Below are 69,208 nucleotides of genomic sequence, written 5' to 3' on the forward strand. Positions count from 1 at the left end.
CTGTGGGATGGAGCTCAGAGTGGTCCTGGAAAGCTGGAGCCTGCGTGGGGAGAGATGGAGACTGCTGTGGGATGGAGCTCAGAGTGGTCCTGGAAAGCTGGAGCCTGCGTGGGGAGAGATGGAGACTGCTGTGGGCTGGAGCTCAGAGTGGTCCTGGAAAGCCGGAGCCTGCGTGGGGAGAGATGGAGACTGCTGTGGGCTGGAGCTCAGAGTGGTCCTGGAAAGCCGGAGCCTGCGTGGAGAGAGATGGAGACTGCTGTGGGATGGAGCTCAGAGTGGTCCTGGAAAGCTGGAGCCCGCGTGGGGAGAGATGGAGACTGCTGTGGGCTGGAGCTCAGAGTGGTCCTGGAAAGCTGGAGCCTGCGTGGGGAGAGATGGAGACTGCTGTGGGATGGAGCTCAGAGTGGTCCTGGAAAGCTGGAGCCTGCGTGGGGAGAGATGGAGACTGCTGTGGGATGGAGCTCAGAGTGGTCCTGGAAAGCCGGAGCCTGCGTGGGGAGAGATGGAGTCACCCGTGGGCCGGAGCTCAGAGTGGTCCTGGAAAGCCGGAGCCTGCGTGGGGAGAGATGGAGACTGCTGTGGGATGGAGCTCAGAGTGGTCCTGGAAAGCCGGAGCCTGCGTGGGGAGAGATGGAGTCACCCGTGGGCTGGAGCTCAGAGTGGTCCTGGAAAGCTGGAGCCTGCGTGGGGAGAGATGGAGACTGCTGTGGGATGGAGCTCAGAGTGGTCCTGGAAAGCCGGAGCCTGTGTGGGGAGAGATGGAGTCACCCGTGGGCTGGAGCTCAGAGTGGTCCTGGAAAGCCGGAGCCTGCGTGGGGAGAGATGGAGACTGCTGTGGGATGGAGCTCAGAGTGGTCCTGGAAAGCCGGAGCCTGCATGTGGAGCGATGGAGAGCCCCGTGGGCTGGGGCCAGAGCTCGGGGTGGTCCTGGAAAGCCGGAGCCCGTGTGGGAGAGAGACAGAGTCCCACATGGCGCAGAGCTGGAGCCCCCATGGACAGGGGCTGGAGCTCCGCGGGGTCCCACAGGACCAAGAGCTGCAGCCCCCGTGGACCAGAGCATCCTCCCGGAGCGGGAGAAGCTGCAGCCCCGCCTGGGCACGAGCTGGAGCCCTGGGCATCAGCAGGGAGGGCTGGAGCCCTGCGTGGGCCAGAGCGCCCGTGGTCCATGCAGGCCACGGTGCGATGCCTCGCTGTAGCATCCCAGCTGCGACAAGCGCAGGGAGCTGTGTCCAGGGTGGTGGCACGCACACGGCCCCTCCTGCACGTGGGGGCTCTGTGGCCTCCCACCGCCTGCCGGGACGCCGCGCCACGGAGGAACCCCCTGCACAAACTCACACAGTTCGCTTCATGGTCGCGCTGCTCCGTGCCCTCCTGGCCTCTGCTCTGCAGTTAACACTCTTCCCTTCTTGCCTTCCCTGTTTGCTTCACTGGTTTTCACGCTAAGTTCAATATTTTCCTTCCCGCTCCCCCCTCCGCTGCCCCCAGCCCTCTCTCCCCCCAGGGCTCGGCTTCTCTGAGGCCATGGCTCGCTACAGCTTCAAATCAAAAGGGATCAAAAGCAGGCAATGAAGTCTCCAGGACCCCGCGCCAGGGAGCGGAGGAAGAGGGTCATGGAAGGACGACAAGAGACAGCGCTGGGAATGCGGTTTCTCTCCAGGACCAATAGTTCCTGGAGGGGAAAAGAAATTTACTCCTTTCTCCAAATAAATACATCTTGCTGTGGCAGTGGGCGTCAGAGGAGACACTCGTCAGCACACACTCCCGAGCTGTTTCCACATGCGCTGTTTGGGAGCGTAAGCAGCCCAGGGTCCCACACAGCTCGTTAGCTGCTTACCCAGCGGTTGCCTCATTTCTCCAGCTCCTCCCTGCCCGCACTCAGCCCTGCCTGGGCCCTCGCTGCCTCCCGCCAGGCAGGGACAAGGATCGCGGCCCCAAGGGCTCTTCCGTGGCCAGTTGCACCCCCCGCAGACCTCCCACCCCCTGGCCGTAGGGCCCCAGAGCCCTGGAGACCGGCATCATCTTGTTAGTAAAAAACTGACAATCAACAGCGTACCCACATCTTCCCTTTTCTTTTTCCTTTTTTCCACTGAGCAAAATTTCCACTGCAGAAATTACCCTCCCGCGCTCAGCGCTGCAGGATGCTGGTCCCAGATCCTGCAGCTGAAGCTGGAAGAGCAACAGGAAACCGCCTGTGTCCAGTATCCGCTCAGAGATCCTGCGAGCATCTGCACAGTATGAAACCCCTCCCAAAACCCAACATGGTGAGCTGTGCCTCCCACTTTGAACGCTGCAGAAAGCAAGAGTGGTTTTCCCTCCTTCTGGAGGAGATGAGCCTGCAGGCTGGAGCCCACCGCTCTCCCCGGGTGTCCCCACCAACACGGAGAAGACACTGCGTGTCTGGCGTCCGATTTAGACACCAGGCACTCACAGCACAGCAAACCTAGCATCAAACAGGGACGCCATCCCAAAACGCTGCAGCACGCAGGGATCAGCCACCTTCTTTTGCTGGATCAAGCCCTAAATTAAGAAATCCTCGTCTCCAAGAACTCCAGCACCTGCAAGGACCCTAGGAGCCACTGCACAGAACCGCTCAGCTCTGCGCCCATCAGCACAAGAGCTGGGAGCAAGACACAAGATTTCAGCGCCTCGTCCCCGAGGGAACGGCCCAACGCTTCGGCACCGAGCGGCTGGTGGGACCTTGAGCAGAGCCCGGGCTTGCACCTCGCCGTGGGCGGCCCTGCTGCTCCAGAGCACTCTCACCCCCGGGTTATTCTGCGTTGCCTTAATGGCCGGTTTTGTTTCTCCTCCGCGGAGAGAGCCAGGGAGCTGCCGACTGCCGCTCCGACCATGATCCAAACCACAGCCGCTGCCCCTCTTCTTCCCCTTCCTCGGGGCAGCGGCTCTACAGCTGGGCTAGAAGGGGCCCTGGGAAACGCCAGCACTAAGCCAAGAGCTCCCCGTGCGTGGACAGGAGCGGGACTTGGCACGGATCTCAGGCCCTGGAGGATGTTGGTCAGTGCTGGCAGCATCCAAGGGCAATCAGAGCTCTGGAGCTGTCTCCATGACACGTTGAAGCAATCAAGCCACTGTACGTGGTCTTCAGAATTTCAATCTCCTATACAATTACCTCCAAGAACAGTCAAAACCTTGTCCAAACTAGTAACAAATGTGAAATACCCAGCCCTGCTATGAGAAGAGCTCAAGCAACACTTCCCACATGCTTCAAGCCCGACAGAGTTCAGGTTCTTTCAACTACTTCCAAGCCCCTCTCCATGCTTTCCCAGATCCGATCCCTCCTGAAGCCTCCTGCCTGGAAGACAACAAGGCAACCTGTTTGAAAGGCCATCACCACGGACGAGCTGGTGCCAGATGCCAAATCCCCGTGCCCCTCGCTCCCATTCAAAGGTAAAAATGCTCCTTAACCACCGCAGGCACAGGGAAAGACAACAAGCACAGGACTCTCTAAATTCCTTTCACTGGGATCCAATAAAAACCTTGGCAGTTGCCGGCCTTCCTGCCGGAAACCTGATATCCCAGAAATAAACACGCTTTCCACTTTGAAGGGCTGCAGCGGGCTCTGCCTCGGGGCCGAGCTGCTCCGACCGCCCCCGGGCTCTCACCTGCCTGCAGCATCCCTGGCCACAGCAGGAGCCTGAGGCAGAGCAGGGAACTGACCCAAATCTCTTGATTTTCTCATGGAAGCCGAGCACCCTGTGCCTGCCCGCAGGCGGTGGGGTGCCGGGCACTGGGACCAAGCCTGGCTACGGCACCAAGAGCCACACGTCGGGGAGCGGACGCTTTCGTGTCCCTCCAAGCCCTCCCCGCTCGCAGAGCTGGGCTCGGCACCCGCCGCCACGCCGCACATCTGCTGCGCGCATCGCACGCCCAGCTCGCGCTGCGATTTGGCAGGGAGGCCAGGCTCGGCTGCAGACGCTTTGCAACACAAAGGATATTATCTGATAAAAAATAAATCAAGCCTGGCTCTGTGGAGGAAGGGGAGTGAACAATGCCTGGACTCTCACCTAACCGGTAACCGGAGCCTGCGGAGCTCAGCAGCTTCAGAGAGTCCCTCTAAGAGGAGAGGCTGCTGCTCTGGCACCGGCGCTTCCCTGAGGATGAGGATGGCCTCAGCCAGCCAGCCCATCTCCCCAGGAGCCAGGGAAGGGGAATCATGGAATCGTTTAGGTTGGAGAAGACCTTTAAGATCATCCAGTCCAACCATTAACCTAACACTAGGTTAAGTTAACACTAGTTAGGTTAATGGTTGGACTGGATGATCTTAAAGGTCTTCTCCAACCTAAACGATTCCATGATTCTATGATTCTAACACTACCAAGTCCACCACTAAACCAATTAAGGGTAGAGTAATAATTAATTTCATGCTTCCTGGCTTGGTGGCTTGGATTATTTTTGGATTATTTTGGATTATTTTTAATGAAAGTAAAACTAGGAATCACTGAGGTTGGAAAGGATCTCTAAGATCATCAGTCCAACCATCAACCCAACACCCCCATGCCCACTAAACCATGTCCCAAAGTGCCACCTCTGCCCATTTTTTGAACCCCTCCAGGGATGGGGATTCCACCACCTCTCTGGGCAGCCTGAGAAGCAGCAGCACATCACCCCCTCCAGCACAATCAACAGCTTTATTCCTTTTAGAGGCAGCCAAGTCTGCCACAGATGCTCCCCAATCCCCCGGGAAGAGTTTTTCTCCATAGCGCATGTGAAGTCCTGCTCTGTGCACCAGCACGGCTCTGGGGGGGGCCGGCCTAGCCAGCCCCCCGTCCAAGGGACGGCGTGGAAATGAGTGTCACCTCAGGGGACTGCCGGGAAACCCAGCGCCGTGCCTTGGCTCCGGGAGGTGACGGCGCCTGCGCCATCGGCCAGCAGCAAGGGCTGCAAGTCGCGCGGGAGGAGGAGTCCCTCTGGCCGCACAAGCCTTCGTCTGCTGGACACGTTCCTCCAAGGCAAATATTGACAGTGACATTGCCCCCAGGAGCGGGGAGCGAGAGCACTGCTGCTTCAATAAACCGGCCAAGTGCTTTTAATAGATGTAAATAAAGCTTGTGTTGCAGGGGGCCGAGGTGCCTGAGCGGGGAGTGGTTCATTAAGAGGCCAGGGAGCCTTTCATCTCCGGCTCGTTGGCTCCACTCCAGTGACCAACAGTTACCATCTGCCGGGTGACCTCTGCGGAAGGAGTGGGTGGTCTGCGCCCCGCTCCCCCGGACAGGTGTCCGGCGTCACCGACACCGCGGCTCTGCACCCTCCCGCCTCGGGCTCCGGGCGCCTCGAGGAGGAACGGAAGGTGCCAGCGGGCGCTGCCTGCTGCACTGGATTCGGGGAGGCTGGGCCACAGGAGGAGCACGGCAAAGCTCTTGGGCACGACGCCCTTTGGGAGCAGGATGGGTGAGAGAAACAGTTGCAGAGGAAGGGAGCAGAAGCTCACGCTGCTCTCCTCTCCAGCGCCTTGTCACAGCCCAACACTGGCCACCGCAGCTGTGGCCGGCGCTGCTGTTCAGGCACAGCACCTGGGCTGCTCCCCGCAGGCACCTGCGTGGCCCCGACACAACGCAGCTGGACAGGAGAGAGGTGTCCCACAGCTGAGAGCATCCCCAGCGCCGCAGCTCTCCAGAGCCACCGAGACGCCTGCAGCTCTGCCACCATCTCACGCAGGAGGCCGCCGCCAAAGCTGACAGAGCCCTAAACGTTTGAGCAGGCAGCACGCAGGCAGATCGGAAAACCAGAAGACCACACGCTTTCCCGAGCCAGTCTGCTCCTTAAATACCACTGCGCCGAGTCAGAGCTCAAGGGCACGGAAGCCAGGACGAGCCTTGCCCTGCCCCACAGCCACCCGTGCACACTCACCTCTCCCAGTTTACACCATTTACTACTTCATTAAGCTTGGCTAGCGTCCAGTTTCAACTCGGGAAATAAGCACGAAATGCCCGAGAGAGGAAAAGCGAGAGGGGCCACGAGCCACAACGCAAGACAATTCTCAGTGTAAACCTGCCCTGCTGTTCTGCGCTCCAACAGAAAGAACTGCGGCAGCGGGGCCGGCCGTGGAGCCGCAGGCTGGTGGGAAAGGGCCGGCAGCGAGGGGTGAGCAGAGCAGGGGGTCCCCGATCACCCCCTCGGGCTCAGAACCGTCCGCTCCGGGGCTGGGCTGGCTCCGTAAGCCCAGGGAGCAGAGTATTTTCATCCCTCGTTCGCTATGGAGAGCTCTAGCCATCATTTTACAAGTAGCAAACAAACACCGTCAGCCTTTGCACGTTTGAATCAAATTCAGGTAGGTGAACAGGCGTCCTGACTTCGTTCCGCAAAACAAGCGAAAAGCTTTTAATGTTCTGAAACTCGCAAACACGAGGCTCTGTGGTCAGTGCTGAAATCCTGGGAAGGAAGAGGTGGAAGAGGAAGGGATTCACTTCCCCCATCAGATGGGAAAAACAGTTATTTTTGAGACTCATTGTCGACCCGTACCTGTCCGCAAGCAGCCGAGGAGCCGCTGTCCTTCCTTCGGTGGACCAGGAGCGCTGCCCTGGTCCTGGGGAGCAGTGCCACCCAGAGGGCTTCTCCAGAAATAGCTCACGCCATCTGACACCTCACCCAACTCGGCAGCGATTTTATTCCCCTCTCTGATCAAAGAAAGCTTTGCTGTCTTTGCCAGCTCTGTTTCAGCTGTCTTTCAAACCACCTCTCCCTCCATCCTGAGACAAGTGCATCTCGCTCAACAGCGGCTCCAGGTTAGGGAAATAGCTTCAATGACAACTCAGGGCATTTATTCACAATGCTGGAACATAAAAATAACATCTTTAATAGCTTTATGGTTGGCACAGATGGTATTAAAATTCACCACTTTTTATTAATAGACTATGAAACAACACATGGTGCAGTGCCGAGGAGGGCAGCTCAGACTGCATGTTGCTTCTAAACCACGTAGCTATGAGAGGTTGGTGTTAGAGTTGACTCTTTTCATTTACATTCAGCATTTATAGTCAGAGAGTAAAACCAACAGCTAGATTTAACCACACGCACACAGAGAAAAGCCTGGGAAGGATGTTTCTGCTGGCAACCGATGTCTCCTCCTCTTAGCAGCACACAAAAGCCCAAAAACGTAGTTGTAACGTGTTACAAGAGAGACTTGCCGTAGCTACTGTTGGCCAAATAGCATGTGACAACGCAGGAGCTTCTGCTCACATCTGAGTGAAACAGTTACTGCAGTGACAGAGTCGTTTCCCTCTTCCAGAAGTGAAGGCTAGACCAGCGCTTAAGATATTAAGACATCACCTAGAAGCTCTGTCAGGGCGACTGGTTTTTTTTTCAGGAACCTAGAACACAGTGGAATAATAACACCTTACTTTCTGAAGTACTTTTCCCAAAGGGCCCCTAGCAAACCTCACTGCTGCCCTGTGAGAGAAGCAAGCGTTATTATCGCGATACAGGTGTAGACAGGATGCTGGAGGTACCAGTTAAGTGATTTGCCCTGGAAAGCAACAGCAAGCTGATGGTAGACCAGGAACCTTGCAGAAAAGCCCCATTCTGACCCAAAAGAACTTACAGCGTCAAGAACTACTACGCAGGATGAAAGTCACTCCCAACAAGACTTCACGAGAGGGCAAGGGGAAGGTTGAAAGCATCCTGGAAGATCTGAGCAGACACAGAACCAAGGGGAAAAGTTAGCAGTGTCAGCCTAAAAAGGACAAATAGAAACTTCAGCCGAAAGGACACTCCCACGCTTGCAATCTGCATCCAAAACATTACACCACGAACACATGCTGGCAGCCGTGTTCCTTATCCATCCTTGTGTGCTTGTTATTCGTCCTGTTTAAACGGGCTTAGTCTCTCTGGTGTCACAGTACGTCTCTATCACAGTTTCTATGTAAGCATCCCTCAGCAGTAGTAGTGACCACGTGCAAAACTTTTATTTGGGGAAACATTTATAGGTCTCTGGCAAGATTATAACTTGTTTAATGAAGAATTTAGTCCTCAATGAAAACATAACCATCAGCACTGCTGCAGATACATCTTGCTCATTAGCAACTCCACCCTGACAAATATTTAATGTGTTCACCCTAGTTATCCAAAACTCACTGTTCTTAATGACCCTGAAGGAGCCAAGATAGCACAGCCACTTTTAACCACAGATTTTCTTATCGTTTGTTGGTTATAAAAATTTCCAGTTTCTATGGGTACTCTATAGTCACGATAAATTATGAGGCATTTCGGGCCTCTGCTGTGTTATGAGGAATTCCCTCTCACCATCACGATCGGGTGCCGACACGGAGGGAGGTAAGAATGCACAGTGAGGTCTCCCATCGTCTGTCCTCTGTCGAGGCCGCTTTTTTCCCCCCATCTAATGACCCTGCACTGTCAAGGTCTCCATTTTGCCTTCAGTTTCAGCAGGGGCTTTGCCACCGACTGCTTTGTTGGAATAATCTCGCTCTCCAAAAATAGTGCTTCCAATCCTGACGTTTGTAGATCCAACCTCTATCTACGAAGAGACAGAAAGGAGGAGTTGAGGGCAGGGCTGCCACCCACCACTGCCAGCACAGTCCGGAACCAACCCCGACTCTCGCCATGTCACAGAAGGGAGGTTCCCAACAATCACAGAAGGGTGGTTCCCCACGTACTCGCTACCCGCGGCTACAGCTTGGGTCTGGTTTGATTCCCAGAACTCTATCCTGGGCCCAGGAGGGCTGTTTTTCACGGAACACCACCATCAGTATCTCCATCCAAGGGGAGGCCTAGGAGGCGTTTGGATGATGCCTGGGCTGGACTTTGGGGTGCCTGTGGCTGGTGCTGGTACGTTTGGTTCCCGAGAGAAGGGGTGGCAGAGGGAAACGAGACTTACTGCATGCTGGAAGTCTGTGGACATGCCCATGCTCAGCTCCACCTTCTCAACAGGGAGATTCAGCTTTTCACACACTTCCTGCCGCAAAGACAGCAGCATCTAGAAGGGAGGAGGAAAGGAGAGAGGATCACACGCTTGACAGCCACGCCAGCTCAGTTTCAGGGTTTCACAGATCACGATTTCTGCCTTTCTTTGAAGTCTCCCTCACGCAGAAGGTGCAATTCCCACACTTCCCACTGAAGCTTGCTCTGCAGCACCGTAAGAGCACCTGGAGATTTCCCATTACAGGCTACGTTACTGACAACACACGTACTTACAAGCCTACACATCTTCTGAAGACATCCAATTATCACACCGGCATGACAGACGAGGAACACAGACCCAGTTCCTCTGCCTGAGGCAGCCCTGTGCACACAGCGTGCAAAGGAAGGCTGACTGAAACCTCATCTGAAAGCAGGACCAGACGATCTGACACAACAACCCCTGCACAAGGTGCCCTGCCGATATCCTGGCTACAGCTTTGGGGAAGACACGGGACCAAATACATATGGTCCTGGCCATACCTGGCATCTGCAGAAATGAGCAGAACACCCGCATTAGTACTGACACTTCAGAGGTCTGTACTACTCTGAACAAGGTGTTTCTATTGACAATCTACAGTCAGACTTACAGCTTGACTGCGTACTGGTTTGGCTGGGACAGATGACAGACTGTAACGGGAGGCCAGCCAACAGCTGACATTTTCTTTTAGAAAAATCTTACCTGGAAGTCAGGATTTGGCCCCTTACTAAGGTCATGCCCGATGCTACCGATTGTCATGAGCCCCACAAATTCCAGGCTTGGACACTTGTTGATGACATGCTCCACAGCAGCCGTGGTGTCCCCGGGAGGAAGGCCATGCTTACCTGGCAAAAAGCAGGGAGATTTCTGCCAAGCTCTGCCAGAGACCTCCCGTCCCCGCAGCCAGGCAGAAGCCAACAGATGATCAAGTTTCATCTTAGCTTAGAGAAATGCTTTAAGAGCGCAAACCAACCCGTCCCATTCAGGTTGTTTCTATCAAGTCAGCAGGACAAACCCGCATATCATCAGAAAAAGCCACTTACTGTCTTCTCCACTCGTGTTAACTTGCACCATGACCTTCAGCTTCTGAGGCGACCCTTTTTTCTGCCATGAGCTGTTGACTCTGTCTGCCAGTTTCACAGAATCCACTGTTTCCAACATGAACAGGTTAGGGACCGCTGGGGAGAAAATGCAGGCTAAAGGCAAGTCTGCTGACACAGAAATTTTTGTACCTACAACTCAGCTCGCTCACAGAGGCAGGCATGGGTGAGTTAATGTACATGAGGTTATTATTTGAACACTGGAAGCCTATCGCCCACAGGGTCACTGCACATAAAATTAAACAGGGTTTACCAATCAACTTGTTGACGTTGTTTTTCTGCAGATGGCCAATAAAATGCCACTTAATCTCCGGACAAGATGACAGAATCTGAAAGCAGAGAGGAACAGTTACGCTTGAATGACAGTTCCCTCCTTCCACTTGCAGTACTTAAGTCTTAGTTTGCCCACAAACAAAATACCAGACACCTAATCTTCTTCTTTTGTTTACCCTGAAAGACACAGCTCAGGCAGTGCTTGTCCTGTGTGCTGAGATTGCTCCACAGTCTGGAGAGGAACAGGGCTGTGGCTGCAGAGCATTGCAGGGTGAATGCGGAAGGCAAAGGTCTTTTGTAACTGCAGTCATAAAAGGATATTTTCCCCAAACTCAGTGTTACTATTTTTTTTTTTAAATGAGGACTGTGCATCTCCTACAGCAGAAAGCACAAAAGGTAAAGCACTGTTCAGACAAATACTTTATGACTAAGGCACACATATTCACAGAATCCTCTGGAGCCAGCAAGGCATGGAGGGGGAACAGGGCAGAGGCAAAGAGAAAAAAAGAATAACCCCACCATTTATCTGAAAAGACAAGGACCAAACAGCCACCATCGCCAAATCCCCAACAAAACACAGGACTTTTGCTGAACAGCTGTCAGGACACAGCTATACAAGGAGAGAGAATCCATAAGGAACTGCATACTTACTCTGGAGTCTGTTGCCTTTTCTAGCAACTCTTGAACCTAGGAGAATTCAAGACAATCTCTTGTTAAAACCAAGCCAGACGTGCCTGCACGGTAAGAACGGTCTCTCTGGAACGCGTGCTCCTGGGACCAGCGCGCGCCTCCTAAACACAAGGCCAGGGGCCTGGTGCTATAACCCAGCCCAGCTCCCCGCACGCAGGGCCACGCACACCGGGCTGCCCGGTGCCTGCCTGGGGCGTGGGGCCCGCTCGCAGACCCGCGGGGCCCAGCCAACTCACGTAGTTCTCCCCGAAGCTGCGCTGCCCGTGCCTGTAGGCATCAATCACCATCTCCGCCGGCTTCGTCTTGCTGACGGCCACCAGCCGCGGCTGCACGGCCGGGAGCCCCTGCAGAAGCACCCGACGGTGAGGGGAATGCGTGGGGGAGGCTCCAGCCTGCTCCACGCTCTCCCCAGTGCCCTGCAGCGCCCGGGCAGGGCCCCCAGCCCCAGCTGGGATCACCCCACAGCCTGGGGCTGCGCTGGCAGGGGGTCAGGGTGGCCTCCACGGCGATGGGGGGGGACCCGTCCCTCTCTGGGGTGGCGGGCCTGGCTCTAGTGGCGGAGGCCGATCTCTGAGGACGGTGACGGGGTCCGGCCTCCTTTGCTGGGGGGAACAGGCAGCCGCCTCCACGGCGGGCCCATCTCTGTGGTGATGGGGGGGCTGTCTCCATGGCGACGGCGGACCTGCCGCCATGGCGAGCGGGCCTACCCGCCGGGGTAAGGGCTCCCCGCCCCCCGCGACCCCGGCCACCTCCGTGCCCCGGCGAGCGGCCCCGCCGCCCCTCACCTGCGGCCTCCGCGCTGCCGCCTGCTGCACCTGCTCGCTGACGGCCCGCAGCGCCGGGCCCAGCCCGTGTCCGGCGGCCATGCCCGCTCTCCACATCCCCGGCCGGCCCCGCCGCCTTCCGCCACACAGCCGCGCCGGCGCGCGGCCACGCCCTCCCCCGCCCCGCGGCCAATGGGATCGCTCCGCCTCAGGCAGAGGCGGGGCGGGGCCCAGGGCGGTGGCGCCATGTTGGGAAGGTCGGCGGGCGCCATGGCGGGCGGCGCGCAGGGCGGCGCGCAGGGCAGCGCCCAGGCCCGGCCCTGGCTCCGGCTGCCCTCGCACCTTCCGTGGGTTTGGGGCAAAACTGGTGACAAACCCAGGCACCCACCCGTGCCGCGGGGAACGGGACCAACTCGCTGCCCGCCTCCCTCTGCCCAAACCCACCTACCAGTCTTGTTCAATATCTTTATCAAGGATCTGGATGAGGGGATTGAGTGCGCCCTCAGGAAGTTTGCAGATGACACCAAACTGGGTGGGAGTGTCGATCTGCTGGAGGGTAGGATGGCCCTGCAGAGGGACCTGGGCAGGCTGGACCGATGGGCCGAGGCCAGCTGTATGAGAACTAACAAGGCCAAGTGCCGGGTCCTGCACTTGGGTCACAACAACCCCATGCAGCGCTACAGGCTTGGGGAAGAGTGGCTGGAAAGCTGCCTGGCCGAAAAGGACCTGGGGGTGTTGGTCAACAGCGGCTGAACATGAGCCAGCAGTGTGCCCAGGTGGCCAAGAAGGCCAACAGCATCCTGGCTTGTGTCAGGAATAGTGTGGCCAGCAGGAGCAGGGAGGTGATTGTGCCCCTGTACTCGGCGCTGGGGAGGCCGCACCTGGAATGCTGTGTCCAGTTGTGGGCCCCTCAGCACAAGAAGGACATTGGGGTGCTGGAGCGTGGCCAGGGAAGGGCAACGGAGCTGGGGAAGGGTCTGGAGCACAGGGCTGGTGGGGAGCGGCTGAGGGAGCTGGGGGTGTTCAGCCTGGAGAAGAGGAGACTGAGGGGAGACCTGATCACTCTGCAGCTCCTGACAGGAGGGGGCAGGGAGGGGGTGTTGGGCTCTTCTCCCACATAGTTAGTGATAGGACAAGAGGAAATGGGCTCAAGCCGCGCCAGGAGAGGTTTAGGTTGGATATTAGGAAAAACGTCTTCACGGAAAGGGTGGTCAAGCATTGGAACAGGCTGCCCAGAGAGGTGGGGGAGTCCCCATCCCTGGAAGTGTTCAAAAAACGGGCAGACTTGGGGACATGGTTTAGCAGGCATGGGGGTGTTGGGTTTATGGTTGGAATGATGATCTTAGAGGTCCTTTCTAATGTTAATGATTCCTAGTTTTTACTTTCATTATAAATGATCCAGCCACCAAGCCAGGAGGCGTGGGGTTGCTACTCTACCCTTGACTGGTTTAGTGGCGGACTTGGTAATGTTAGGTTAGTAGTTGGACTGGATGATCTTAAAGTTCTTTTCCAAACTAAACGATTCTATGATTCTACCTGCTTGTGTGATGGCCGGGACGGAGGCGCAGGCCCGATGCCGCTCTGAGGGGCAGTGAGGAGAGCTGGGGGTCCGGGCTGCAACAAAGGAGAGCAGCATCAGCGCAGCATAACTGCCCCAGCCCCCTGTCCGCACCCCAGCCTCCCCTCAGCCAGCGAGAGGAGGCTTCCACCTGCTGCAGCTGTTGAGAGGTCCGGGCAAGAGCCTTCACTCGGCGGCGAGGAAGGCATCTGCAGAAACCCTCGGCCCTCATGACTGGAAAAGAAATCCGGCAGCCCACAGCCTCGTTTGTTCAGTGGGGATGTACTGCCCATCTCAACAATACTGCAGAACTAATTTTGACCCGCATACCTTGCATACTCCAAGAAAAAACACCACCAAACCAAAAAAAGTCCACAACTCCCCCCAAAAAATTCTGTTCTTCCCACCTGCATGAAGAGCAGTCTCCCTTGGGTGCAAATTTCAATTACTTCAGGAAAAAAAAAACAACTCTTAAAACCAGGGCAGGTGACACACTTGTTCTGCATGCCCTGTTTGAGCTGCGAAGGCCAGGACGGGCGGTGGGGAGGGCTTGGAGCGCAGCCACAAAGCTCCGCAGCCGCCCGTGGCAGCCACACAGCCGGAGAAGCCATGGGGCACGGGAGGCCCCAGCACCGTGGGGCCCCGGACAATGCCAGCCTTTATCGCGGTGAGTCAGATGGAAAGAATGGGAAACTGCCAGCTGGAACCCATTAACTAAAATATTTGCCTTAATGTGCAGAACTTATTCTCCCTCCCCATATTCTGAGCAATGACAGTATTTACACAGCTGTTTAAAAATACCCAGAAGGTTCCTGCCCTTTGTCTGGTAAAACACGACAATGATTTTCTGCAAACTTTACCAAATCCTAGATACTTGCCACTGAAGTCTTGTTACCGTAATTTTCATCAATCCAGTTAGCGAAGTGGGGCCGAAAGATGCTTGCGACATTCCTTGTCTGGCTGCTGAGCCGACACAGACACCTCTGCCCCTCTTCTTCTGCCCGAGCTCCACTTTCCTCTCTCCTCCTCTCTGGAAAGAGAGCGCCGGCACCGTGCAGCGGCACAGGCCTGTGTCTGCCAGCACAGCACCGATCCACAGCAGCCCACGGCTCCACGCTCTCCCACTGGAGCAGTAGCAGCCTTGATGTTACCCCTGGTAAATCTTGCCCTGCAAATATATCTACGTATTGTGTTAAAGGTTATCTATGAAAAGAGAAAGACTGATATCAAAATTGAAGGCCATTTTATTGTCATAGCAAATACCAAAATAAAAAGGTTTTTTTAATTCAATACATAAGAAGATCAAAGACTGCACTGGTAAAGCATTACCATGCTCCCGCCAGCAATTCTCCGGTATGAGCAGCGCCACAAACCTGTACTTACTTTGTTATACAGAGTGGTTTTAAAATTCAGATCTTCATTTCAAGATTACAGAAATTAGGACAAAATATCAGCTAAGGAGATAGATGGAATAAAGATTTACACGTAGTGACAGATCTACTCTGGAAAAATTAAGGAAGTTAGACATATAATGAATAAATCTGAATGAAAACGCAACAATGGATTTTGGCATGTGAAGACTTGCACGATTTCAACTTTGTGTTTGCTTTTTTTACTGTCATCGCAATTTAACTAAATTACAAGAATACTTTAGCAGTAATGTTTTCGATTAAAAAAATCATTAAGACCTATTTATTCTAAACTATTGTCTTACCGTGAAGTCATACAAAAACATACCTTATAATACCACTTTGGCTTATTTGGGTCTTTTCATTAGTGAAAAATACTTGCGTAAAAAGTAGGTTTTAGTTACTAGTGGAAATCTCCAACATAAGTGTAGAACAATCCCAAATGAGATCATCCTCAAAGGTTTAGGTATTATTACCTCATTCCTAAACTTCTGCTATTCCCTGTTCATAATCTTCCTGCAGAGACCTATTTATAAAAGTCAGTAGTATTACAGCCTACCTATTGATGCAATCGTTTGACTGCTGTGTTGTCTAATGTAGTCTGCAGATGGAACTTCCCTTAGCTTGTATTTTCCAACAAATACAGAGACGACACAGAGGAGACGGGACTCCTCTCCAGCAGAAACTGATGCTTATTTTGCATTTTCAGGGAAAAGAAAACCGAAGTAAAAATACTGGAACCAGCAGCTGAAATTCATCAGATTTCTATCTTAGTGTGACTGACTTATTAAAAAGACTAATGCGTATTTAAAACACTGAAGAGTGAAACCAAGTGTAGTATGTAGCAAGCGTTGGGGCACAAGATTGTAAATGCAATAGGCTGGTCTCTGACAACTAAGTTAGCACTTACACTTGCATCATCTCATATTAGTATGTTGGCCGCAAATTTTAACAGCAATTAATAAACAGGCTCTCCTGCCAAGTGGCAGATGGATTAGGGAGAGAAAAAAAAAAAAAAGTTCTCTCTAGGCCTGAACTTTTGTCTTTAACACCCCCTCAAGTTTTGCATGTGTGTAAAACAAAACCCTATTACCTCTTTGCATCTGGTATGCAAAGAATTAATCAGTTTTCTGAAGTGAAAAAGGAAAATTTATCTTTGGACAGTTCAAAGACAAGAGGTTCTTTTCTTTGCTCTGTGACTTTTCGGTATGATGTTTTGTGTCCTTTGCTACTAGTAAATCTTCCTTTCAGAAGTCTAATTCAGAAAAAGAAAAAACCAAACCAACAGTAACTCGGTTCCATTCGTTTCAGTTTACCTGAATGTTCTCTTTCTAATAAGACGCTGTAAACACTGAAATCCAGTTGGTCTTGCAGAGGCAGATAACGTACTGTAACGACTACGGGACTAGTCATTCAAGCAGTTACTTGCCAGCAAGGCTTTTTGCAAAGTCGGGGTCCCTGAGACAAAAATGCTTTTCTCCCTAGTTTTTCTAACTATGACGACTGTGACAAGTACCACACTTGCAGTCTGGTTTCACTGAAAATCAAGTCCAATTATCCACGGGCAGGACACTGCCTCCATCAGCGTGCCTACACCCCCACCTAGCAGCGAAACCGCTGGCCAACGCCTCAAAACAGACTCCCCTTTGCCCTCCCCTAATATCACAAATGGAAACCAAACCAGTGTTAATTAAGATGCAGAAAACAAATGAGTTTGGGCCACTACCTGCGTGACACGTGGTCTAAGGCTTAGACCCCCCCCACGGTAACTAGGCAACGTGCAGGATTGCAGCTGAACTTCTCTAACTCACCGTGCATGTGGTCTCAGCTGCCCTACCAAGGCAAAACACATCGGCTCAGACCTCAGTAAAAGGTGGTTTTGTGCATTTGCTACACCCTGCATGCAGGACAGACCTGGAGCATAGACACAGGCTGTTAGATCGTCCCCACCCCACACCTGCCCTTTGGACAAGGGTCAGGCCTTCAAGCAGACATGCGTAGTGTACAAAAGTCTAGCACCTTTTTTTAAAAGGGGTTTGAAATGAAGTACTTGAAATTTCCAACAAGAAAAAAACCGAAACAAGTTGTAGCAGCATTCCCCTCCCTCGAAAACTTCAAAATTTCCTTGCTTCCAACTGCTACAAACCACCTCAGTCCAAAATTAAGTACCCATCGAAGCTGGCTGCAGGACAGATAGTCTAGCTAGCCTCTCCGGAACAATTTGGTCTATACGTCCAAGAACAGAGAGAGGTGCATCTAGAGGACATGCCTGGAGCTGGTTGCTTAGACGTTACCAGAAAAAACCACCCCATAAATACCAAAGTCTTTGTGTCTAATTGTCATACAAAAGATTGAAAGGATTAAGTCTGATTGATCTCTTTCAGTACAGGAAAGGGGGAAAACGAAAAGGAATGTCCCAGTTCATGTTTCTCTTGATAGAAAACGAATAGAAATATTTCTTTTCAGTTGACATTATGAAGTAGTTTTGTGTCCTCACTGGTTCCTGCCCCATCCTCTTCTTGGATTCCTTCTGCCAGTCCCTCTGCAAATTTGGCCTGGCTTCCCGCATAGTCCATGAACATGTTGGGAATATCTTTGCCAAAATATATCTTGCTGTTTGCTGCGATAGCCTTGTATTTCATTAGCTGCAAGTACTCAGGAGTTAACTTCAGCTGCACAAAAAGAAAACAGATCACCAACAGCTCGGATTCAGTCAAAAGCAAATTTCTGTCATGAGCATATGAGACATCCACTTTTCCACAACACTAGCAGGCATGCTCATCCTCTCTTCAGCGGAAAAGATAGAGTGCCCAGAAGGCGGCTCTCTTTCAGTACGTCTAAGTGAAGCTCTAAATCCCAGTGACTAAATGGCAAAATGAGAAAGTGATGGAAGCAGCTGGGGAAGTGTTCAATCCAAATGTACCAGAGATGGAGATGCTCGAAAGCACATAATTCACTGAAAGCCCTTGCAATGCAAGCTACTGGAAAGAAAAATACAACTGGCTTTTTTCCAGAGAGTAGATTGATGAGTGTGTTTCAGAAAGCAGAGCTCATTCGTTCAGGATAATGACATTATAACAGAGAGGATAGAATAACTGGGACAAAACTTGTGCACAAACATCCCAGACCTCTGCCCATTCTCACTGACCCTTACAAAACAGACAGTCTTCCTGCTGGGATGTCCTGGGAACTTGCTGTAGGCAGTAACAAGTCTGGCAGTTCTATCCATATAATTTCTCTGTTTCTGGGTTTTTTTGTTTGGTTGCTTTTTTTCTTTTGCAGAACCAAGGCTTTGCCAGGCTAGTTAGTTTGGTGTACAAGATCAGCTCCATTTGTTCTTTACCTGAACATTTGTTTACTCTAAGCCTGCCTGTCACCCTAGAGATCTCCCTGCTTTGACTGCTTGCCAGCTTGCAGATTGGAATGAATCGACATTTCTGATTACAACCGCGTGAAAGGGCAACACTGAAACTGATATTCTATCTACAGAGGGAGCCATGGCCCCATTAGCATCTAGCAGAGCTGTCTCCAGAGATGACCAGATATTTCATGTACCCTGACATAAATTTATCTGTCCAGGGAAGAAAATGAATTTGCAAATAAGGATCTAATTGTTTCAGTCTCAATGAAAGTTCTTCTGAGAAGAGATGGCTTTGTTTTGCTTTCTGACTTAAACAATGAGATACAACAAGCAAACAATAAACACAGTCTGCTCTTTTGGTCAGTGCTTCTACACACTCCTCCTAACATAAGGAGCCCTGCTTCAAGGCACAGGGTAAGGAAACAACAATACCTTGTTAGCCTCGGCTACTTTCATAGCAGTGTAGCATTCAGCATCAGCTCTTGCCTTCTCTCTTGCAAGAAATGCAGCATCTGGAAGAAGACACATGCTCTCATATTCAGATTTTTATTTCCAGCCATGTTAGCACCATTTGCAGCTGGAAACTTTTTAAAGTGGCCAGTACCACACCTAAACCGTACAGGATACAACGAGGGGAAGAGGGAACAAAATGGGAGACCCAGAAATGGGATCTCAATTTACATCTAAAACGCTGCAGGATGATAGTACTAAATAAGTAAATTGCATCTGCAACTGAAGACCTCAAAGCATTTTATAAACATAAGGTTTTTATTACTACCCGTCACGCGGGCTGAGAACACTCTTTCTTCTTTAGCCAGCCACTAACTCTCGTGCTGAAAACGCAGCAACTGTTCCACTGCAAAAGCGGTATTTACCCACGACATTTGCACAAGACTCCAAGAACAGCACAGCAGACTGCTCTACAGATGAAGCCTGTGACTGTGAAAGCAACTCCCCAGATGGGATTTTGTCTGGGATACTGAGGTTAAGATTCTGGCACGTAGAGGCAAGCGAGTTTAACCCTTACAGGCTCTGCCCCTTGGACAGATGTTGCAGAGCTGTTTCTCTGCAATATCAACAATTGCGTAAAGAGTCTAATTCTGCAGGACACCGAAATTCCCTGACTCCTAGCAGACACATCTAAGTATAGAAACACCTCCCCTTTCTGTATTGCACACCTTTTCTCCCTTCTGACTTTTTAGCTGTCCAATGATAATGATGTGGTATCAGGCCACCGCGTTAAAGCTAAGGTGAGTGTCATCTGGCTGGTTCAATGTGATCTCTTGACATTCCTTCTATGGCAGGGAGCCACACGATTGTAACACATACCAGTCTGGATTGGAGAGCTGCACAGCTGGATAAACCATTTGTTTACCTATACTAGCAGGGAGTCCTGTGAGCTGCTACGCTTAAAAATCATGTAAGCAATTGGACGGTTTGGCCCGCGACTTCCTCTCTTTTGGCTAAAGAGTGGTCCCAGTCAGAGACACTAGAAAGAATGAGTGAGACAGGAATCCTCTGCCAGCACAGAGCTGAACTGAAGGCCTGACACCCAGTGACACACATTTGTAAGAAATAAAAAACATTGTATTTCTGAGAAGAACTTCTTAACGAGAAGCTGCTGATCTGTAAAACTCTTAATTGGCTCCTCAGTGGTCTTCTCCAAAGCTTGACAAGGCCTATAATGAATGTAATTGAAAATACGGCCTTCCCACTCTGAGCTGGAAATGCAGACCCCTTTTCATGTCCTGGAATTTCCTTGACAAAGCATCGGATCAGATGGGTGGGGGGACATCTTCTTAACTTAACAGTACAACCTCCTAGAAAGATCACCTTGAGAAAGAGAGTTTCAAGAAGCACAGTCTGCAAAGCAGCATTCCTAATCCTGCCTCTCATCAATCCTAGTTCCTAAATGTAGTTAGCTGCAACTACAGGAGGATAAAAAAGCAAAAATGCAAACTAAACAGAGATATTACAGATTTATTGGTTAAAGCAAAGTACTACATTTTCAAAAGAAGCAGCTCCCCCTCCCCTTCTCTCAACCTTTAGGAGTTGGAAGCTACATAACAGACCCCTACTGTGGCAGAGTGTAATAGCCAGACTTTTTCTAAATATTTCACACTACACAAAAACACTAAAGCTAAATTTGCATACCTCTTCTTCCCTCCAAGAAAGAGACAGGTTCTAGAAGAATCCTGAGCAAGAAAAGGACAGAAAGCTTCCACAACCCTACCCTACTGCAGATAATCAAGGGGTGTGGCTACCCCCACAAGATTGCACAGTAATATTTTAGGATGCTTCCGCTTCTCTCTGAAAGTCTGCAGCCATTATCCAAAACCTGGCATGACTTCTTTTAGGAAGACACTAGCCTGCCATTCCCTTCCTCCGTACTTGCAACAACTATACTTCCTGCACTTATGTTATACGAAGAATCACCTAAGAATCTGGAGTCAAGCTTCACTAACTTTGTCATTGCCCAAGTATCCTGAATACCTTCTGCTATCCTGACTGGTCTGCCCCCCCTGAAAAATAGGCTGTGAAAATGTTGGAAGAATCTGAGTGTTCAGACACATTTTTCAGAACGCAACGCGTTGCATGGGCTAAAATGAAAGACTTCAGACCAGTAACTTCACCCCTGTGAACGTCAGCTTGGATTGAAGAACACAGTGAATACGCACATTTCAAGAACTACTTAACTCCCTGAGGAACTCCTTCAGGATCTTTAGATAAAACTCACCACAGAGCATTTACTTATTGGAAAGCTCACCACTCACCTTCAATCTCTGAAATTCGCTTCTCTGTTTCCTTTTCCATCACTTTCTGTCCGTAAGTTATTTCGGCAACTTGCGCAATTTTTTCTGCCTCTGAAATGAAAAATAATACATCCATATTGTCATCACGCAGTCTTCCTAATGCCAGAAGCAACTTCACCCATCAAAGCCCTCACCATCCCCTTCTGGTGGAAATCATAGAGTGCTTTGGGTTGGAAGGGACCTTCAGAGGTCATCTAGCCCAAAAATTGTGGGAAGGAATAAATTGTGGGAAGAATTTTCAGCCCTCAGAAGGCATCAGTCTACATTTGTGGGCAAAGCTGAAACCCACCTGAAAAACTCTTTTGAGTTTCTCTCAAAGAGTTTCAGATCAGCAACAAACAGATGCAGCAGAGAGATCACCCAAAAGTGAACCAGGTGCATCCCTCCCCAGTGTCTGGGTATTTTTGTTGCTGCCCCACCACACCCCGCTATATTTACTCCCTTCAAGCAAAAATATACAGACCAATGAGGGCTTTCTTCCTTTCTGTCTCTGCTTCCTTCTCCACCACCTTCTGCTTCTGTGCTGCAATCAGCAGCTTTGTCTTCTCACTCTCCCTAGTGAGCCAGAAGAAGCCAGTTACAAAACATGAGCTTACTGAAGCGGTGTGGCCTCCCACATCTCCAGGACAAGCTGTTGGCTCAGTCCTCCTTCCAGCACGTGTTTAGGGCAGGCAGCGATCACGAAAGTGAGGGCATGGACCTGCACACACAGAGCTTTTCTTCTAAACCAAAGTGTCTTTTCCTCCCCTCCATAGCAGGAAGACTTTTCAATCAAGTCAGTGTGAAATGCTCCCTGCTACTCTCTGCAGGCTGCCATAATGCCTCCAAGAGGCAGGTCACAGACCATACACATCTGTAAGTTTTTTGGGCTACTGTTAATGAGGAAATTATTTAAACAAAGTAAGAAATGAAACTCCTGTAAAAGCCTTGCCCTCACAGACAGTTATTCTTCTTCATTTGGAATTACACAGCTTTGAAATCACCCTTCATTCAATCAAATGACTCTGCACACTTTACCTGCTAAAGCCTTTTCTATCTTACTGTTTTGTACATATGCTAAGAAGATTTAAAAGCATGTATATAAATAAAATACTCTGCTCCTGCTCCCAATTGGGCAAGAGAGATTAGGGTCAAGAACAAGTATCTCTCAACACATATGCTGCTGTATTTATGGCAACAGCTAACAGGCCGATTTGGGATTCCGCCTATCGTGACCATACCGCACATGACTTACCACAATACCAAAAGGTCATATGAAATGCCAGGGAAGCAAAATGGATGAGAGGGATCTTATTCTGGCCTACATAGACTCTGTTGGCAGAGTGCTCAGAGAATATAAGCATTTCTGAATGATCAAGTGCAAGAGAAGGCAGCTGGCTCAGAGCATTGAGAAGGGATCAGTGTGTCAAGTGCTATTAAAGAAAGTTATTTCAAAGCTTTGCAAGTCTTCAGCCTGTTGAATCAACAGTTTCTCCATCCTAGTCAAACAACAGGATTAGCGGTGGAATCCATCCACCTGCCACTCACTCACAAGCTCTGAGAGGCCTCTTTAAAATAGGGCCAGTGTCAAGGGGAAGGAGCCCCTGGGCAAATAATTTCTGTGCTCAAATGTTCAAAACAGAGAAATACCTTCTAACTCAGCAGCGACCTGCCAGCCACTTACAGTGACAGACACGCGCGTATCTGGTGCGGCCTCACCAGACCCTTCCTGAATGGCAGCACGAGGCTGAGAGCAGGCCTGGCAGAGGGCACTCCGATCACTGCATGCTGTGAAAACACATTAATCTGGATGACCGATTCTTTTTGGTAACAAAGGTACAAGTCTCAGGCACTTACATGAGCTCATAATTCCTCCGGATTGTTTCAGGGATGTTTGGCTTTGTAACTCGAACTGCCTGGAAAGAGAGACCGAAGAAAACATAGGCAAGCAGCCAACAATCAAAAGCCAAACGGTCCCCGAGGCTGCGGGGAGGGGGTGCTAACACTTAGGGCATGCACTGCCACACAAAGCTTTCACATGCTGCAGAAATTGCGGCCAGGTCCAAACTCCACAGAGCAAACGTAGGACTGAATGATCTCCTGACATGACAGGAGATTATAACCTGGGTAAACCAGTACCCAGAATAACACCAAAAGAAACCCAACACATCAAAGCTAAGAGGGGATGGAAAGGATACTGTTCTCATCCCTCAGGTTAAAAGAAGTCTGTAAGATAAAGCGATTTGCTAAAAAAAGTTTCACAGCTTGCCATTCCCTTGCTTAGCCCTTACCCCTCCTTATGATCTACACCTTAAACATCTCAAAGTGGAATCTTCATTACCTGTATAATTAATCCAGGGGCCATTGTCGTTAGGTCTTGCTGCAGGGCCAGTTTAAGGTTTTCATCAATCTGATCTGATTGAGGGAGGGAAAAAAAAAGGTAACTAAAAACCCCACCAGGCAGCTTGCTGTCAACACGTACAGAATTAGCTGGAATGGCTCAAATTTCTTATTCCTGGAAAGCAAGTACAAATGTAAATTTGATGTAGGAGTGCTGGGCTGAGAAGAACCATCCCCGACCCCAAGGCAGGTTCCCATCTCTCTCAGCATGTCAAGCAGCATTGACCAGTGGCAAACACTTGGGACAGACTATAGGAACATGGCAGGCTTAAAATGGAACTCCTTCCAGTTTCCCCACAACCTGCAGTTTGGAATCTTTCCGAGCCAGAAGTAGTATCTTTATGATAAAGTATCTGTGCTCTAACACACTTCCCCATTGATATCTTCCCAACTAGATCCTGAAGTAATGTGGTCCAGCTAAACCGTGACTGATGAGGAACTGCATCTGTGCCAGCAGGAGACAAAGAAAATGGAAAGGCAGAAATGCGAAATGGCTGTATTAGTTATTTTAATAGGCTGGAAAAAAAAAAAAAATCATCGGTAACGTCTGTTTGGCTCAATGGATAACAGTTAACTCCAGCATAGCTAAGAAGTTTCAAAAGGAAATACAAACCAAAACCCTGCTTCAGTGAAAAGCTCTAAGGATGGCCATGTTTCCAGTTGGGGCCTGCTGAGAAGTGCAAAGGGAAAATAAAAATGTAATGGCCTTGAAAGTGATCACATCGCACTCCTTGATTATTTGCTTTGGTCCCAGTTTCGCTGTCTGGAACTCACACTCATAACGAAGTTCAGCCAGGAGTTTAGGAAACAGCTGTTATCAGTTTCCTGCACCTGCTCGCAGATGTGGGGGCAGAGAATGACATAAGCCTGCTCGAAATGGGCTCTGCCCCGTTTCAGAACTCCTGAGCCAGAAAACATGCAGCTCAAACAAAAGAGCTACACGGGAGTTTATACAAGTTCCTTCTGCGCAAATCAGAGGCTTTGAGTCCATTTCAAGCAGTTGTCGTCAGCAGCTGCCGACATCTGGAGACTCCATCAGCAAAGAACCAGTACACCCGCCAGCAGTCCCATAAAGGAACTGGAGGGGAACCGAGCCCCAGTTCTGCATCTGGTGCAGGGGCCTGTCAGAAAGCGGAAAGCCAGGCTTCTTGGAAAGCCCAGTTTGAACAGAGAACAGGAGTTTGCAAACACCCTGTGTTCTTTCAGGCATAAATTCTGTCCATTTGGGGCCCAAAACCATTCACAGCAACTGTGCCCGCAGTCAGCACTGCTGTAGTGCAGAAACACTGGAAGGGATTTCTTGTCAATCCAAAGCCATAAACAAAACACTCGGCGCTGGCAGCAACTGGTTTATTTCTACCAAGAAACCACAACTTTTCTTCAGACGGTCTCTTGCAAAGTGTTCTCCCAGCGTCTGTGCTGCCTGATTTCCCAGCAGCCTGAAGCGAGGGAGGGAAGGTCAGCAGGCCCCTGCCAAGCAGTCCTGTTTTCCAGCGCTCACTCGCAGTGCCCAGGCGTTGCAGCAACGCGCATGACACAAAGCTAATCAAACCCACAGGCCAGGGAGTGCTTGCTCATAGGTTTTGTAACAGCAAAGAGCAGAAGACTGGCTTTTCCATCTGGACTAGCAAACCCTGCGACCGATTCAATAAGTCACATTTGCTAAACACACAAAGAACACCGCAGAATTACCGCTCCCTTCTTCCCTAAAGCCCTCCGCTCCTACTGGCAGGTTTAGGTTTGGATTTTTTTTGTTACAGCATACTGAAGCACTCGGCACCAAAAAGATAACAAGGAGTAAATGACAGTAGCTGGTTAACAATCCTGATTCCAAACAGCATGGACGCTGCATTAATAGGTAAAAAGCCCGTCAGTTGGGGGTGGCGACTCCTGCACCAACAGACCATGCAAACACCCATCAGAAACATCGCTCAAGGAGCCATCAATCCAGCAGCGAAAGGTCAGAGGGGCCACTCACCAAACAGCTCAATGTAGACCTCCTGCAGCGTGTGGACACTGCAGAACTGGTTCAGCTCATGGTGAATCTTGTTGAAGATGAGAGCTTTGTCGTAGTCAGCGGTGTAGTTCTTCACTATGTCGTATACTACAAAAGAAGAACCCGGTGTTAACAGCTGGGATGGATGGAGGGATGTCTCGGGCTGGGCTGAGCACTTGCAGTGAAAACCCCATGGCTCAGTCACAGCAGCAAGAGTCACGGCACTACTCTGAAATGGGGAACCCACCCACAAGAGAAGCTTGTACCACAAACAAATACTTTGTTCAGGGGACTTTTATTTATTGCTAACATTTTATAACACCCTAACCAATATTCTGTCACATGCTTTGTAAACAGAAGGACACCTAACTAACAACAGCCCTCTCTACACTACCTGCAAATACGCAGGGGTTGTGTCTGAGCTGCAGAATACAGAGACCATGTAGTCTATGCACAATGAGGGAAGGGCATCCTGCAGTTGGCTTAAAACAGAGGTCTCAAAGCAGGCCACTGATGAGCCAGGCAGTTATACCACACTTGTTACCAACAGGATGTTAAAAATCAAACAATTTGGAAAAAAGGCCGCCCGGGTCATTCTCCTTGGGCCTCAGAGCCAGCCTTCTGCTCACAGACACCTTGTCTCCCCTACCTCTTGCACGCCTCGTTATTCACATCAGAAGTTCTTCACTGACGCTTAAAGCCCAGTGGGGCCATAATAATACAAATAATAAAAGCGATGGATGGTATTCAGGCATTAGCGAAGCAACTAACAGCAGAGAACAAGTATGTGCAAGAAATAACAAACACACAAGATGTCTGGGAGACCCTGTTTAAAGTTTCCGCCCAGAAAATACAGGGCTTTACAAGGTACACAGGGGAATATCCACGGTATGCCCCAGCTCCAAATCAAAGCACAACCTCTTCACCTCACCTCACGCTAGCAGGAGCACAAACAACTCTGGATTGCAGGAGCTGCAGGGTCACAGGGGAAGAACTCACCTGCACTCTGGATGAGGAAATTCACCACCTCAATTCTGTCAAAATAAATCATCACTCCTCCACTGAAAAAGGAAAAAAAAAAATGAAGTTTGCTGGAGGCCAAGCGCTCTGCCTGTGCAGCCGGGCAGCTTCTGAGCGGAGGACACTCCCCTCTAGCGGGCATCCACGCCCGGCGTGCGGCACCGCTGCGGCGCTCCGGCAAACCCCCAACACCCCACTCCTTGCACCAGGCTCCTGGTTTCAATTACACGTGTCTCCAGAAATTGAATCACGAAACGTGGGCCCAGGCCTGGAAAACTCAGTGCAGGCATTGAGGATGGCCGCGCATAAACCACCCTGGCAGGGCTCATCGGCTTGAGCAACGCGTTACAGAGCCTTTCACCCATTTCAGCTGGGGTGGTGGTGGGAAATCCAGTCCATGAAAACAAACCTACGCATTTTAAAGCGCACCGGAGCAAACAGTGGGGGGAAAAGGGAAAGGATTGAAAGGTTTCTACCAAAAATGAAGGACCGGGGCAGGGTAACGGCTGAACATCTCACCTGGTACCACAAGGAACGTTTTTCACCTCATCTGTCTGCAGCGTGGTCTGAAGAAAGATTTAAGAAAAGAGGCTTAAGAGATGGGCTTTTCTCTGTGCAAACCCTACTTGCTTATAAGCACATAGAAGAGCTGCAGGTTTCTGCCCACATCTGCCCCTTGCACCCCTCGGGGAAACCACCAAAAGCAAGAGCCCAACCTGCCTCGCTCGGCCCCTGGTGCAAAGCTCAGCAGGCCGGTCCCGAGAGCCGCTTCTCCCCCGGTACCGGCCACAAGCACACGCCGCCACGACCCGCCCCCCGCCAGCCCGACACCACGGCCCAGCCCCGGCGCTCACCACAGCGGCTCTCAACACGCCACCCCGCGCCTCCGCAGAGCCGGGGGCGGCAGGAGACCCGCGGAGCCCGGCCCGGAGACCCGCGGAGCCCGGCCCGGAGACCCGCGGAGCCCGGCCCGGAGACCCGCGGAGCCCGGCCCGGAGACCCGCGGCAGGGCCCGGTTCCCGGCGGGAGGGCAGCGGCCCAGCAGCACCTGCACTGACTTGTAGGACGTGATGAAGGGCAGCATGAGGTGGAAGCCGGGCCCGCTGGTGGAGGTCAGCAACGCCCCGCCGCTGCGGAAGGAAGCAAACAGTGAGAGGCCGGGAGAGGCGGCCCGCTCAGGGCCCGGCCCGCCCGGGCGGCGGAGGCCGCGGGCCCCGCCTCACCGGTAGTAGACGCCGATGTGCCCCTCCTCGATCTTGTGGATGGCCGAGAGGAAGGCGGCGGCGAGGAAGCTGAGGGAGAGCGCCGCGATGGCGCCCAGCTGGGCCATGCCCGGCGGCGGCGGCGGCAGCTCTCACGCTCCGCCGCCCCGGCCCGGCGCCGCCCTGACGTCATCACAGCGCGACCGCCCCTTCCGCCGCGGCGGCGCCCCGCCAGGGGGCGGTGGAGGCGCGGGAGCCGCGGGGGCCGCGGGTTCGAGACCCGCCCGCGCCGCTCTCCCCGCCGGGCCGGGGGGGGGGCCGCGCAGCCCCGACCCCCTCCCCACGGAGGCGGCGGGGCGGGGGGCCGGGCCCTGCGCCCAGGGAGGCACCCGCGGAGGGGCTCTCCGCTGCGGGGACCCCCGGCTGGCGCCCGGCAGCCATCACGGGCCTCCCACGGCCCCCGTGGGCCCGGCCGCCCCGCGCCCCCCGCCGCGCCCGAGCCCCCCGGGCCCCGCGGGCCCCGGTGTGGGCGGACGGAGGGGCCGGGGGCGAGAGCGGAGAGCGTCCGCCTGCTCTGTCACCGCGGGAGGGAAAAAACATGGGAGAGACCTATAAAATGTCAATAAAGGAGAATAATTTGATCTTTAGACTTGATAGATCTCCGAGGGTTACACATAACAAACCTGCCGGGAGGATTCAGCGCCGTTTAGAGATGAGGAATGAAATATCCGCGATATTTGTCAATCCGAATTTTACAGCTCTTAAATAAGCGCAAAAGGGTGCCAGAGATGAAATACACCCTGTATTAGGGGTTTTTTTTTAAAAAAAAAAAAAAAAAAAGTTTGCCCAGATTTAAGGCCTTGATAAAATGTATTAAATCTTTAAAGGTTTTAATGAATCCAGTATGTGTTTCATAAATCAAGAACCTCTACTCAGCCCCCTCTCAGTTTAATAAGGGTAAACTAGGAAATTGCTCTGAGCTGAAGCAAAATACATTCACATAATATTGAAAAGTAATAGATTTTTAAATGTGGGGTGTTCTGGCTCGCAGGCGAGGTTTTGCTTCATAACATTGGCGCTATATCATTACCCTGAATGGGAAACCAGCTGCGGCCACGTGTTTAACAGCATCAAGATGTGAACTAGCACAAAGGTAAATATTATTTGTAATAATCCCGAAAAAAAAGAAAAAAGAAAAAAAAAGCCAAAAAAATCACTACTTCTGGACCCGGGGCCAGGAATATTCGGCGGTGTCTGTGCCGCGGCGCTCTGGTTTTTAACAGCGCGAGCTTTTTTATAGGAACAAATGGTTTATTACACCCACTTCTCTCCGGCACTTGAAAACTTTTTCATCCCTGCCCCGTTCCTCCCCGCCCCGCTGCAGTGGAGCCCGTATAAAAATATCTCGCGGGTTTTTCTGCGAAGTTAATTGAGAGGCGTTGGAAGGTCTCTGAGCGCTCTCGTTAACGCGCGGGCCCGGCCTGCCCGCGGCCGCTCCCCGGGCCCGGGGCTGGGTCACTGCTGGGGAGCGGGGAGCGTCCCCCCGCCCGGGGCACCGAACCCCCCGGGGCCGCTCCGCCGGGACCGGCGTAAAGCGCCGTGTAAAAGTCTGTCTAACCTCATTAGCTGTCACAAGTAACAATGCCGGGCTGGCAATAAAGGCAATTTCGAGCCTGTTGGCCATTAATCACCGCCTGACAGTTGTGAATAGGGGTGGAAAAACTCTGTCCCCGCGGTTCCTGCTTCGGCGTTTAAGGTTACCTCCGTGCGCAGCCGGAGCGGTGGGGTGGAAAGCTCTTGCTCACCAGTCCTGCCCCATCCCCATTCCTGTCTCCATCCCCATTTCCATCCCATCTCCATTGCCATCACCATCCCCATCCCCATCCCATCCCCATCCATTTCCATCCCTATTCCCGTCCCCATTTCCATCCCATCTCCATCCCATCTCCATCTCCATCCCCATTTCCAGCCCATCTCCATCCCTATCCCATTCCCATCCATTTCCATCCCTATTCCCGTCCCCATTTCCATCCCATCTCCATCCCCATTTCCATCCCATCTCCATCCCCATCCCATCCCCATCCATTTCCATCCCTATTCCCATCCCCATTTCCATTCCATCTCCATCCCCATTTCCATCCCACCTCCATCCCCATCACCATCCCCATGCCATCCCCATCCATTTCCATCCCACCTCCATCTCCATTCCCATTTCCATCCCATCTCCATCCCCATCCCATCCCCATCCATTTCCATCCCTATCCCCGTCCCCATTTCCATCCCATCTCCATCTCCATCCCCATTTCCATCCCATCTCCATCCCCATCACCATCTCTATCCCATCCCCATCCATTTCCATCCCTATCCCTGTCCCCATTTCCATCCCATCTCCATCTCCATTCCCATCTCCATCCCCATCCCATCCCCATCCATTTCCATCCCTATCCCCGTCCCCATTTCCATCCCATCTCCATCTCCATTCCCACCTCCATCCCCATCTCCATCCCTATCTCCATCCCCATCCATTTCCATCCCTATCCCCATCCCCAACCTTCGGCACTCCCAGCACTCTCCGGCACAGCCCCGCTCACCTTCCTGCGCTGGGCCGCTCCGGCATTCCTGGGGGAAGCTGCTCTAAGAGGCAAACCCAGCACTTCGCTAACTGTGATTCCTAATAACTATTTTAATACGATGTTTGTAAAGCACCTCGAGGATGAATCGCGCTCCGTAGGTGCTCGGTGCTGCTGCACCTCACCGCGGCTCCGCCGGGGCTTTAACCTGGGAGCTGGGAGTGCTTTGGGAGCAGGGGCCCCCTCGCCCGGTGCCAGCTGCCGTGGTGAGCTGTTTATTGGCCTGGGGAGCCCCAAAGTCACCTGGCAGAACCCCAAAATTGCCAGTAACTGTTGCAGCTCCCACCGGAGCGCAGCAGCGGCAGGGGACTGAATTTGCACAGGGTTGAATGTGCATCAAAAGTCGATTTTTTTTTTTGTTTGGCTGGGGAGAAGAGAGAAAGCTGCTCCCTAAGCCGAAACCTAAAGGAGCAGCCGAGCCCGGCAAGGGAAATCCTGGCAAGAGCTGGGGCTGCGGCGGGGCTGGGGGGCTGCGGGGCGCTCGGCTGGGCCCCTGGCCGCTCTGACGTGACTTTGAAAGGGAAAGGAGGTGGGGAGAGGGACTGTGAGGGGGGAAATACTTAACAAATTAAGTCTATCGAACGTTATTTGCCGATTATGGTGCAGAATTGTGTTAAAGTATGTCCGGGCTCGTTACATGTCAGTGCTAACAATACAGCACTTGGCAATCAAGGCAGTTCTGCGGCGTTGGCCATTAATCATCCTCTGACAGTCCTGAGCTGGAAAGGAGGAAACCGTTCACATGTGCTCGCTGCACCTCTTTACCCTCGCTGCAATCGGGGCAGGAGAAGTTTCCTTTGACTCCCTGCCCACCCGAGCCCCGCTAGCGGGTGATAAGCAGAGGGTCCTGATTTCACGTCCCAGGCGTTTTGAGGGGCACTTGGGGCAGGCAGAGAACGGGGCTGGCATTTCTGCCGTCGCCACGGCACATCTCACGGTGCAAACAAGCTCCCTGCAGAACGACCCCTCCGGGAAAGGGTTAAAACACGTGGCATTTTCGGCAGCATTTCTCTCTCCATCCTCTTTGCTCGCCCCTAACCTCGGGGCCGGGAAGTTTGTCCCAGTGGGAGCCAGTGCCGCCGTCCCGGCACAGCGGAGGGGAGCTCACCCCGAGGCTTTGCTCTGCGTCGTCCCGCAGACGCCAGCCCCGTGGCTGGGCGCCAGCATGCCAGGTCATCCTCCCAGTAAATAAAGGAGCAATGTTTCCAGCCCCCCGACGCAGTTTTCTAAAGGGAAATGATTAATGGTGCTTGGAAACCACAATTCATCCCGGGAAAGAAAGTAGATTTACCCGAAACATGCGTGAGAATTAGCACTCGGATCAGCTCCTAGGGCAGAGGAGGGGAAGCTAATGGCAAACAGAGCCCGTCTGTGCGCAGGGGGAGAAAACACCCCGTGAAAACCATGGGCTGGAGAAGCTGAGGTGGAGCAGGGGCAGGAGGAGGAGAGTGGCTGCCAGAGCCGGTGCCCCCCAGGGCTGGAAACCTCCTTCCCTTTCTTCGTTGCCCCACAGCCAAGGTGGTCACGGCGGCGGCGAAGGGAAATCTCCTCCCGTGAGCCTCCTGACGCGGCACAGGGCAGGATGAACGCTGCTGGCAGGACCCTAACGGGTCATTCCCAAATGTCCCGGAGGTACCCGGGACCAGGGAGAAGTGGGAGGGGGTTTTACACCAAAACCCAGAGAATTCCCGCCTGCAAACGCCAAATGCTTTAGAAGCAGCCTGTTTTCAGGCTGGGGGGAACACTCTCACCCTGTTCCTGCTGATGGGAACCACTGGGATTGCTGGGATGGTGCCGGGGCGCACGACGGCAGCTCTGAGTGTCGAGCCATTGCGGTGATACTCCAGTTGTCCCCACAACTTCATCCTTGGGGCGCAGGAAACCTCAGAGAGGGGCAAAACCCGGTTTTCCTCCGTGAGGGTGGGAGGGAAGCGCCCACAGCAGCCCTGGGCTGCAGCACCGTCCCGCTCGGGGGCAGGAGCCGCAGCATCATCCCCCCACCGGCGGGGCCGGCTGAGCCGCAGGAACAAGGCAGGGGCCGGCGGGTTGGGAAACGCATGGAAAAGGCTTTCAGGCACGAATCCTGACCTGGATCCAAGCCGTTGTGCTCTCCCCTCCCCGGGGACCGTGCAAATGCCAGGAGAGCAGCGAGAGAGGGGAAAGGGCTCCCTTGAAAGGAACCAGGGACCGGCGACACGGATTTATCACCCAATTCCGGAGATAAAAACAAGATCTCTGCCTTGATCTCTGCTCTGGATCAAGGCAGTGCCTGGCCCCACGCAGGTCCCGTCCCGTGAGCGGCACGGAGCTGCTCGGAAAGGGCCCCAGGAGGGTGATTTATTTGTGGGATTCCGGGAAGGGCTGGGGAAGCCTCGGCGAGGTGCTGAAGCCCAGGTCAGGAGTCAGCCCTGTCTCGGTGATATATTTAGAGCGGGATAATGTAAGCGACAGGAGGAAAAAAAAATAAAATATCCGTGGAGGAGGTGCAGATCCGTCCCCTTGGCCCGGGAGTTACTGGGTGATCTGAGCCAGGGAACAGATAGTTGGATTTCCCTAGTTTCTCCCTTCAAATAAATCACAACTCCAGAGCCCTTTAAACTCTGCAATATGATCTGTTCCAATAAGGAAGGGAATGAAAGGCTGCGTCTCTCTGGAAGCCTCCAGAGCCATAAATCTACTATGTACAAACACATACCAGATTTCCAAGTGCATTTATTTTATTGTATTGTTTTAACAGAAAAATCAAACTGCAATAAACTCAGTCCCTCATTAGCTGTCTCTGTGTCCAGGCCAAACGCTGCTAACGAATAAAATCAGGACAAAGGAATGTGGCTGTCGGTCAAAAGCCCGGCCGGGCGCTGACCCCCCAAAAGACGCTTCCCCGCGAGCCCCACGGAGGCAGCGGAATGGGGGGGAGCCGAGGGGGCCGGCTCCTGCGCTGCCCATCGCTGCAGGTTCGCTGGGGTTTGTCCCCCCAAATCCAGCATCCCTCCTTGGGACCCGGCATCCCTGCCCTGGACCCGGCATCCCTGCCTGGCCCACGCCACGTTTAGTTTAGGGGTTTCTTGCATTAGTTCGCTGTGGTCCCCGACTTTGTGCGCCCCAAGCGAGACGCTCAAGAGCAGTGTGGAGCACGGGGCAGTTTGGGTGGGGGACACGCGCGTGCCCACTGGGCTCCATGAGGCTGCCCAGCTGCCCGCGTGAAGCGGCTTGCAGAAGTATGCCTGAACTCATTAAGCGCGGGGTCAAACAACACCCAAACTGGCAATCGGGGTGGTTTCGGGGTTGTTGGTCGTTAATCATCCACTGACAGTCCTGAAGGGTCCGGCTGCTCTGCCGAGCACGCCTCTGCGGGGGGACGGGAGAGCCTGGGGATGGGGACGTGCCTGGCACCGGTGGCGGCGTGGACGGCACGGTCCCCAGTGACCCGCACAGAGCATCCGTCGGGTTTTCCCGAGTCCCCCAAAGCCGCCCCTGGGGATGCACACGGAGGGTCCAGGCACGGCGGGGTGCTGTCACGTCCCAAGTGCAGGAGATGCAGCGACTTGGTCTGATCCGGGAAAAAAAAAAACGAAAATAAACCCTGAGCTGCCCGGGAAGGAAAAAGGAGCCTGTCTGCAGGATTTATGGTGCTGGCGTGGCCGAGCCGGAGAGCCCAGTGCAGCGCCCGCGCCGCGTGGGTCCCGCCTCAGCCCACGGAGAAATTCCTTACTTATTGAATCACATTTGTCATCCCTAAATACATATGCAGGCCCATGTTTCTGAATCCATAAACATCTTTAACTAACTCCGCTCAGCGAGGCCTCTTTCAGCAGTAATTTATATTTAACTTTTTCCATATGCGGGGCCTGTCGCGTTGGTGTCATTTCCGGGAAAACCAGGGGGGCTCGGGGGGAGCCGGGGGGCGCGGGGGGGCGCGGGGGGAGAGCAGCGTGTCTTGGCCCGCTGGAGCAGCCCAGCTGCTGGCACGGCGCGAGAAATCCACCCGGCAGAGCCAGTGCTCATTAATCATTTGAACTACTAAACTGCCAGCTCCTTTCAAGATCTTTCAAGAAGTGTTTTCACCCAAAATAGAGTTGAAAACGCGCCGGGCCCTACTTTCAGAGTCTCATCCATCTGGCCATTATGGGGAGTGTCAGGCGGCTCTGACAGACAAGGCTGCTCTGTTCGAGGGGCCCCGGCTCCCGCAACCTGTCATATCGTGGGGCTGATCGCATCTGACAGCTCCATTTGTACCTACCCAAGAGATAAAAGGGCCGTTCACGGCAGCGGAGAGAAGGACGTGGGGGAGAGGGATGAGCAGGGGCACCCCGGGGCGGTGGTGGGATGTGGGATGCCAACAGCATCCCTGGCACCCCGCTCCAGCCCCTGCTCGCACCGCCGAGAAAATTGGCCCCTCTCCCCAAAAAGCTCACCGCTGCGCCGTGTTGGGGTGCAAGCAGACGGGTGTCAGCGTGCAATGTGGGGTGCAACCTGGAGCAACAAAGGGCCAGGAGCTGGAGGGGGTCCTGTGCCCGTTGCCCACCCTCTGGCTGAGCCACGGCTCGGTGCCGAGGTCTCCCCATGCCCTGGCCCGCACGGAGCACGGAGCATCCCCTGCCAAGCCCCCGGAGCTGCTGGCCCTGCGCTGGCTCTGCCCCAGCCTCCATCTGCCCCCAACCCATCTGCAAGCATGCCAGGTGCGGCGTGCGAACCCCCAGTGCTCAAGCGGTGTGAGCCAGACCCCAAAAATGACAGGCTAGACCCCAACGCTGCGAGAGCTTCCTCCGTGGCTGGGAGGGCTGCGGGCTCTGCCTCACGCCAGGATGCACCAGTGAGTGACCCGACCGCTGGGGCCGGGACTCCTGCAAACTGGCCACCAACACCCTGGTGCTCGCCTTACGCCTGGGGAGAAACCCCGCCGAGCCCCCCCCCAGGGCTTCTCCTGTCTTTTTGGCCCCGGAAGCCGGGCAGGTTCATCAACCAGCAGTGGACCGGAGCCGGCGCGGAGGCTGCAGGCGCGGGGGTCCAGTGGCACGTGCCGCAGGATTCCCCTGCCAGTGCCGCGCCGGTGCGCGCAAGTCAAAAAAGTTCAGGAATTATCAACGCGGCAACCGGGGCAGAGCACATGTCTGCAGCTGGAGGAGTGGGCGAGGTGGGCACCCAGCGAGCCCTTCCCGAGCTGTTGTTCCTAATACAAAATTCAGCCAGAGCCTAAGAAATGTGCAGAAACCCCAGGAGGAACGAAGGGCTTTTTGGCTCCATTTCCCAGCAGCCGGGGTGGCAAATTCCCCTTCCCAGCCCTGCCATGCAAGGGGTTGTTATCTGGGGCAGGCTGAGCAGTAATTTTCTTGCAAACCTCGGGTTGCTCCACGCCTGTGACAAATCAGCGGCTCCCCGCAAGCCCGGCTTGCACTTTGCTTCATGTCAGAGACATTTTCCACAGAACATGGCTCTTCCACCTCGGAGGGAGGACCTGGCCACCGTCCCCGCTCCAGCCCTGCGGACGTCACCGAGCCTGTGCAGGGAACTGGAACGAAACCCCGCGAAGGTAACGGTTGCGCCGGCAGAAACAATCAGTCACTTCTACAGGAGCTCTGCCCAGCGGAGCGGGGCTCCCGGGCTTGCGCCGGCTTCGCTGCCGAGGGAGCGATGGGCAGCCCCATCCTGGGGCGGGCGCTGGCCCGGAGCCGGGATGGCGAAAGGGGTGATTGCTCCCCGCTCCCAGCCCGGCTAGGGTGGAAAGCAGGAGCAGAGCACGGCATCCACCGGCTCTGGGTGGTAGCGAGCGAACAAGCCATGAGAGAAAAAGGCAGCAAATCTTTTGGGCGCTTCAGTCTCCCCTCTCCTCCCTCCCCAGCGGGAGAGGAGCGCAGAGAAGGCGGCGAGGGCTCAGCAAGAAACATCCAGCACATCTTTAAACGCTTCAGTCCCCCACTCTCCTCTGTCCTCTGCTCTCACAGCCGCCCCAACCACCCCTCCTGCGGGAGCTGCTCATGGAGAGGTGGCACCAGCTCCCACCGGTCCCTTTCGCTTTGGAGCAGCGGCATCTCCCTCTCCCAGTGAGGCACCGGCGGCCACTGGAGATTCACGAGCTGCTGGGGCGGGCACCAGCACCGGCATGGCCCCGCGTGCCACCGGGGAGCTGCCCTCTTGCAGGCGCCGGGACACAAAAAGGCCATTTCAGTTCCCTGATCCGGCGGGGCGTCCGCGAGCTGGGTTGCAGGAGGCCGGATTTACAGGCGGTTCCAAAGCTCCCAAAGATGCCAGATGCTCGGGGACGCTGCATGTCCTTTGGCTGCCTCCAGGTTTTGCCAGGCTGGGCAGGCTCTGGCTCTCGGTGCCAGGAGGGACGATCCCTGGCACTTGGGACCGCAAGGCGTTGGCGGAGGTGGCAGTGCACGCTGCACGGCGTCGAGCGTGCCACCCAGCTCTGCTCAGCCCGTCGAGGGCAGCTCCGCCGGCACGGCAGTGGCATCCCACCGTCTCTTTTTGCAAAGGCCGCTCCCGCGGGGCTCCGTCCTTGCAGAGGTCGCATCCCGTCTCGTGCACCGCACTGGAAGGTGGGATGAAGTCAGGGTAAAGCTGCTCGGGGAGGTTTCCATAAACGCCGTGTTAGAAAACATTATGGTCTGTGGAAATCTGTTTGTTATTGTGAATTGAGCTAAAGGAATATACTCTGTAAACTGAGCTGTCAGCCGAGCGTCTCCCCCAGCGTTCTCCAGCAAGTGTTTAGCTGAAACATTTGTGTATACAGAATTACGACTCTTCAGTTATTCATCATGATAATAAACAGAGAGATAACTATTAACCATGCATCACAGTAATGAACAGTATCACTTACACGCGCGCCGGTGTAAATCTGCGCGAGCGGGGCTGCACTCTGCAGGGAACGGCTGCAGCCCAGCGCTGGCTCGGGCTCAGAGCGAGGACCGGGGTCTTTTGCAGCCTGCCAGCGGCCCCGTGCCACGCTGCCACGCTCAGCTGGCACGGGTCGGCCGGCTCTGGCACCCGGGATCAAACGTTGCAGAAGAAGGGGGGGAGCCACGGCCATGGGTGACGCTGGGCACTTCCCATGGGGTAATTGGTGACCAGGCAAAACCGGGTGTCCTGGTACGGTGGGGAAGATGTCGGTGCATCGCTGTTGCAAGCTGACGCCGGTGCCGCTGGGAAGATTCACACCGCACACCGATTTACGGCAGGGAGGTGACAGCAGCGGCTTCAAAGCCGTATGAAAGCCCTCTCCCACCTGCAGCGCTCCCGGTCACTGCAGCACCCCGAGCGCTTGCCCACACTCTTCTGGCTTGGGGGGCTCCCTGAGCACCTCGAGGTCTTTGCTCTTCTCCATGCGCCTCCTCCAAGGCCTCCCGTCATTTGTGCTGTCCCGCTGCTGAAGCTGGCTGGAGGCAAAGCACAGGAGCACAGGCCAGGGCAGCGCCGGGCCCCGGCGCGGGGCCACGCTCACGGCTGCAAACCAGGGGAGCGGCTTTGCACCCCGGTGCCCCCAGGCTGCCCCATCCGCTCCGCGTCACCATCACTGGCTGCTCCCTTCCCGGCTCCGGCGCTCAGCCCCGGGCAGCAGGAGCTCTGCCGCCGGCGGTGTTGGCTGCCAGGACCATCTCTGGGCACGGGTCTGTCCCTCCGGGTCCGCTCTCAGCTCACGCAGTGCGAAGCATACCCCAAAGCAAAGCCCTGACCTCCGGGCTGAGCGGCCGGGCTGGGCGCGGGGACGCTGGCGGAGGGACGGGAGATGTCCGCACCACTCCGGCTGGGAGGACAAACACAGAGCCCGTATTCTCCGGGGCTTCCACCACGGCTGACGCGCAAAGAAAAGCCGCTTTATGCAGCTGAGGAACTTCTCATCCACCCACCATCGCTTCTGCTCCGGCCCTTGCCTCTGCATCCTGACCTGACCTCCTCTTGGCGGGCGCGCACCAGCCCTCGAAGACTTTGTGCTCCGGTCTGGTCTCTGAAACGCCTTGTACGTCTGCGGGCAGACACCTCTGCATCACCTAAAAGCCATCGGGGATTTGCGTGCAGGAGAGGAAGGAAAACAACAAAAAAAAAAATACGGCCTTGCTCTTTCATTCACATATTTATTAGGTGGACAGATCATTTGTGGTCAGATGGGCTTCGGGCTTTACAAACGGGGATATTTATAAGGCACGCAGCACGGCGGAGCTGTTCTGCATGCGCGTCCAAGTCATTCCTTCCCCAGCACAAGGTATAATGTTGCCTTTGTTCGGCTGGCTCCGACGGCCCGGCACAGCAAAGCGCGCCGTGCCGCTCGGCCGGGCCCCTCCGCCGCGCACCACGCAGCCCTGCATGCTCGCCGTTCAAACAGCGCACAGTCCCGGCGCGTCCCGGCTCTTTCCACACACACCGCAGCCCCGGCAACTGCCGCAATAAATCAATGGGAAAATAGAGGCTGCCAGTTAGACTAAACAAGTGCATTTGCAAGGATTGCTAACCCTCATTAATCACTCTGACAGTCCTAAAAACACATTTCCCCTTTAATGACTGTATTTGGATAATCAGAGCTTTTTCCTCGCGGCGCGGGGTGACTGACGGCGGGTGCGATTGCGGCGAGCGCCGGCACCGGGGTCACGGGCGAGTCAAGCGCTGGAGGTCCCCGGCAGCTCAGGGCGAGCCGGAGAAGTTGCTGTTGTGCAACAGGGAGGGGAGCCACCGGTGCAGCCCCGAAACCGCCGTCCCCGTGTCCGACGCCCACCTGTGTTATCCCAGCCCCTGCCCTCCCACCCCAAACCACCCCCCGCCAGCTGGGCTTGAAAGGGCCTTTTTTTTGTCACTCCGCGTTCCCTTCAGGTGACTTTTGCCTCCCGGAGAGGTTTGAAACCTCGCACATTTTTCTGTATAAATGATGCAACACATTAATGCGCAGCACATTATGAAAATGGTAATTCAAACCCATACAACTCTAAATTAAGCCATACATTATCCGACCCACTCAGCCATATATTTTGCAGAAAGACAGGATTGAATCAAATCAAACCGAAACTGTGGAGTGCAGGTTGTTAGACAGAATGATTAATAAAGTGCATCCCAGTGCTCTTATTATAAAATGAATTCTGCAGTAACCTGGGCATACATTAGATAGGGAGTTATTTAATATATTGGCAACACAATCATTCCCTAGCAGATAAAGCCCCCGAGTGTCGACTGCTATCAGATGATACTTTGCAGTGTTTACACAGCCCGGCCCTGGTGCTGCAGTCTTTAGGGAGGGGAAAAAATATTCCTTGGGGAACCTTCTGCACGGCAGGACGTATCCAAGCAGCATCCAGCTCCCACCGTCGGTGGAGGGAAGGCACCCGGGCTCCGGTTTGGAGCCGGGAGCATGAGGAGGGGTTTGGGGGGAGCGGGGAGACGGACCTTTGCCGTAAGGGGAGGCTGCAGCCGGCAGCGTGCCCTGCTCTGGGAGAAGGGCTCTGGCGGGACGGCGGGCTGCGCAAGCCCCTCACCCCTGCCCGGGTGCTCGGCAGCAGCTACTCGCTGGCTGGCGTGCGGCACGGCCCCAGCAGCCCCGGGATGCAGCGTCGGCTGCGCCGAGCGATCGTGCCTCGCGCATCCACGGGCATCACGGCATCGCCCTCTCACCCCGCGGCACGAGGCTCGCCAGCCGTGCTGGCAGTGGAGACGCCTGGCTACGGCCGGGGAGAAGCAGGATGGAACAAAATGCCGCAGCAGGGACCCGCGACAGGCGCGGCCTTTCGGAGCTGCAGCTGAAGAGCCATGATTTACACCAGGGACCGGCGGCGCCCGAGCGAGGCCGACACCAAGCAGCATCACGGGTGGGAGCGGGGGCCACATCCAGGGAGCAGCGATGCTCCTGAGCGGCAGCGGGGCCCGGCATGTCGTCAAATGCCACCGCGTAGCTCTGCGGCAGAGGGGCCGGTAGCACCGGAGCCGCCCCGCCGGTGGCTCTGCCCGCCGCCCCGCGACGCCCTGCTCCACGGGGAGCATTGGCTGCGACGCCCATAGCCAAAGGGTTCAGCATCCAGCTGGGACACGGGGACCAGAGACCCCGGTACGGTCGCAGCGGCCCGGGCCTGGCACCCCTTTCCTGCCACTGCCCGCCGGGCAGAGCGAACAGCCGCAGCAAAGCCCCCTCTGCTCCAAACCCAGCCTGCAAACCCCAGGCCCTCATGCTGCAAACATCCCGCCCCGAAGGAGCGGGGCCACCGCGGGCAGACCCTGGCCAGAGCCAGACACGAGCCATGTCCACAGCAGGGCACGGGGTAGCCGCGGACCCCAAAACCTGCCTCCCCCTGCCTTGGGGAGCTCAGGGACGGTGCTGCCCACCCCTCCGCCAGCCGAGGGGAGCGCGGTCCCCTGCACCACCAGCCTCCCCCATTTCCAGCAGGAGACCCTGGCCAGGGCCCTCCCCGCCGGCCGCACGCCTACGGCCACGCTCGCAGAAACGGGCAGAAAACTCAAAATCCCATTGGCAAAACAAGACCCTGCTCTAAGCGCATTATTTTTCAGCTTGAAGGACACAAAGGAATTGAAACACAGGGCATAAGGCAATATAGAGAATGCAATTAACTGGGATTAATTGCATGACTCACCCAAAATGCAACAGGAGTAAAGCGCTCACCAGTGGGGGGGGGGGGGGGGGGGGGGGGGGAAGGATGTGGGGCAACAGGAGCACGTGGGATTGCGAGGGGGCACGGCCGGGGGTCCCGCTGCAAAGGTTGGGCTGCTGCTGGAATAAAAGCCTGGGGAGGGCCCCTTGCGTGGGACGCGGGGCGGCAGATGGGGAGCAGCACGGGCCCCCCACCGCAGCTGCCCGGTGGGGCTGGGCAGGCGGCAGCACCCTGCCCATCCGCCCTCCTGCCTGCCCGTCGCCCGCTGCCGCCGGCCGAGTCGGGGGGCAGCAGGCAGCCCCTGCCGGGGGGCTGGGGGCGATCCCCATGTCGTTGCCATTTATCTCCCCGCGCAGACAGCAAAAAGACTACGTGGGGAGGGGGGGACGAGGCTCCGCGCCAGCCCTCGGCTGCCCACGCACCCCTACGCGGGAGCGGGCCCGGGGCCCCCCGCTACGTCCCTAGAACTTAATTCCCGCTGCGGCTACAGGCGGGATTGCCATCCGCTCCCCGCAGCGTTCCGGGGGGGACTGGGGGTCTCTGCATCCCCTTCAGCTCACACGCCTTCTCGAACCTTCCCTCCGCCGCCACGCACGAGAAAACCCGGCGCTTTCCTCCCCGGGAAACCGACACGCGAGGAAAAGGAACCGAGGAGGCCCCGGGAGCCCCTTTGCTCCTGCGGGGCCCCCCCGCAGCCGCCGCCCGGCCCGGCCCGGGGTGCGCAGCCGGGCCCGGGGATGCGGCGGGGCCGCGCTCGGGGCCGGGCTGGGGCCCGCCAGCCCCGCGGGGGTTCGGGGCCCCCCGCCGCCGCCGCCGCCGCCGCTAGATGGTGCTGGGGGCCCGCGGCGCCGGTACCGAGCTGCGGGCATCGGCACGGAGCTCCCCGGGCCCGGCCCCGAGCTACCGGCACCGAGCCCACCCGGCCCCCGGCCCCGAGCTACCGGCACCGAGCCCACCCGGCCCCCGGCCCCGGCACGGAGCTTCCCCGGCACCGAGCCCCCGGCCCCGGCACGGAGCTCCCCCGGGCCCCGGCACCGAGCTACCGGCGCCGAGCCCACCCGGCTCGGAGCTCCCAGCACCGGCACCGAGCCCCCGGCCCCGGCACGGAGCCCACCCGGCACGGAGCTCCCCCAGCACCGGCACGGAGCTCCCCGGGCACAGCACGGAGCTCCCCCGGCACCGAGCCCCCGGCCCCGGAACGGAGCCCCCAGCCCCGGCACGGAGCCCCCCGGGCACAGCACGGAGCCACCGGCACGGAGCCCCCCGGCCGCGGGCAGCGCGGGGAGGGACAAGAGAAGACACCACAGGGTGAATATAACCAAGAGTCATTTATTAACAAAATAAGACTTACCAAGCCGGAGCTCATCCACCCGCCACGCTCGCCGCCCTCCCGCTGCTCCGGGCCGCACCGGTCCTGCCCGCTGGAGCCGCCGCTCTTCGGCCCCCCCGGGCGGGGCCCGGTCCTGCTCCCCACGGCGGGGCCCGGCCGCGGGTGGGGAGCGGCGCTGGCGGAGGCAGAGCCAGAGCCCTCGGCGTGGGGCGGGGGGCGGCGCGGCCAGGCCTCGGCCCCTGCGGCCGCCGCGGCGCCCCCGAACGCGTTGGGGGGGGGGAAAAAAAAAAAAAATAAAAAAAAAAAAAAAAAAATTACATCTGTTAACTTTACAAATGAAGAGGAACAGAATCCCAGAACGATAAACGCGGAGGGGGAAGGAGGAAAACGCGCCTTTTTTTTTTTTTTTTCTCTTTTCTTTTCTTTCCTTGTGTGTCAGGAGTCATGCAAGAATTTCTCAGGGGGGAAATTAAGAAGCGGGAGGGAGAAAAAAAAAAAATTCAAAAGAAACAGAAGGGAAAAATAAAAGCCCCACACCTGCAAAGTAAAGAATTTTTTTTTCTTTTTTTTCTTTTTTTTTTTTTTTTTTTGGACACAGACTTTTTGCATACCATTGATTCATTGGTGTATTAATGCACTTATATTCCCAGCTTTAAGCTAACATACAGTAAATAAATACACAGTCCAAGGAGGGAGCGGGGGGCTGGGGCGAGGAGGAGGCTGGAGCAGGGGAAGGGGCTGCCGTAGTTACTGATATCCCAGTGCAGAAGCTGAAGTTAGTCTTTGGCCGTAGAGCGCGTACGGAGAGTAGTAAGGTCCGGCGGCCGGCAAGGAGGGCACGGGCAGGGCGCCGGCTGTGGGCAAATGGCTCTTGCCGTAGGGGTGGTACCTGTTTAGTCCCAAAGTGTGTGGGCTCCTCAAGGAGAGGGAGGCCGGTAACGTGTTGGGGCTCCCGGGGGCGGCGGGCGGGAGGTGGAGGTGGCAGGAGGCTGCGGAGCCCAGCCCGGAGGTAGGGTAACCCGCCAAGAGTTTTTCCGCCCCCGGCAGGGCCGTGTGGGTCCGTAGGTGGGTGAGCAGCTCCTCCGAGGTGGCAAACCTCTTGTCGCAGGGTCCGCTGGCAGACACCCAGTTGCATATGTGGGGCAGGGGGTCGTTCTGCAGCATGAAGCCGTAGGTGTAGAGGGGGTGGCCGGGCAGGCTGGGGGTGCCGCCGGAGGAGAGCGTGGTGTGCACCGAGTGCAGGGGGTGCGTGGGGTACACCAAGGGGTATCCGCTCTTCAGGCTGCCGGGGTCGTGCACGCAGCTGGAGCAGTTGCTGGAGCCCAGGTGCGAGGCGCTGTGGTAGCTCAGGCAATACGGGTCCCGGCATAATCCCTGCATGAAGGAGGGCGGCGAGGCCCCGGTGAGCGGGCTGGAGCTGGGCGGCTTGCCCGGCAGCCCCAGCGCCCCCGGCAGCTGGCTGCCCACCAGGCCCGGCTTGGTGGGGTCCAGCCCAGGCACGAACTGGGACGGGTAGCCGGCGTAGGCACCGACGATGGAGCCGTGGTAGCCGATGCTGGAGGGCGGCAGCGGGAAGACGGAGTGGCCCGGCTTGTAGGGCGAGACGGGGGCCACATGGCCGGCGGGCGGCAGGGCGGGGGGCTCCGACTTGCGGCCCGAGGGGGGCTCGCCGTGCGCCCCGGGCTCCGCCGTCCCGCGCCCCAGCCCCCCGCCCGTCCCCTCGGGGCTGGGCTTGCCCACCTCGGGCTCCTTCTTCTCCTCGGCACCCTTGGGGTCGGCGTGCTGCGGCGAGGCGCCGCGGGAGCCACCGGGCGAGGCGGCGGCGTGCGGGGGGGAACGGCGGGCAAGCGGCGCTGGGCACCCGAAAGCCGGCCTTGTCCGCGCCGCCCTCCTTACGCGGTTCCCCGCCGCCCTTCGAGTAGGGCTTGAAGCTGGACTTGTCCTCGGGCGGCGCGTCCCCGCTGCCCGCTGGCTTCAGGGCGGCGGGGCGGGCGGTGGGCTCCTTCTCGGCGGCGGGCAGCCCGGCGGAGGCCACGGCGTTCAGCTTGGAGGAGGGCGGCGGGTCGGGCTTGCCGATCTGCGAGCAGGTCTGGGCCAGCAGCGCCAGCGGGCTCTTCTTGGCGTCCAGCTGCGGGCGGAGCGGAGCCGGTCAGGGGGGGACCCCGACGGCGCCCCCGGCCCGGCCTCCCCCCACCCCATCCCACCCCCAAAACCCCGGGTCCAACGGGGCCGGGCCCGGCGCCGAGCCAGGGCGCGGGGGGGAACGGGGCGGGGGGTGGGGGGGGATGCGCCCGGCTGGGGAGAAGGGGAGAGCCGGGCTGCAGCGGGAGAGGAGGGGACGGAGCGGCTCGGGGGGAGCCGGCAGCCCCGGGAAGGGGGGGAGCCCGGCCGGGAGCAGCCGGAAAGGGGGGGAGCCCGGCCGGGAGCAGCCGGGAGAAGCCGGGAAGGGGGGAGCCCGGCCGGGAGCAGCCGGGAGAAGCCGGGAAGGGGGGGAGCCCGGCCGGGAGCAGCCGGGAAGGGGGGAGCCCGGCCGGGAGCAGCCGGGAGAAGCCGGGAAGGGGGGAGCCCGGCCGGGAGCAGCCGGGAGCGCCGACCCGGGGGGCAGCCGCGGGCGGGGGCGGCGGGCACTGACCTCAATGGGGCTGACGGGCGTGGAGGAGAGCGGCTGGAGGTACTCGGGGTGCAGGAGGTGGCCGCCGTGGGCGCTGAGCATCTTCAGGACGCGGATGGGCAGCCGGCTGGCCTGGCGCAGCGGGTCGGCGGGGGGCGGCCGGGGCGACGGGGGGCCCGCGGCTCCGCGGCTCGGCGGGGTCCTCGGCCGGGGCCCGCCGGGGGCACCGCTCATTTGGGGCCGGGGAGGGGGGGGGGGGGGGAAGGGGGGGGGGCGGGCGCCGGGCTCCGCGGGGCCGGGCCGGGCCGGGCGGGCGGCGGAGCGGCGGCGGCGGCGGCCCCGGCGAGACGAAACCCTTCCCCGGCCCCACCGACACGTCAAATAGCCCCGATGGCGGCCGCGCTCCGAGGGGGCCGGCGCCGCGCACCAATCCGCGCCCGGCCGGGCCCCCGGGGCGGGGAGAGCCGCCGGTGGGGGGGGCGAGCCGCCGCCACCGCCCCGCGCCGCCGCGTGGGGGAGAGCCGCCCCCGGCACGGCACGGCACGGCACGGCACGGCACGGAGCAGCACGGAGCGGCTGGCAGAGCGCGGCGTGGCTGGCGTGACTCGGCATGGCACGGCTCGGCTGGCATGGCGTGGTGTGGCACGGCTTGGCTGGCATGGCACAGCTCAGCTGGCATGGTGCGGTATGGCATGGCTCAGCTGGCAGGGCATGGCATGGCTGGCATGGCACGGCTCAGCTGGCATGGTGCGGTATGGCATGGCTCAGCTGGCAGGGCATGGCATGGCTGGCATGGCACGGCTCAGCTGGCATGGTGCGGTATGGCATGGCTCAGCTGGCAGAGCATGGCATGGCTGGCATGGTGCGGTATGGCATGGCTCAGCTGGCAGAGCATGGCATGGCTGGCATGGCACAGCTCAGCTGGCATGGTGCGGTATGGCATGGCTCAGCTGGCAGAGCATGGCATGGCTGGCATGGCACAGCTCAGCTGGCATGGTGCGGTATGGCATGGCTCAGCTGGCAGAGCATGGCATGGCTGGCACAGCTTGGCATGGCGTGGCTCAGCTAGCAGAGCATGGCATGGCTGGCATGGCACAGCTCGGCTGGCATGGTGCGGTATGGCATGGCTCAGCTGGCAGAGCATGGCATGGCTGGCATGGCACTGCTCAGCTGGCATGGTGCGGTATGGCATGGCTCAGCTGGCATGGCATGGCATGGCTGGCACAGCTTGGCATGGCGTGGCTCAGCTAGCAGAGCATGGCATGGCTGGCATGACTCGGCATGGCACGGCTTGGCTGGCATGGTGTGGTGTGGCACGGCTTGGCTGGCATAGCATGGCACAGCTCAGCTGGCATGGTGCGGTATGGCATGGCTCAGCTAGCAGAGCATGGCATGGCTGGCATGGCACGGCGTGGCGTGGCACGGCTCAGCTGGCATGGCGTGGTGTGGCACAGCTCAGCTGGCATGGCATGGCTGGCACAGCTTGGCATGGCATGGCTCAGCTGGCAGAGCATGGCATGGCTGGCATGACTTGGCATGGCATGGTGTGGCACAGCTCGGCTGGCATGGCGTGGTGTGGCACAGCTCAGCTGGCATAGCATGGCACAGCTCAGCTTGCATGGCATGGCTCAGCTGGCACAGCTTGGCATGGCATGGCTCAGCTGGCAGAGCATGGCATGGCTGGCATGACTTGGCATGGCACGGTGTGGCACAGCTCGGCTGGAATGGTGTGATGTGGCATGGCACAGCTCAGCTGGCATGGCATGGCTGGCACAGCTTGGCATGGCACAGATTGGCATGACATGGCTCAGCTGGGAGAGCATGGCATGGCTGGCATGACTCGGCATGGCGTAGCACAGTGTGGCATGGCTTGGATGGCATGGCGTGGCATGGCACAGCTTGGCTGGAAATGGCATGGCATGGCTGGCACAGCTTGGCATGGCATGGCTCAGCTGGGAGAGCATGGCATGACTCGGCATGGCGTGGCATGGCTTGGCTGGCATGGCACAGCTCGGATGGCGTGGCATGGCTCAGCTGGCAGGGCATGGCTGGCATGACTCAGCATGGCACGGTGTGGCACAGCTCGGCTGGTGTGGCGTGGCACAGCTTGGATGGCGTGGCATAGCATGGCATGGAGCTGCTAGCACACCTTGGCATGGCACAGCTCAGCTGGCATGGGCACTGCTGGCACAGCTTGGAATGCCACAGTGTGGCTCAGCTGGCATGGCACGCCCAGCGTGGCTTATCACGGCACGGCTCAGCTGGCACACCACGGCCTGGCACGGCACGGCTTGGCTGCCGTGGCATGGCTTAGCTAACATCAGCCTGGCACGGCTCTGCGCAGCACAGCTCAGCACCCCTGCTGCAACGCCTCCTGCACCCGCTCTGTGTGCCCTGCACCCAAACCTGCCCCCAGCCCCGGTGACCCCTGCGCCCAGCCTGACCCCTGTGCCCAGCACCCAGCGTGTGTGCCCTGCACCCCGTCCCGCCCCAGTGCCACACGAGACGGGGGCTGTCGGCACCCTGCCCGGGGTGCTCACCCATGGGGGCAGAGCGAGACCCCCGCGTCCCCGCAGAGCAAGCCCCATGTCTCTGCTGGCCCCGGGGACAACCCGTGAGCACCCAAACCCGAAGGGCCAGCACAGGTCGCGTACATACTTTTTTATTTTGCATGTATTGCAGTCAGCAGCATTGAAATTATTTTAACAGCGGCAGCGACTGGCTATCACAGAGCATCTTCTGCTCCTGGGGCAGTGACCAAAGCGTCACTGAGCCCCTCGCGCCATCAATAAATGCGCAGCCATCGGGTGCGAGTGCCGTGCACCTGCAACGCGGCGAACGGGGCCGAGCTTAACCCGGGTCCCACAAAACCTGGCAATTCCCTTACGTACCCACAGCACTCCTTTCTTTCAGGGGTTTTCTACTTCCTTTAGTTTGCAGAGTCTTCAAATTTTCCCAGTGACAGCGCAGACTGCTGTATAACTAATTAAGCTTCCTGACAATTAACTTCCTATTTCTAGTTACCTTTTCCAGCCGTCTTCGAATTACACTCACAAACCCCTGGGGCTCCACAGTCAGGAGGGGGCCAGGACTGAAAACCCCCGTCCCGCCAGGATCAGCCAGGTCTTTTCATGAGGAGCCGACGCGCACGGATAAATCTTGGAGCTTTACCCCGTCTCGCCCAGCCTGGTGCGACGTGCGGCGGCTGCGGGGTCCTGGTGGGGTGGGGAGCAGCTCGGGAGCGATGTGCAAAGGGGTGGGGATGTGGGGTCACGGGAGAAAGTCGTGGGGGCTGAAAACCTTTAGGCCCGGAGAAAAGCGACGTGGCGTCTTTGGGAGCAGGGGCGAGGCGCTGGAAGGGTGCTCCACCTGCAACGCAAGGCAGCCGCGCGTCGCACTGCGCACGCTGAACCCCTCTGCCGCGTCGGGTGCCGAAAAGCGGAGGAACGAGCAGTTAGCGCCCTGCGGTGGTGTCATCGCTGCGCTGCTGAAATCGAGGTGTATCTGGAGCAAATTCCCTCTTGAGAGCCCGGTAACCCATCCCTCTGACTGGCGCGGTGTGCCGCCGGCATGTTCATGGCTCTGGATGGCTGACATTTTCGCGTTCTCCTGCGTGCACCCCTGGCTGAAGGCGTGTCGTTTGCCAATAGCCGGGTGCCCGGCGATCGCCTGCGGCAGCGCCGGGGCTGGTGGGGAGGCACCAGCTTGCCTGGGCCTGGGGCTGGGTGCCGGCTGCGGCCAGCGCCACGGCACGGACCCACCTCCGCCCTCGCCGGCTTTGGGTTTCAGGTCCTGCCTGCCTACCCAGAGAAGGAGAGGGGCAAGAGGGAGACAGACACCTCTAATTAATCATATTAAGTCCTGACACATGCTCTATGTTCCAACAATGTTGCTATTATTAAGTCCATGCAGCCACCCCTCACCAAGCCTGTCTGCTCCGGGTTCTGGGAAAAAAGGCTTTGCTGGCTTTCCCCAGCGAGCGCTGGCAGCGCCCCGGCGCAGCACGACGTCGCACCCGCTTCTCCAACCACTATCAATCACACCCATGGGCAGACCTGTCAATTTTCCCGCTTTGTGAGGCTTTTTTTCTTCTTTTTTTTCCCCCCATCCCGAAGCTGACCGCAAGATTGATTCAATCCGGACAGTGGGGATGTAAACGGAGAGGTGCTGCCTTTCAAAGGAGCCATTCAAGTAAGGAGGAAAGCGGAAAAAAAAAATCTTTCCTCAAAGCCACTCGAGTCGCACGCCAACAACAACACGGCCTTAACGCAATAACAGAACGTAAGGTGGGACGAGCGCGTAAGAGCAGCGGCGATGCGGCAGCTCTCCCAAAGCCGGCTCCCCCCACGGATGCCGAAACGGCGGGAGGGCACGAGGCGGCGATGCCTCCAGGGCCGCGTTCATCGCTCCCAAAGCTCGGGTGATTTCGAAGGCCTGGTCCTGCGCCGGTGCTGGCGCGCTGCAGAACCTTCTGCATTCAGCTTGTGTTTGCTGGATTAAAACTTCATCAAAGGGTCAGGTAACGATGAATCCCGCTCAGTGTCGATGCTCAGTTATATTCTTCATTCCAAAATCCGTGTGGGTCCTATTTTCATTAAGGGGAACAATGACCAGAGGGAGAGAAAATAAAACTGTCCTGTTCCATGTTGGGTTCTGCTGCATAAGTCACCCTCTGCTTAGAGGTTGCCCGCCACAAAGGGTATTCAAGTAAAATAAGCGAGACCACTTGCCAAATAAAAATAACACAGGCACCAAATGAAAAGCAAAATATTTTGAATAAAAGTAAAGCCAAAGAAGACAAAAAGCCTCCGTGAGCGCTTTCAGAAATGACTAATGATATTTTTGCTCCCTAATCAGGGCTTGCCCCACCTGGGCTGCTATTAAAGAGGTTTTATTTTTCCAAGGACGTATCCGCAGCGCCGAGCCGTAACAGCGCCAACGGACTCTGACGGTTTTTTGCAACCTGCAAAGCACGGCCCTTTGGAAGGCTTCCCATGGCAGAGGGAACTGTGCTTTTCCTTAAGATCCTTCAGCAGCTTGGGGTGACTCCCGGGCAGGGCTCGCGGGTGACACGCGCGGCGCGGGTGCCCCTCGCTCCCCGGGCCCCTTTCCAGCCTCGTCCCACCGGTCCTGGGTGGTGCAGAAAGGTGCTTTCCAGGGGAAGCACCCACGGCACGCCAGGTAAGCGAGCAAAAAGCCAACAAGGAAATGAGTGATGTGCAAGGACTGCTGGAAACCCCCTCGGTCCCTGCCCTGCCTGCAGTGCCGCCTGCGCAGGGCGCGTGCCCTTCGTGATGGGTAGGACGGAGCAGTTGTGACTTCTAGGGACTCGCTCTCAGAGGCCGTCGTTATACAAACCGCGGCATTAAATACATAAATATTAAACTGCATCAAAAGAAAGTGTTTTTTCCCAGGGAGTCAAGTGTATTCTTTCACCCGCCCGCGTCGGCGGCCAGTAGCAGCGCAGCGATGTGCCCGCGGACAGCACATCATCTAGCCCTCGGCGCTTTTATTCTCTATTTTTGCTCTGCCCTTCAGCAGAAAAATCCTCTCCGGTTTTGCAACGTGCTCTTGCGTTGCCGACACGCGGAAGGTTGCTCTTAGTGTCGTGTTTTCCGTCCCGCGGCACGGACTGGTGTTGGCTCCGGGCGCGGGCACCCCGAGCTGGGGGTGCGGAGCGGGCAGGGAACGCCGTCCAGGCTCTGTGGGTGGAGAAGGAGAGAGGCACCCGAGCGCTGCAGCCTGCACGGAAAATTGTGGTGGGATAAGACATGAATTTCAATCACTGTAACTCTTCCGGCATCTCTCTCTGCGCTGTGCTCTTAACTCTGGAATAAACGCCTTTCCCGTTTCATTGCTGCTGGATGCGGTTTAAGGGAAACTGGGAACACACTCCTCGCCTGGCAAAAGCGGGTCTGCCCCGGTGCTGCCGGGGTGTGCGGGGAGCAGCTTCCCCGGCCCCGCCGAGCCATGGGCACCATTGCCCACCTCCGCAGGGCAGCAAGAGGGCCAGCCTTCGCTCCGGCGCATCCCGGCTCGGGCCCCACCAAGCTCCCAGCCCCGGAGAGCTGGCGGGGGGAGCCGGGGACGGCTCCGGCCATGGCTGCAGGACGGGGAGCCAAGGCGCTCCTTGAGAGCCGAGCTTTTATCTGCGTGTCGGCGCTTGTTGTACGCTCGCTATTTTATAGGTAAATCATCCTGTATTAGCCACCCCGTAGACGAGGCAGTCGCAGCCCCTCCAGCTGCCTCCGTGGAAGCAAAAGCACCGCAGTCAGCGGTTTCCCTGCCCCGCTCCCGTCTCCCGAGTCCCACCTCTCCCCAGCGCCGCGCGAGCTGAGGCCTCGCTTTTAGCTGCAGAACAAGTGCATAAAAATGATCTTATTTATTACAGGAGACATGTTTTAAAACAACTGACAAAATTGCAAGATGTAAAACGACAAGCAAGTGCTTTTTCTTTTTTAAACCCATATAGACTTCTGGCAATGATAAAAATAGTGTTTTCTTTTTTAAAGTTGGAATTAATCTTTCTTTCCAAAGCGATCATGTAGCAGGAAAAGCAGGAAGACACTTAGATATTAACTGATACTCACTGGGTGATGGTTACTTATTGAATAGCCGGGTAGCTCGCTTTCCTCTGCAGAGCGATTAACATTAAAGAACGGCGTGAACATTAAAGCAAAAAAAAGGTGAGGGGTTTTTTTTTCCCTCCCCTATTCCCTTGATGTGTGACTAACAGCTGTTTTTCTGTGTGACAAATCAGTGGGGTCTTCCTGTTGTTGATGTAATGAAGCTGTTTCCTGGTGTGAAATTCTACCGGATAAATTGCAGGAGGGGGAGGAGAACATCCCCCACTTATCAAAGTGCTTCGGAGGGGAGGAAAGCTCCGCTCTCCTCGCAGGGATGGGCAGCGGATCAAAACAGGCAGCGGGGCTGACGTCGGGTCACTGCGACTTTACTTAAAGCTTTTTTTTTTTTTTTTTTTCCCCTGTTGTCTGTAAGTTTTCTGCCGCTGCGATGAGGGTGCTGGGCTTTACAACGGTGGGTTGTTAGCAAGGAGCGTTTGGGGCGTTTTCCCCGATGAGCCAGTCTGTCTTAGCATCACGGTAGATGCTACAGCGGAGAGCTGTAGGAAGCGGTCTGCCTTATGTGCCTCAGTTTCCCCACCTGTGAAATGGGAGGGTGACCGTGGCCCCCCATGTCCCGCACCCCGGGAGCAGTGGGAAGGGGCCCTGGGCTGGCCGGGTGCTGCCGGTGGCGCCGGCCCCCCCAAAACGCCGCGGGGATGCAGGCGTTGCCCCGCGCTGGCGCCGGCTCAAGCGCTTTTGGGGGATCTGCCTCAGTGGGTTCATTTAGTCCTCAGACACCCAGGAAATAAAAAAATCGCTTTTACCTCTGTTTTTCTTTTTTTCTTTGCCAGTATTAGTTAATTAAACTATGCAAATTAAAACAACTTAATTTCTATAATATCAGGACCAGAGCCTCAAACCATTTGGTGTAGCTCATCTGGCACGTACATTACATAAAATGTTTGGAGCGGCTCTAATAAAAATGAAAAAGGCTGTAAATCAAGTTTAATTTATTCATTTTCTGTATGGTATGAAAGCATGCCAAAATCAGATTATTTATGAGCCCTTCATAACAATAGGCATTTTTATTGGTTGCAAATGACAAAAGGGGTTCTCAGAGGGATTTTTTTCTTCTTTTAAAATTTTTGAATGCCTTTTCAGAAACATTTATTTTTTTGGACTCTATGATCTCAAAGAAAAATACTTAATCATTGATACAGTAAAAATAATTTATATTTAGATACTGAAAAACACATCAGACTTTAAAACATAAATATACAGAGCTAATCCAGCCCAAAGGCTCAGGCAAATGCTACACCATAGGTTGGAGAAAAGAGCTGTGATTTACATCGGCTTCCTTAAATTTCCCATTAAGAGCATAATCTCCCATAAGTCTTTCACAAAATGTCTGAGCCACTCGGGTTTTTTTTTCCTCTTTTGCTTTTCCAGATCCGTTTGGTGGGTCGACGGGCGCACACGTGCTCTGCGTGCGCCGTCACACGCGTGTGCCCACACGCTCGCCTCGCGGTGACTTTGTCTCGCTTTGCCCATCCACGGCGAATTCACAAAAATCTCTTTCTCGGTGGGCGACTGAATCCCACGAGCTCTCGCACAGGTAAAGCGGGTCAGCCACCCTGATACACAGGCAGTCACTGATAAACCAACCGTGGATTGACTTCTGCCGTCCGCTTTTCAGATCATTTCAACCATCTCCACGGAGTTAGCGATAGGACGAGAGGAAATGGGCTCAAGCCGCGCCAGGGGAGGTTTAGGTTGGAAATTAGGAAAAATGTCTTCACGGAAAGGGTGGTCAAGCATTGGAACAGGCTGCCCAGAGAGGTGGGGGAGTCTCCATCCCTGGAAGTGTTGAAAAAACGGGCAGAGGTGGCACTTTGGGACATGGTTCAGTCTAGTCTACCCTTGATTGGTTTAGCGTGGGCTTGGTAGTGTAGGTTAATGGTTGGACTGGATGATCTTGAAGGTCTTTTCCAACCTCAACGATTCTATGATTCTATGATCTGTTGTTCGTTAGCCGGCACCGCCGGACCCAGAGGTGGGTTTGGTGATGGGTGGGTGCCGCGCACCCAGCGTGGCGGAGGGCAGAGGCTCACTTGCTGCCGGGACCGCCCTGGGCTGCTCTTGTCGGCGCGGCGGTGGTCCCGCCCGAAGCGTGCCGTGATGGGGGCGAGGGCGCTGGGCCGCCCCGCTGGCTCTGGGGACGGGTGTAAGGTGCGATGCCCATGGGTGCACCGTAACCCCCAGACCTGTCTGTGCCGGCACCCGCGCCAGCAAGGAGCCTGCGGCAACCCAGAGGGCAACATCCCTCCTCTTGTTTAGGAGGGCTAGTACCCAGAGCGACCCCAAAGCCCCAGGAACCGAGTTTTGGGGGCAGAGAGCCCGGCAGGAGGGGAGCGCTCGCCAGCCCCGTGCAGAGGAAGGGCATCCCCAGGGACAAGTCTATGAATTCTGTGTTTCTTTGATTCTACCATGAGATGGGCTGCAAGGCGGCAGCATCTCCGTGCTGGGGACAGCGCTGGGGACAGCGGGTGCCCCCCTGCTCGCAGCATCCTGGGCATCGTGGCCAACAGGCACCTGGCAGCAGGGAGGAGGCAAGGGACCCCAAAACGCCTTGCAGAGGTGGACAAAAGCCTGGCTGGGTTGTGCGGGGTGGGGGTTGGCTTTGCCGGAGGGCTCTGGGTAATCGTGATGGGGAGGGGGCAGAGAGGCACCCCCTCCTGCAAGAACAGGGGCTTTCTCTGCGCCCGCCTGGCCGATCCTGAGAAAAAAAAAAGAAAAAACAAGAAGAGAAAAAGAGGGAACCCCCTCCCCAGGAGAATTAGCATCCAGGATCTGTCAGTCACTGGGAGCTTTTGGTAAAAGGGGCCCCTTGTCAACCTCTGCCTTTGATGTGACTGGGACGGAGGTGCTCAATTAAAAGCCTATCAGTCTGTAAGTAAATCAACGCCTATCAGGCTTGTCACATCAAACAAACGATTATTGCACGAACCCGCCCACCCCATTAATCTGGCTGTTCCTTCTTGACAGCTCAGGGTCAGGGCACTGTAAATCCTGCACTGGATTCCAGCCACCTGGAGCAGGATTAAAGCAGCCCTGCAGCATGTGCTGCTGCACCCAATTACTCCCCGGCGGTGGGCGGCTGCGGCGAGTGGTACCCATGGCCCCGGCAGCTGTGGGGTGCTCGGCACGGGGCTGGGGTCCCCACCGGCACTGAGCTTTGCAAGCTCACGGCTGCCGACGAGGGCGGTTGGTGGTGCCATGTGGCCGTGGCAAACGTTGGTTTGTGTTGGCACCGGGGATGCTCGGCTGCATGGTACGGAGAGCTCAGCGCCTGCCTTGCAGGTGCTCGGCACCCAGCGCCGGACCAGTATTGCCAGCAGCCGTCTGGCTGCCGAGACAACCTGGGAGCAGCTCCAAGGATGGCTCTCGGCAGCTCTGGGAAGTTGTTGCGGATGGGTGACGGTTGCACCACAGCCCCATGTTCATACGCTGAGGGCGGATAGCCACGCTGTCCTCAGCGGGTGGGTTCAAACCCCGCCGTGCACCGGGCAGGGCGCGTTGAAGCCTGTGACCGTCGGCAGGGATTGACCTTGGGGAGCCTCCCGGTAACTCACACGGCAAAAGGAACCAACGGGTCAAGCTTTCGGGTGCTCTTTGGGTCTGGATTAGCAGCAGCAGTCCCCAGGGACACCAGGGCTTTCCCGTCGGTCACTCAAGGTGAAGACGACTGAGGAACAACTGGGGGTCCTGCCCTCATCCGCCCGGATGTGCCGTGTCTCCGGCACCGGGGCTTCGGAGCAAACGGCTGAGCTGGCGGGGAGGAGGGTGCTGGAGCCCAGCAGCGGGTGGAAGGCGGCCGGGGCCACCGGCTACCGAGAACAAGCGGCTCTATTCAAGGGAAGGCAGAAGCCAAACTTTCTTGAAAAATGTCTGTGCTGCAGCAGGAGCAGCCTCGGGGCAGCCGGAGCTTGTGATTCCTGCACACAGAGGCAGAGGCTGTTTTAATAAAGGAAAAGCCGAGTTTTGGATCACGAGGGCGGCACTGCAGAGCAAAGACAGGGAGCGGGGTGAGCCCCAGCGAGGCCGCAGGTCAGGTTTTGGGAAGGGGCTCAGTCCCGCTGGCCCATCGAGGGCTCTGCGGTCCCCATGTGCTGGCTTTGCCCCAGCGGGGTCTGTCTGCCTCCGGGGCTGTGAGCAGGACAGGGGCACCACCAGGACGCTCCGGACCGAGCACACAGGACCGCCCCGAGCATGTCCCTACCGCTCTCGTCTGCAAAACAGAACTTGCACTCTGCCACGACTGAGCCTGGCAGTCCCGGAGCTGGCAGGGCGTTCAGCCTCGCGCCTCGGTGGAGGGGTCTGCTCCAGGTCCTGGACCAGGAGAGCGTCCCCCGGGCGGCTGGTGACCACAGGTCGCATCCTGCAGCCTGCAGCAGGACACTGGGCTGGGAGCTCGCTCGTTGCCCTTTCTGCCTAGGCCTATAATTAGCATCTTCCCTCTCCCGGAGAGCCTGGCGCCTCGTAATGCAGCTTTGGCTCGCTCTCACGGCACGGAGCTGTCAGCCAGGGCTGCCCTGTCTGTGCCGGGGATGGACGCCGGCTCCGAGGGCTCGGGGAGCCCCGCAGCAGGTGCGGCCAGCCGGGCACTGTGCTGCAGTCCGGGGCAGCCCGCCTGCCCGCTGCTGCCCACTCTCCCACTGGCTCTTGGGCAGCCAGTTGCCCCCGCAGCGATGGGCTGGGGTTTGGGGGGCACTCCTCTGCGGGCAGCATTGCCCTGACGTGCGTGGTGCCACCGGGGCAGCATCCCAAGGGGTGACCTCCCTGCCCCAATCCTCAGTTTCCCCATCTGCAGCAGGGGTGCGGCGGTGCTCAATGCCCCCAGCTCCTCGGGCTCGCTGCCACCACGCCGGGATCGGGGTGTGTCTGGGTGCCGGTGCAACATCGGCACTCGGAAAAGTGGCACATCCAGCACTGGAGGAGGAGCAGGTTTTCCGTGGCCCAGCAAAGCGCACGGAGAAAGCGAGGCGGCCGCGTCCATCGCTGCCTCCATGCATCCACCCACGCCATCAGCGCGAGGAGGGGAAGCTGGAAAGACGGGGCCGGTGCGAGCAGAGGTGACACCAAATAGGAGACAGACTCTCGCCGTGCCACATTTGATATGGCGACACAAAATCTTTTGCCGATAAGCGGTATCACCTCCCCGCGGATAGCCATCACCCCTCACCCCTGCCCGGCGCACCCGCCCGGCGCCCTCGGCTCTCCCACGGACATCAAGCAACACCAGCTTGCCCCGGCAGATAAGCGGCACCGTGCCTGTGTCCCCGCTGTGCCTGCCTGGCTCTGCCCAGCCCCGGCCCGGCGGTGGGAGATGCCGGTGCTGGTGGGAGGGTGGGAAGAAAATCCCTGCTGTCACCCGCGGCTCCCAGCCAGGTGCATGGCGCATGGGGAGAAGTGCCAGGGGTGCACGACTCGGGGGGATCTGGCCCTGCGGAGTTTATCTCCCACATATGATCAATGCTGAGTTTAAGTAAGGTTTATTGGTATCTGTAATTTAACATGACATATTTCTAACACGAATTACTCTGAGATCATCGTGTGCATAAAATATGACAGGAATCTTTTAAGTGCAAGCATAGTTCTCAGTTAATTTAATAACTGAGATGGAAAATGGAATAGCATTAAATTTAATATTTTACATAATGCTCCTACACTTCCTTCGCTTGCTGCTGGCATCATTTGTTTTCCCCTCTCCCTCATTTACAGCCCTCTCAGCCCGAATTGTCCTGGAGCGCTGCCCACCCGGCCAGGCAGGGGGTGCTGCCCCCTCCAAGGGTCACGACGAGCCGCCCAGGGCAGCCGGAGCTGCCCCCACATCTCCCCCACCCCGTGCAAAGGCGATGGGTGCTCTGGGTGCCCCCTCGCCTCTGCTCTCCGCAGGTGCTCGGTGCTCGCTGTGTGCCTGCGCGCTTGGCACTGCCTGCAAACCCCCGGTCCCGGCGGTCCGAGTCCCGTGGCTGAGCCGCTTCGGCCGCCTGTTATTGCGCTCTGCTCTTTCCTGAGGGTCTCAGCAGAACGACCTGTTTCATATGCCCCATGCTGAATAACGACGCGGCTGCCCTTCACAGCTATGAAACTAAACTCACGCTTTATTAAGTGGTTTCCAAGCTGAGCCTCAGCCAGTATCTGGCCCCGTGCACGCAGGCACGTCCAGTGATCCTCTTCCAAACTCTTCCCGCTCCCCTGCCCCGCATCCCCCGGCTCCGTGCAGGCAGCCACCGAGAGCAGAGCCCCAGCCTGCGACAGCTGCTGCTCAGCGCAGGGATAAAACCAGGCCTTGCTGCAAGGCAGCCGTACTTTCAAGAGAGCGGAGCAGTTGCATGCGACGGACCTGTCAGACCGTCCGCTGCCGGGACAGGGCAGGATGGTGCTGGACGGAGGTGGGGGCTCCTGCCCTGGGGTGGGATGCTGCTGAGCAAACAGCCTCCTGCATTGTAGGTACCAAGGCCGGAGGCAGATGAGGGGTTAATTCAAATCATGCAGGCTAATTTACCTTTCTGCTCAGATCTCCCAGGAGAGAAGGATGGGGCTGAGCCAGTGCTGAGCCTCTGAAGCCCACCTGACCCAGCGAGCCCGTCCCCGCGCGGGTCTCGCTCTCGCTCGGTGCTGCTCTTGGCAGCCCCTGCTCTCACCCACGTCAGCCTCACGCGGCTCCTGCTGCCCTTTGCCCAGCCGCTGGCCCTCGCCCCAGCACGGCTGGTGGCAGAAAATCACAGCTGACCCACTTTTACAAGGAAATCACCCAACAGCCGTGCCCGAACTCCCCGTCCCTCGCACGCTGGGACCCGAAACGTCCGTGGTGGGACCGACCCCTCCGAGCAGGATGGGGGCTGGGGGGTGTGAAGCCCCGGGGATGCCCTCACCGGGGCGGCGGCAGACGTTCCACGCCAGGTTTTGTGCTCGCCGCAGGATTTGGGAGCGCGGCGGATGCCCGTGCGCTGCCGAAGGGATCGATACGGCTCTTAGCCTTGTCCCTTCCTATTGAGCCTCAGCGTGTGATTTAAGGGGCTCCGGTAACGTGCGCGTTGCCGCCGCGAACAAGGTGTTAACACCGAGCTGCCGAATTATGGCTGCAAAGGAGCTGGCAGGGCCCAGGCAGGATTGGTCCCTCCAGCCCTTGTCTGCTCTGGTTCAAAGGGTTCCCGTGGCTGCGATGAAAGGAGGGCTGCTGGAGGGATTACAGCGGGGAGGGGAGGCTGATGTTGCTGGGAACGGAACGGGCTCTTTATCGGAGAGTAGCAGAGCCTGACAGCGCTGTAACTCTCTCTTCTTAAGGAGATGAGCTTGCAATAAACCAAGGAGCACATTAGAGGTAACGAGACAAAATGGCAGGGTTTTGAAAGCCCAGCAGAAGCAATAATCCAGCCTGGAACAGAGAGACCACTCAGCCTTTTGGAAACACTGCCGTGCTTTTGCAGCGCTGCCAGAACAGTTCTTTACTGTGACTTGGAAAGTCTCGGACGCAGGTTTCAACACCTCGCTCTCACACCACATAATGCAAAAGTTAATTCTACTTTCAGGCTGATGTCAACATTCCCCTTTATTGCCATGGCGAAATGTGAAGACTACATTAATTTGCATTTGCTGTGTGCAAGTAACGCGTTCCAGATAATCATGGTAACTCCTCAAAGGTATAGACGAGAATTTCCTGGATAATGCGCTGGATGGAAAAAGCCGATGGGATCCAGGAGAAGGAAACAGCATTGTGTGTTTTCATAGCTCCACCTGGAAGCAGCGCAGCCCAGAAACACAGGCTGCAGCGCTGCAGACCTCGGCCGCGCTGGCTTTCGTCACCGCAGGGAGGGCGAAGTCGCGGGGCCGGGGTGGACGCTGGCACCCGCGTGCCGGGAGAGCATCTCCCGGGGCTCAGCAGGAGCGGGGTGTGAGGAGCGACCACGGAAAGCTGCAGGCAGGGGCATTCTCCTACCATACAACTTTTAACACCAGGCGGCTACTTCTCCATAAATCAAACCACCCATCACTAACTAGAAGCCAAACAATTATTACTTTAAGCAACGTGCTGAGAACATAGATGCTCCGGTCTGAGATAGTAACGACCCTTTGTCTATGGAGCCGAGAAATATATCGAGCCCCGGGTGCCCGCGCAGAAACTCGCCTCGTGCCCTGCAGTAAATTAACTGGCCTGAGCTCAGAGGATCCTCCCGCACGTGAGCGCTTTGGCCGGGATATATCGGCTGAGGGAATGGATTTTCCATCTTCACTGATATATCACGTGTCCCAGATGATGGCAATGATCACACATCACAGCTAAAGGCTTCCAAGGGGCTTTGCAAACCGATAGCCGGACTCCGGGAAGCTCATCCTGAAGGTGCCGGGAGGAGAGCCATGGGGTGAGGCCAGGCTGGCCGGGGCACAGGGCTTGGTGCCGGGGCTGCCGGGGGGGACGGGGACCCTCCCGGCCGGGATCCGTCCTGCATCCCGTCCCCAGGGCTGCGCTGGCCACCCGCCTGGCAGAGAACTGCGTGCGGGGCTCCCGCGATGGCACGTGGGAGCGATGAATTCATTTCCATTTATGATCTGTTATGATGATACCCCTGAAGGATAAAAGTCTATACATAATAATCTCTCTCTTCAGCTTTGTTAACAACTTCAATTAACAGAGAGCTGTGTAATGCTTCATCAGCCGTTTGGATTACAGATGAAATTAAGCCATCATATTTATGAACTACGCAGTGAGTTCAAGGAGGACTCCACATATTTTACATTTAATAACTTGCCCTCTCATTTTATTTATAACGTTAATAATGATTTGGTGGCTGCTTTGGGGGGAAAACATAAATGACAAAGCGAGGAAGCCAGGCGGGGAGGGTAAGCGGAGCTTGCTTTCTGGGAGCCGCGCGCTGTCGATGCCCAGCCACGCACCGCCCCGCTCCGGCTCCCTTCCCTTTTATTTTTGATTAAATAGCCCTGTGAACACAGAGACTTCTGCCTTACAATTGCTTTCCACTCAGCGCTTTCAAAACCCCGGGCTGAGGGTTAATGATTAAATCCTGCGGCGTGGACCGGTCGCACCCACCCGCCGGAGCACGGGCAGCTGGCGCACCGCCGGCGGGCCCCGTGTCCCGGGCCGGCATCGGGTTTGGGATGCATTTCACAGGTCCCGATCCCCAAAGGAGGATGGATGCCCCGTGCTTCAGCTGAAGGGCCAGGGCCTTGCCGTGGAAAAAAAAAAAAATAGTAATATTGCTCCCTGGAGCAGGGACGGGCAGCGGGAGCCTGGAGAGGGAGGGCTTCGTCGGCACGCCCCGTTTTTAGCATCCTTCCCGGCCGCCCGCGGCAGGCCGGGCCCAGGCTTGCCTGTTGGTTTTGGGGTGCTGCTCCCTGCCGGGGCCTCCCCGTGCGGTGCTGCTATCACCGCCCGTTCCGATTAACCTGTGGGCTGAAAACACATCGCGGTGCTCCCAGTCTCTGTCTGGAGCGCTGGCACAGAGAGGCTGAGCAAGGTTAATTAATTTGAGCAAAGACTGAAGCCTAAAAGATGGGGAGCAGCACATTGAAAGATGACGGCTGGCAAAAATCATTAGAAGCATCTTTCAACAATCTATATACTGTTATCGATCCTGTTATAGATCATGTTCCTTTCCCCTTTTTTGCAGGATCTTCTGGATCGATACAGCAAGTGCATTGAGACTGTAGCAACACATTTAAAACCTTATAAAAGGTTATTTAGTTGCTAACAGTGCAGCAGTTTCTGCAAAGCCTGCCAAAAGGTTACAGCTTTTTGGGCATCATAAATTACAGACGACAGGGAAAAAAAGTAAGTGCGGTTTTCTTTATTGTCTCAATGATGGATGGGCTCCTGAACAAGACACAAAATACATCATATCACCTTTAATGGGACCACATTTCTGTAGCCATAACTCACAATTTTAAAATAGAAAATGGTGAAATATGGTGTTGTATATTCCACTCCTGACATATTTATGAGTCCTTCCCTTCTTATAAATACAGTGATTGCTATTTCAAAGCAGCATGTCAGGTATGAGCAGAGCACAAACAGCTGGTGCGATTGAAAAATTATAGCCAGAGTTGGACGTTTTCAAAAACTCTCTCTAGCAGCAGTAAATTTACAATGTTTGCACTAACTGTTATTAAAACCAAATCCATATCTTGGCAACAGGAATCCAGCGCTCCGGACCAGCTGGAGTGACGGTGCCGCTGACAGCCGGGGTGAGCCCAGGGGCTGCTCCTGGGAAAGCATTAAAACGCGCTTCGAGGGCCTGCGGCTCCGGCCGGGGTCCCGCAGGGGAAGCGCCGGAGCCGGCGCGGTGCCCGCGGTAGCTGCGCGTGCTGCTCTGCGCCGTGCCAGGCACCGGCGGAGCCCAGGGGCCAAACCTGCAGCGGGCGCGGGCTGGCGGAGCTGAGCTTGCCGCCGGCCCCCGCTCGCAGGGCTCTGCCGAGCCCGAGCAGCGCCGAGCCCCCGGCCGCGGGCAGCTGGGGAGGGGACGCCGTGGGCTGCTGGGCATCGCCTGCGCGGGGACAGAGCGTCGTCACCCCGGCACGTGCAGGCAGCTGCCTGCCCTCACGCTTCCCGCGGGCAGCGGCCGTCCCGTGCCCGGCGAGGACATGGCGGGTGTCAGCTGCATCCCGGGAACGGGCTGGCTCGGAGCGTCTCGCTCCAGCTCTGGCCTCGCTCGGATTTGTGCTTCGGTCCGCGATGGCAGTTTAATGTTACGCTAATACACGCTTCGGGTCTGGTGCCATTTCTGTGTCATTATTTCCATTCATTCGGTGAGAGGATTTTACTAGTAAATACCTCGCAGAAGAAATAATCCTGCCAAGAGCCTCCTGAGCATCACTCACCCCTGGGAACAGGGGGAATTCTCTGGCCTCATTTAGGCACACAAAAGGCCTCTAATTAGCTTTTTGTTTAGTCCGATTATGAATGTGAGTTTTGACCTTTCAAAGTGATTAGCTTTTGAAGCTAACTAATTTGCATAACATCGGTTTCTAAACTACATATACAATCTAGGACCAGACTTTTTGTTGTTGTTCACTCCTTTTCTTTTTTTTTTTTTTTTAACAGCAGCTACAGTGAGCTGCCGGGCTCTGTATTTCGGTCCCTGGATGAGGCCCTGCTCCTGCCCGTCTGCTCGGCTCGGCTGCAGCGGGACAGATCTCCAGCACTTCAGGGATTTGGGTGCACCCAGTTTTAGGGCACATGGGCTTTCCCCCAGCCCTTTCTCAAAGTTCTGGCTCTGCTGTCACCGGAAAATCGCACCGCCCTGGAAGATGTCTGCCTATGGTCCTGCTGCTACCACCAACGCATGGCCCGCCCCAGCTCCTTGGGACCCCCCAATTCCCCAGCAAAGCCCACGATCCTTCCGACTGGGAAGCCCATCCCTCCCTCCAGCCGACCCTGGGGCGCGGGAGCAGCACATGGCCGCCGGCGCGGACACGGCCAAGGTCACCGGCGGAGGCTCGGCGAACAATGGGCTTTAACACGTTCTTCGTGGTAGTTGAATTCAAAACTCTTTATCGCCGATTTACATTCCTTTATCTGGGCAAAGCCCTCCAGAGGTGCATTTTATTACCCTGGATTATTAAACAAAAACTTTCCGATAATGAGGCGCTGTTGCTTTCGGAGCGGGAGCCCGGCCGCCCGAGACCCGCTCCTGCCGCTGCCGGTTTATCAGCCCCTTGCCGCCACGCTGCTATCGGGACGGGGCTGCCTCTATCTCTGCCGGTGATTAGCCGGTCCCGCTGCGAGGCTTCGTGTCTCCCTGGCCCGGGAACATCAGAAGATAAATTGTTGCTTTGGGTACGTCTTCTTGGAGAGCGTCTCCTGGAGCAACAGCTCGGGGCTTAGGGGGCTTCATGGGGGCGGAATCGGAGTTTTTGGAGATAACAGCCCCCCTCGCTTTTTCTCCCTTCGGAGAGAAGGGGGCTGAGGGCTCAGCACGGGACTAGGGCCGAGACAACCCTGGCTATGCGGGGCTCTGGAAGAACCCCCTGTGTGGTTGGAGGCAAAGCTGTGTCACCCCTCTGCCCGTCCCGAAGCACTGCCCCAGCCGCACCCGGGTGCTGCAGCCTAGGCAGGAGGGTGGGGGGGGGGTTCGGGGGGGTTGCAACCCCCCCGAACCCCCCCGCCACCCTCCTGCCTAGGCTGCAGCACCCCAGGCAGCAGCTTTGGGGCGAACACCCCCAATCCCCCCATCCACACCCCTGTGAGAAGCAGACACACCGCCCCCGTCCCCGGCACACGAGTCCCCTGCCTCCCCATACTCCTCCCGCGCCAAACCAGTGTCTATAATATTTTCTTTCCTGCACACATGCAAGGACCTCTGAGTTGACTGCTCTGTTTTATAACATTGCTGTTTCCTGGCCTGGCTTTATTACATCTGTTCTTTGGGGTATGGTGTTATAAATTGGGTATGTGATGACGTGTAATCACTAACTGCAAAGCCAATACATTTTCGCTGCAACAGCAGCAAGACAAATAAAGGCGAGCGGGAGAGGCTGGCGAGGCTCTGACAAAGGGAGATATATACACCGGCACAGCCAGAGATAATTTAAAAATCTGATTGGGGATTGAAAGCAATGTTATCCTAATGGAGCTGGCTTCGCTTTCTGGGAGAACATCCTTAGTTTTTGGGAAAGGTTTTGGTTTTCACTAAGAAGCCCAGCTGCATCTCCGGCTCTTTTTTGGGATGTCTGGGGCCCGGCATGGCCGAGGCTGCTCCCCATCCATCCTGCCCCAGCAGCGCAGGAATCGGGGGGGTTCCTGGGTGAGAGCCAAAGCCAAACCAAGGCTGTTTCACGGCGGTATCAGCCCGGCTGCCGTGGGCTGGGGGATTTCTGGAAGGCAGAGCCCTGCCTGCTGCAATGCAAGCAGTTTGGCACGCTCACTCGCTGGGCTCTGCTAGGGAAGGACCTGGCGCATCCCTGCTCATTCCTCCCGGCAAAGGTCCTGGCACACCCCCGCTCCTTGCCGCCGGCACAGCGGGACCCTCCCGGTCCCTCGCCCCGTGTCCAGCTCAGCTGCTCCAGGCGCTTCGTCCTGGGAGGTTTCTCCAAAGCCCGGGGCTGGAGGGCGGCTCAAAGCAACCCAGACTCAACCTGGTTTTTGATCTGCAATCCAGAGGCGCTCCGTGTCCACCCCGAGATAGTTTGCACGGCTCGGGAGCCTGCCTGTGCAGGCAGCGTGCTTGGCGAGCCACTAAAATCCTCTTCGCCCTGTACCTGCTGCGGCCGAGGCTTGAGTCAGCGTGGGGCGAGAGGCAAACCCAGCCCGAGCTTCGGTGCAGGGTGAGCTGAAACCAGCCCCAGGACTGTTGTCCTTAGTAGCAATAATCACTTGTGCAACTGTGCAAATGCGGCCGGCAAAGATGGGATGGGAGATAAATGGGAGGGAGTCAACCAGCTGCAACTTAAGATGTGCCTGTATGCTGCTGCACCGGTTTATCATGATAAATGTCATCGGAAAATCAATTCTCTGTGTACTTTTGGGAATTACAACTATCATTTTGATGTGATTTATTTGCTGTATAACACGGACAAGGGCTCTTTGTTCATCATTTTGAAAGTTCATTTAAAATTGCTTTGAGTTCTTGGTTTTCCGCCGCGACACGGCCGATGGGTATCTGCTCTCCTGTGAAATATGGACCGAGGCAGTGGGAGGCTGGGCCAGGAGCTCTGCCCCCACCTCGTCCTGCTCCTGCGGCCGGGGGTCATGAGAAGCCCTGCAAAACCACCCCGCAGAAAGCGATGTCGGTGGGGACATCCCCTCTGGGGAAACAGCAAAGGGACGGCTGGGGATGGGTTGGGACTTTCTTCTGCTGGCAGGGTAGGCTGGGGCCGACCTTCCCTTCTTCTTTTCCATGCCACCCACCAAACCTGTTTGTCCTGCCGTGCCGCTTGCTGGGGAGGCCGGGAAACTTCCCATGCTCTGAGCATGGGGCGTCCCATCTCCATCTCGTTCCAGTCTTTGCGCCGCGCTCGCGCCGGTGCCGGTAGGAATCGGCACGCAGCCCTCCCCGGGCACACTTCCCACCCCAAACCGCTCCCTCCTTGCTGCCATAGCCGGAGGGATGGGGGCCAGAGGTCATGGGCGCCACGGGGATGGGGTCTCATCCTGCGCCAGGCTGGCCGGCGGGGCCGGGGACAGCAGGGTGGCAGGATGGCGGCTGCCAGCGCCGGGGAAAGAGCAACTAAAAACCAGCCGAGTTCAGCTTGTTTATCCGTGAGCGCGGCGGCTGAGCGGGGAAATGATCGCTCTTTATAAACACACAGGGGGTAAACACCAGGCAGGGGGATGAGTTGTTTAAGTTAAAGGACAATGTTGGCACAAGGACAAAGGGGATAAATTAGCCATGAAAAAGACTGAGGCTGGAAATGAGAAGAAAGCTTAAAATCACCAGGGGAGCAAGGTTCTGGAAGAGCCTCCTGAGCAGGGGACGGAGGGATGGAGCCTCCAGCACTTCCAGGATGGAGCCCAGTCCCTTTCCGGACGGGATGCGGTAGTGCCGCTCCCTTAGCGGGGAGCCCCACGCCAAGGCTGTGCCGGGGGCCGGGGCCGTCAGAGAGACATCTCCCATACAGAGAAGCAGCACGGCTCTTCCCGCAGCATTTAGCCTTAGTTAGAGGCTCTATTTTTCAGCTGGGCATGTTGCTCAAAGCCAAAAGCAGCCCTTGGGTCTTGCTTCCCATGCCTTCACTGGCAGCGATAAATGCTCTTTGGTCAGTACAACGGAAACCCCTTCCCTTTTCCCAGCCAGCACAGGGAAGAGTGGGGACCCGAAATGAGGGCGACCTCCACCCCTGGAGCTGCTGCTCTCCTTCTTTCTGACGACCTGACCGAAGGGCTTTCGCCAGCCCCGGGCGCTTCCCCTCCATCCCCACCGAGGCTCCTTGGCGCGGGGCTCTTGCTGCCTCCGAACAATGGCGCGCTTTAGTATTCACGCTGGCTTTGGCTCATGGTATTTCAGGAACGTTCAGGAAAACCATTGCTAGAGAGATCTCCCAACCACTGGGCACTTCAAACCTAGCGGGCATTAATCATCTGTCTTTAAAGCCTGGAGCTCAGCCCTGGAATTAGGCCCATTGAGAAGAGCTCCCCGAGATGTCCAGGAGGGATGGGTGAGAAAGGGACGCCTATTCCTATCCAAAAATGCATCCCAAAAACTCTAGGAAAATTGCAACTCGGCTTTGGTGGCTGCATAAGGCCTGATCCAGCCATGTCCCATCCTCTCAGAGCGGGACAGCCGCTTTCACCCACCTCTTGGACGGGCTCCCGGTGCTGGGCTGCGTTCCCGGCACCTAAAACCAGCGCTGGCGCTGCACATGTGTATTTTTTATAGTTGTTTATACCAGGTGTGCGCTTCAGCGGTGGGGGCTTTAATTACAAGGAGGAAGAAACGCGCTCGGTGGCTTTGCATTACAGATCGGAGGGTAAACCTCAAATAAATCACGCGGGAAGCAGTTGACGGTGAGCAGAGGTTGCTGCGGTGGGAAAGCCAGGCCACGGCGGCTTCCCCGCAGCCGGGACCCCGATCGGCGGGGGTGGCTGGGACCCCCCGCCTGTCGCGCTGCCCGAGGCGCTGCATACACCAGAGGTGGATGTTTCTCCTGCCCTCGGGTTTGCTCCCAGCAGAGCATCGAGGGGAGGAGAGGAGCAGCGCCGTGCAGCGCCGTGCAGCTCTTGCACGCTGCGGCCCGGCCGGCAGCGGGGCTGCCCACCCTCCGCTCGAGGAGCGGTTCCCCGGGCTGCCCTGTGCACGCCTGGATGCCTCCCGCGCCCCGTCCCCTGCCCCCAGCCAGGCTCTCGCTGTGCCTCCCTTCTGGTTTTCATTACCCTCCTCCAAGCCGAACACGAACAGCCTAATTTGGAATAACAGCCGAGTGAGTGCGAAGGGGAAAAATCCTGCACTCGCTCTTTTCCTGAGCTAATCCCCTGACAAATTCTACGCAGCCCTGGCTGTGGTCTTGTTCCAGAGATGCCCCTGATTGAAATGGAAATACTCCCCAATCCTCTCCCTTAAAGGAGAAGCTTCCCTTTGTTTATAAAGCCTTCCAGAGGGGGTTTTACGATTTTATTTTAATGGCTGGCCTTCCCTAGGAATGTGGCGGCTGGCCTTCCCTAGGAATGTGGCAGCCGGCTCAATAGCTGCAGGAAACATCGCTGCCCATAAACCCCCTTCAGTCAGAGCGCACTGGCTGACATTGTCATGAAACGAAAATATTCCTGATGCTTATCAGGGGCCCACATCAAAGGCACTCAGGCCATAAATCTCCCAGGGACCGTGCCATGGAGCCCAAATAAAAGCAGCTCCCTGGGCTAATGGGTGTCCAGAGAGGGTCCCGCCGCCCCGGCCCCCGCGGGAAGGGCAGGGGGGTTTGGGCTGGGGCCAGCCCCCCAGCAGAGACCAGCACGGGCCGGCCGGCGAAGGCTTTTGCCCTGCTCGGTGCAAGAAAAGCCCCGAGCTCGGTCCTTGGTGCAGGGTTTGCAGCAAACCTTGGAAACGCTTTCCGGGTGCTCTCCATCCTCCTGCCCCTCTGCCTCCCCTCTCGCGCCGAGATGCCAGTTAACACTGGCACTTTGTCCCAGGGCAAAGCTTTTCTTTGGTTCTTTGCTTGGCATATACGGGAAGACAGATCCCGCCTGTCCAGGCTGCCTCCAGGCTCCCAGCATTTGGAGGTGGCAGGAGACATCCCAGCTCATCCCAGCACTCCGTGCCCCAGTGACAGGGCTTGCAAAAATGGTCATTATTTCATCTCCGACCAGGGCAAAATCAAACTTAAAAAAAAAAAAAAAAAAAAAAAAGGCATGCATGTGTGCAGGTGGAGAAAGCACTGCAGAAAGTTTGAACAGTGGGAGAGCTGAAATGCGGCTTCCCAAGCCGCCTGAAGCTGGAGCGGCAGCTGGCAGCCCTGGGAAGGCGAGCTGGGAGCCGAAGCGCGCCCGGCCACGCGGCTCGGGGTGACCCTGTCGTCCCCAGGCCTGGGCAGGCTGACAGCACATTATGCAGCTTGCTATCTTTTGTTGCAAGTTGGAGCCAGGAGTATTCCTGCAGATCATTTAGATTCAGGTAAATCAGCGTTTTCCAATCCCTGGAGGATATTTCCCACCAGTTGGGCTGCAGGGTCACCTCCAGGAGCTTTCAGCAGGGTATCGCTTGCTCCGTGAAGACCTTGAGTGATGGATACTCCATCTCACAGGTAAGTTGTTCCAAAAGTTAATTATCTCCCTGGTTGCTCACTTGGGAATTTAATCATGCTCTGCTGAACTGACGCCCTTACGAACAATTACAGAAGTGCCCAAAGGGGAAGTTTCTATCTCAGCCTCATCAGCCTTGTCATGCCCTGACGACAGCAGAATTTACATCCTTCGACGCGGCCAGGTGCCCCGGCCGGAGCAGTCCTGCCCTTGGCTGCCGCTCTCTCCGGACAGGACCGTCCCTGCCGTCCCAGGGCTGCCCCGGCCGCCGAAGCCTCTCCCACACGGGAGGCGAGTTCCTTGTACGTGGCATCTCTTCCCTCCCCGTGAAGCAGGGCGATGAAGTTGAAGCCTTGACGAACAAGATTTAAAATGCAGAAGTTCTCAGAGAGCCAGACACTAATGTGACATCTCTCTCCAGCACTTGCCATTCCCTCCCTTCCACGGCTTTGATGTTAACTTCTTACAAGCTCCGAGACGGCTGTAGGATTTGATCAGTAAATCATGCATGTTAATAGGGAGAAGCAATAGAAATGCAAGAGGTTCCTCTCTCCCCAGAAATACAAGGGGGTAAGTGCAGGCTGCGTGCCCTGGGCGCTAGAGCCACGCTCTCACTCTTGGGATGCCTTGTCCAGGTCTTTCGGGAACCTTCACCCAGGTGCAGCATGCTGCACTGACACGAGTGGGTTATTCCCTGCTCAGGAGTCCTCGACGGGAGCTGAAACCAGTTTGGCCACAATTTTAGCACATGCTTCCTGTCT

At 56.5% G+C, this 69,208-nt stretch overlaps 3 protein-coding genes across 4 annotated transcripts; all 3 read right to left on the reverse strand.

The window, feature by feature from the left end:
- Positions 1 to 7,936: 7,936 nt before the first annotated feature.
- Positions 7,937 to 11,852, reverse strand: PLPBP (pyridoxal phosphate binding protein). Of its 2 annotated transcripts, none has more exons than XM_075723995.1 (8): positions 11,757 to 11,852; positions 11,208 to 11,315; positions 10,933 to 10,968; positions 10,262 to 10,337; positions 9,952 to 10,086; positions 9,611 to 9,753; positions 8,849 to 8,947; positions 7,937 to 8,488 (listed from the first exon to the last, which is right to left on the reverse strand). In XM_075723995.1, the coding sequence occupies exons 1-8, from the start codon at positions 11,850 to 11,852 to the stop codon at positions 8,351 to 8,353; spliced, it is 831 nt and encodes a 276-aa protein (XP_075580110.1). In that variant the 3' UTR covers positions 7,937 to 8,350. The 2 variants fall into 2 exon arrangements, with proteins under 2 accessions (XP_075580110.1, XP_075580109.1); XM_075723994.1 differs by having other exon boundaries at positions 9,611 to 9,783.
- A 3,562-nt stretch (positions 11,853 to 15,414) lies between these two features.
- Positions 15,415 to 27,601, reverse strand: ERLIN2 (ER lipid raft associated 2). Its single transcript, XM_075724006.1, has 11 exons — positions 27,495 to 27,601; positions 27,320 to 27,401; positions 26,791 to 26,837; positions 26,251 to 26,312; positions 25,234 to 25,359; positions 23,197 to 23,270; positions 22,713 to 22,771; positions 21,340 to 21,431; positions 20,838 to 20,927; positions 18,496 to 18,575; positions 15,415 to 17,374 (listed from the first exon to the last, which is right to left on the reverse strand). Exons 1-11 carry the CDS (start codon positions 27,599 to 27,601, stop codon positions 17,165 to 17,167), a joined length of 1,029 nt encoding a protein of 342 aa, XP_075580121.1. The 3' UTR covers positions 15,415 to 17,164.
- Positions 27,602 to 42,766: 15,165 nt separating this feature from the next.
- Positions 42,767 to 44,864, reverse strand: ZNF703 (zinc finger protein 703). Its single transcript, XM_075724120.1, is given in 3 exon segments — positions 42,767 to 43,852; positions 43,854 to 44,147; positions 44,652 to 44,864. Coding segments are annotated over 3 exon segments (1,593 nt in total).
- Between the last annotated feature and the right edge of the window lie 24,344 nt (positions 44,865 to 69,208).

The sequence above is a fragment of the Pelecanus crispus genome, chromosome 21 (assembly GCF_030463565.1).
Source record: "Pelecanus crispus isolate bPelCri1 chromosome 21, bPelCri1.pri, whole genome shotgun sequence".
In the NCBI taxonomy this organism is placed as follows: Eukaryota; Metazoa; Chordata; class Aves; order Pelecaniformes; family Pelecanidae; genus Pelecanus; species Pelecanus crispus.

Excerpts from the sequence above, each read along its gene's own strand:
- PLPBP (XM_075723994.1), bottom strand. The coding sequence starts at position 11,852 with ATGTGGAGAGCGGGCATGGCCGCCGGACACGGGCTGGGCCCGGCGCTG. Across the intron at positions 11,316-11,756 it reads CGGCAGCGCGGAGGCCGCAG|GGGCTCCCGGCCGTGCAGCC; the intron begins GTGAGGGGCGGC and ends GTGCTTCTGCAG. Across the intron at positions 9,784-9,951 it reads TAACACGAGTGGAGAAGACA|CTTGGCAGAAATCTCCCTGC; the intron begins GTAAGTGGCTTT and ends TCTCTGGCAGAG.
- ERLIN2 (XM_075724006.1), bottom strand. The coding sequence starts at position 27,601 with ATGGCCCAGCTGGGCGCCATCGCGGCGCTCTCCCTCAGCTTCCTCGCC. Across the intron at positions 26,838-27,319 it reads CGTCCTACAAGTCAGTGCAG|ACCACGCTGCAGACAGATGA; the intron begins GTGCTGCTGGGC and ends ATCTTTCTTCAG. Across the intron at positions 26,313-26,790 it reads AACGTTCCTTGTGGTACCAG|TGGAGGAGTGATGATTTATT; the intron begins GTGAGATGTTCA and ends TTCCTTTTTCAG.